General features: G+C 45.1%; 5 protein-coding genes and 1 long non-coding RNA gene across 9 annotated transcripts; 3 read left to right on the top strand and 3 right to left on the bottom strand.

The window, feature by feature from the left end:
• Window positions 1-23,415: 23,415 nt before the first annotated feature.
• Window positions 23,416-26,182, top strand: LOC114771943 (dnaJ homolog subfamily C member 9-like). The gene is made up of 6 exons (XM_028965148.1): window positions 23,416-23,531; window positions 23,870-24,051; window positions 24,131-24,271; window positions 24,366-24,620; window positions 24,704-24,787; window positions 25,858-26,182. Exons 2-6 carry the CDS (start codon window positions 23,878-23,880, stop codon window positions 25,966-25,968), a joined length of 765 nt encoding a protein of 254 aa, XP_028820981.1. The 5' UTR covers window positions 23,416-23,531; window positions 23,870-23,877; the 3' UTR covers window positions 25,969-26,182.
• On the bottom strand, window positions 26,140-28,569 carry LOC114771942 (nucleoside diphosphate-linked moiety X motif 13-like). Of its 2 annotated transcripts, XM_028965145.1 has the most exons (9): window positions 28,503-28,569; window positions 28,331-28,420; window positions 28,109-28,251; window positions 27,935-28,042; window positions 27,752-27,858; window positions 27,550-27,675; window positions 27,368-27,479; window positions 26,604-26,758; window positions 26,140-26,529 (listed from the first exon to the last, which is right to left on the bottom strand). In XM_028965145.1, the coding sequence occupies exons 2-9, from the start codon at window positions 28,408-28,410 to the stop codon at window positions 26,338-26,340; spliced, it is 1,023 nt and encodes a 340-aa protein (XP_028820978.1). In that variant the 5' UTR covers window positions 28,411-28,420; window positions 28,503-28,569; the 3' UTR covers window positions 26,140-26,337. The 2 variants fall into 2 exon arrangements, with proteins under 2 accessions (XP_028820978.1, XP_028820979.1); XM_028965146.1 differs by having other exon boundaries at window positions 27,935-28,059; window positions 28,109-28,420; window positions 28,503-28,561.
• A 39-nt stretch (window positions 28,570-28,608) lies between these two features.
• On the top strand, window positions 28,609-37,201 carry LOC114771939 (prolyl 4-hydroxylase subunit alpha-1-like). Of its 3 annotated transcripts, XM_028965143.1 has the most exons (16): window positions 28,609-29,038; window positions 30,056-30,143; window positions 30,267-30,363; window positions 30,543-30,694; window positions 30,979-31,116; window positions 31,189-31,440; window positions 31,505-31,716; window positions 31,885-32,061; window positions 33,018-33,088; window positions 33,572-33,637; window positions 34,214-34,313; window positions 35,003-35,056; window positions 35,144-35,209; window positions 36,525-36,593; window positions 36,670-36,766; window positions 36,849-37,201. In XM_028965143.1, exons 2-16 carry the CDS (start codon window positions 30,056-30,058, stop codon window positions 36,917-36,919), a joined length of 1,710 nt encoding a protein of 569 aa, XP_028820976.1. In that variant the 5' UTR covers window positions 28,609-29,038; the 3' UTR covers window positions 36,920-37,201. The 3 variants fall into 3 exon arrangements, with proteins under 3 accessions (XP_028820976.1, XP_028820975.1, XP_028820974.1); XM_028965142.1 differs by lacking the exon at window positions 33,018-33,088 and having other exon boundaries at window positions 28,610-29,038; window positions 33,567-33,637; XM_028965141.1 differs by lacking the exon at window positions 33,572-33,637 and having other exon boundaries at window positions 28,611-29,038.
• LOC114771941 (arginase-1-like) lies at window positions 37,155-40,080 on the bottom strand. The gene is made up of 8 exons (XM_028965144.1): window positions 39,920-40,080; window positions 39,775-39,847; window positions 38,622-38,796; window positions 38,269-38,428; window positions 37,938-38,032; window positions 37,763-37,867; window positions 37,540-37,676; window positions 37,155-37,390 (listed from the first exon to the last, which is right to left on the bottom strand). Exons 1-8 carry the CDS (start codon window positions 40,040-40,042, stop codon window positions 37,227-37,229), a joined length of 1,032 nt encoding a protein of 343 aa, XP_028820977.1. The 5' UTR covers window positions 40,043-40,080; the 3' UTR covers window positions 37,155-37,226.
• Window positions 40,081-41,132: 1,052 nt separating this feature from the next.
• LOC114771947 (laminin subunit alpha-3-like) lies at window positions 41,133-50,826 on the bottom strand. Its single transcript, XM_028965153.1, has 21 exons — window positions 50,517-50,826; window positions 50,218-50,388; window positions 49,990-50,141; window positions 49,366-49,572; window positions 49,132-49,280; window positions 48,895-49,057; window positions 48,672-48,805; window positions 48,416-48,566; window positions 48,213-48,317; window positions 47,919-48,064; window positions 47,712-47,829; window positions 47,198-47,335; window positions 46,951-47,081; window positions 46,740-46,874; window positions 44,220-44,355; window positions 43,805-43,929; window positions 43,471-43,634; window positions 41,961-42,097; window positions 41,762-41,852; window positions 41,565-41,684; window positions 41,133-41,475 (listed from the first exon to the last, which is right to left on the bottom strand). The coding sequence occupies exons 1-21, from the start codon at window positions 50,575-50,577 to the stop codon at window positions 41,330-41,332; spliced, it is 2,880 nt and encodes a 959-aa protein (XP_028820986.1). The 5' UTR covers window positions 50,578-50,826; the 3' UTR covers window positions 41,133-41,329.
• A 12,154-nt stretch (window positions 50,827-62,980) lies between these two features.
• LOC114771950 (uncharacterized) lies at window positions 62,981-66,196 on the top strand. The gene is made up of 3 exons (XR_003743875.1): window positions 62,981-63,136; window positions 65,366-65,525; window positions 65,636-66,196. It is a non-coding gene; the product is annotated as an uncharacterized LOC114771950 (long non-coding RNA).
• Window positions 66,197-69,683: the final 3,487 nt, after the last annotated feature.

Raw genomic sequence — 69,683 nt, 5'->3', positions numbered from 1 at the left:
GTGGTGTCCTAGCGGTTAAGGAAGCGTACCTGTAATCAGAAGGTTGCCGGTTCGAATCGCGAGCCGCCAAGGTACCACTGAGCAAAGTACCGTCCCCACACACTGCTCCCCGCGCGCCTGTCATGGCTGCCCACTGCTCACTCAGGGTGATGGGTTAAATGCAGAGGATAAATTTCACTGTGTGCATTGTGTGCTGTGCTGCTGCTGTGTATCACATGTGACAATCACTTCACTTTCACTTTCGACCTCTGGTGAGGTCCCCAAACCTATGAGAGTTGAGAGTATGAGTAGCAGTAGAAACCTATGAAGTAGAAGATTCTGCTTTCGCAGCTGATGCTCGCATTTTTTATTTTGTTTTGTATTTTTGTTTTGTTTTTTTACGCTTTTTTTTTTTATCTTGTTACTTCCGACCACATCTTCCTCATCTGCAGAATTGGGCAGCAGTGTTTCGAAGGGGCAGGAGTCAGACGCTCCACTCAGACGCACGAGGCGGAAATTATGAAGTTATTACTTCAAAAACACCTCAAAAACACTTATTTTTTTGTTTGTTTTTTTGTTTGTTTTTTGAAACACTTTTATTGAAGCTTTTGTATACTTTCTATCTAATCAATATAGTCAAAACCAACCTATGCTTGTTGTGATACTGAAACACAACACAAAACCAGGAACTATTTAACAATGCTCTTTAATTAAAAATAGAATTAATATATATGTAAGCAGGCTATTTGTTGGCTTGGAGATTTTACACCTGCTATCCACACAAAGATGGGACTGTTGTGCAGTAACCACATGTTGATTTTGATAATTCTGCTGCAGATTTTATGTTGTGGAGGAAACAACACACCACCAGCACTTAATATCAGTAAGATGTTTACAATGACACTGCCTCAACTGCTCATACTAAAAAAATCACTGTTTTTAGAAATAGTGGCGGATCCAGGAAATTTTGAGTGGGGTGGCCACAAAAAAAGAAATTATTTGATCCCTTAATGCTGTGCGTAAGAGTTTATAATCTTTGTATGAAGCCCTTTGAATACTATCTTTTCACCCAATAGCACCCCATTTTGGCAGAATGAGATGGTTCTACACCTTCATTTGAGTTTAATTATACTGATCGGACTTGATTAGGAAAGCCACACCCCTGTCTATATAAGACCTTACAGCTCACAATGCATGTCAGAGCAAAAGAACCTCCTGAAGAGCTCAGAGACAGAATTGTGGCAAGACACAGATCTGGCCAAGGTTAATAAAAATTCTGCTTCACTTAATTAACACACAACGGAAAACGTTTGGGACGACCAGAACCCTTCCTGGAGTTGGCCGACCGGCCAAACTGAGTTATATTGGGGGAGCCTTGGTGAGGGAGGTGAAGAAGAACCCAAATATCACTGTGGCTGAGCTCCAGAGATGCAGTCGGGAGATGGGATAAAGTTGTAGAAGATCAACCATCACTGCATCCCTCTGCTAATCGGGGCTTTATGGCAAAGTGGCCCAATGGAAGCCTCTCCTCAATGCAAGACAAGTGAAAGCCTGCATGGAGTTTGCTAAAAAAAACACCAGAAGGACTCCAAAAATAAGATTCTCTGGTCTATTGAGACCAAGATAGAACTTTCTGGTCTTAATTTTAAGCGGTATGTGTTTTTCTCATCTCGTATCCAGTACAGTCTCACAGTAAAGCATGGTGTTGGCAGCATTATGCTGTGGGTTTTTTTTACAGCATCAGTGATTAGGACGAATGGTTTCAATCAAAGGAAAGACGAATGCGCCCAAGTACAGGAGGAATATCCCCGACTTCTCGTTCTCCAGAGTGCTCAGGACCTCAGACTGGGCCGAAGGTTTACGTTCCATCTTTCAACTCATGGCTGTGTATTAGATCAAGAGGATCTACTAAAAACTGATCAAAGGGTCTGAATACTTAAAACCATGTTATGTTTTTCTTTGTTAATAAATTCCCTAAAATCTAAACAGCTCTGTGTTTTTCTGTCAATATGGGGTGCTGTGTGTACATTAATGAAGAAAAATGATCTTTCAGCATTTAAATGGCTGCAATATAACAAAAAATGTAAGCGGGTCTGAATACTTTCATACCCACTGTAGTCCACAATAGTGTTTTGATTAATCAGTTATACAATTTACAGACTCACATGTTATATTTACATAAAATATTCAACTCAGAATTCATATATATCTATGCAATGGTTATTTATATATGTTAAATTGAAGTTAACTTGCTTGGTCGCAATATGAGTGAAATAGTGAGACTGAGGACTAAGTAGGTGTGTAAAAAAAATTGTAATTTACATTTTACAGCATTTATCAGACGCCCTTATCCACGTCGCTGACGTAGAAACCGTAAATGACAATACCGAACAGTCTCACACGGCGCTCAGCATTCCCACTGCGTCCAAGAAATCTGTGAAATGGGATCCTGACCTTTGTATAAAAGAGGTGGCGACGGTGGTGGTTCAGGAGGACCTGCAGAAGTCCGCATTGGAGTCTAAAACCGCCAAGAGGGGAAGGAGTGCCAAAAAACCCAACCCTCCATTAACAATGGTTCCTGAAGCAGGAGACTGCCAGATGAAAGAGTCCAAAGCTGAACCTCTTAAAGAAACTGGCTCCTCCGTTCCACGAAGAGGAAGGAAAAGGAACGTCGTCATGGACGAGGACGTGATTTCCGATCCTAAAAATTCTCAAATTCCATCTCCACCAAAAAAGACCAGAGGCAGGGCATGTAGAACAACCTCAAGAGCAAAGGCTGAAGACCAGGCTGGAGGATCAACACTTGAGGTCCCCAAACCTATGAGGGGACGGAGAAAAGTTCAGGAAGAAGTAGAAGATTCTTCTTTCGCAGTTGATGCTCGCAAAACAGCTCCTGGTGAGTGAGGTTTTTTTGTTTTTGTTTGTTTTATTAATTTTTTTATTATTATCTCCTTTGACCGCATCTTCCTCATCTGCAGAATTGGTCAGCATTGAGTCAGTGTTTCGAAGGGGCAGGTGTCAGAAGAGTCCTGGAGATGCCCTGGTCCATTCTGAACCTGCAGCTCCACTCAGACGCACAAGGCGGAAATGAGCTGCCGCTGATTCAAGCGGCCAGTTGTACATAATCTGCCGTTTATGTGCCGTTCTTAATCATTGAATTATTTTTTTTTTTAATCATTCCAAATGTTTTTTTTTTTTTTTTTGTTATTTTATACCGCTAGCTTTTACTGCATGTTAGACTGTTGTGTGATATTTGTACTTGTTTGATGAAAAGAAATGGAATATATTTGGCAAAAATTGCAATTAAAGATTTTTTTGTGTGCATTTGATTTGTCATTAGTGTCTATAGTAACCAAATATTATGTCATTCTGTTCATTTTTGCGATTCTTGTGTAGCATCTTTCCATATCTTGTTTGGGGACACGATGAAGGGTGGGACACCAGTAAGTGGTGAGTGGATTGATTCAAATTATGGATAGTATCGATACCAAGTCTTGTGGTCTGATATGGTGCAGTTCCCAAAACAGACGGTGATGCAGCTGGTCAGAATAGATGGTGAGCTTCTGGGGGCTTCTTTTTTTTTGTGTCAATTCTGTCATCCAGCAGTTAGAAAATGAAATTCAATTAAACTTCTTTATAAATTCTTTAGAATATATGAATTATTTATAGAAAAATACACGTTCATATATTTACTACATAAACATGAAATTAAGAAGCGGTATAAAGATTTTATCTGTAAGGCCTAGGCGTGGCAGGAAGGATGGACAGAAGCAGTTATCGTGTGGGGTAAAAGTTATTGTGAAAGACAAGTCTTAAAAATCATTGGAATTCAGGTCTGGACGTGGCAGAAAAGCAAATGTAAGATGTGAAGCAAATCTGTACACCTCTACCAAACGGTCAAAGCTGTCCCATAACACAGACGTTCGTCCATCAGTGGAACCGGAGAAGAATCTGAACAGGAGAGGTACGAAGACCCTAGAGACGAAAGCTGTATCAACATGTGACTCCAGTAATGGTGTTGTAAAAAGAGGCCGGGGAAGACCTCCAAGAAAGGTGAGGGTATCGGTCAAAGAAACTGTAAATGACAATAAGAAACAGTCTCACACGGCGCTCAGCATTGCTACTGCGTCCAAGAAATCTGTGAGATGGCATCCTGACCTTTGTAAAATGGTGGTGGACCTGCAGAAGTCAGCATTGGTGACTGGCTCCTCCATTCCACGAAGAGGCAGGAAAAGGAACGTCGTCATGGAGAAGGACGTGATTTCTGATCCTAAAAATTCTCAAGTTCCATCTCCACCAAAAAAGACCAGAGGCATTGCATGTAGAACAACCAGGGACAGTGGTCGCCTAGCGGGAACAGTGGTGTCCTAGCGGTTAAGGAAGCGTCCCTGTAATCAGAAGGTTGCCGGTTCGAATCGCGAGCCGCCAAGGTACCACTGAGCAAAGCACCGTCCCCACACACTGTTCCCCGGGCGCCTGTCATGGCTGCCCACTGCTCACTCAGGGTGATTGGTTAAATGCAGAGGGTAAATTTCACTGTGTGCATTGTGTGCTGTGCTGTTGCTGTGTATCACATGTGACAATCACTTCACTTTCACTTTCGACCTCTGGTGAGGTCCCCAAACCTATGAGAGTTGAGAGTATGAGTAGCAGTAGAAACCTATGAAGTAGAAGATTCTGCTTTCGCAGCTGATGCTCGCATTTTTTATTTTGTTTTGTATTTTTGTTTTGTTTTGTTTTGTTTTTTTACGCTTTTTTTTTATCTTATTTCCTCCGACCACATCTTCCTCACTGCTGCCCAATAGTGGCGGATCCAGGAAATTTTGAGTGTGGTGGCCAGAAAAAAAGAAATTATTTGATCCTTTAATGCTGGGCGTAAGAGTTTATAATCTTTGTATGAAGCCCTTTGAATACTATCTTTTCACCCAATAGCACCCCATTTTGGCAGAATGAGATGGTTCTACACCTTCATTTGAGTTTAATTATACTGATCGGACTTGATTAGGAAAGCCACACCCCTGTCTATATAAGACCTTACAGCTCACAATGCATGTCAGAGCAAAAGAACCTCCTGAAGAGCTCAGAGACAGAATTGTGGCAAGACACAGATCTGGCCAAGGTTAATAAAAATTCTGCTTCACTTAATTAACACACAACGGAAAACGTTTGGGACGACCAGAACCCTTCCTGGAGTTGGCCGACCGGCCAAACTGAGATATATTGGGGGAGCCTTGGTGAGGGAGGTGAAGAAGAACCCAAATATCACTGTGGCTGAGCTCCAGAGATGCAGTCGGGAGATGGGATAAAGTTGTAGAAGATCAACCATCACTGCATCCCTCTGCTAATCGGGGCTTTATGGCAAAGTGGCCCAATGGAAGCCTCTCCTCAATGCAAGACAAGTGAAAGCCTGCATGGAGTTTGATAAAAAAAACACCTGAAGGACTCCAAAAATAAGATTCTCTGGTCTATTGAGACCAAGATAGAACTTTCTGGTCTTAATTTTAAGCGGTATGTGTTTTTCTCATCTCGTATCCAGTACAGTCTCACAGTAAAGCATGGTGTTGGCAGCATTATGCTGTGGGTTTTTTTACAGCATCAGTGATTAGGACGAATGGTTTCAATCAAAGGAAAGACGAATGCGCCCAAGTACAGGAGGAAAATCCCCGACTTCTCGTTCTCCAGAGTGCTCAGGACCTCAGATTGGGCCGAAGGTTTACGTTCCATCTTTCAACTTTCAACAAGTTGCATCTTTGCAACTCATGGCTGTGTATTAGATCAAGAGGATCTACTAAAAACTGATCAAAGGGTCTGAATACTTAAAACCATGTTATGTTTTTCTTTGTTAATAAATTTCCTAAAATCTAAACAGCTCTGTGTTTTTCTGTCAATATGGGGTGCTGTGTGTACATTAATGAAGAAAAATGATCTTTCAGCAAATGGCTGCAACATAACAAAAAATGTAAGCGGGTCTGAATACTTTCCATACCCACTGTAGTCCACAACAGTGTTTTGATTAATCAGTTATACAATTTACAGACTCACATGTTATGTTTACATAAAATATTCAACTCAGAATTCATATATATCTATGCAATGGTTATTTATATATGTTAAATTGAAGTTAACTTGCTTGGTCGCAATATGAGTGAAATAGTGAGACTGAGGACTAAGTAGGTGTGTAAAAAAAATTGTAATTTACATTTTACAGCATTTATCAGACGCCCTTATCCACGTTGCTGACGTAGAAACCGTAAATGACAATACCGAACAGTCTCACACGGCGCTCAGCATTCCCACTGCGTCCAAGAAATCTGTGAAATGGGATCCTGACCTTTGTATAAAAGAGGTGGCGACGGTGGTGGTTCAGGAGGACCTGCAGAAGTCCGCATTGGAGTCTAAAACCGCCAAGAGGGGAAGGAGTGCCAAAAAACCCAACCCTCCATTAACAATGGTTCCTGAAGCAGGAGACTGCCAGATGAAAGGGTCCAAAGCTGAACCTCTTAAAGAAACTGGCTCCTCCGTTCCACGAAGAGGAAGGAAAAGGAACGTCGTCATGGACGAGGACGTGATTTCCGATCCTAAAAATTCTCAAATTCCATCTCCACCAAAAAAGACCAGAGGCAGGGCATGTAGAACAACCTCAAGAGCAAAGGCTGAAGACCCGGCTGGAGGATCAACACTTGAAGTCCCCAAACCTATGAGGGGACGGAGAAAAGTTCAGGAAGAAGTAGAAGATTCTTCTTTCGCAGTTGATGCTCGCAAAACAGCTCCTGGTGAGTGAGGTTTTTTTGTTTGTTTTATTAATTTTTTTATTATTATCTCCTTTGACCGCATCTTCCTCATCTGTAGAATTGGTCAGCACTGAGTCAGTGTTTCGAAGGGGCAGGAGTCAGAAGAGTCCTGGAGATGCCCTGGTCCATTCTGAACCTGCAGCTCCACTCAGACGCACAAGGCGGAAATGAGCTGCCGCTGATTCAAGCGGCCAGTTGTACATAATCTGCCGTTTATGTGCCGTTCTTAATCATTGAATTATTATTTTTTTTAATCATTCCAAATGTTTTTTTTTTTTATCTGTTATTTTATACCGCTAGCTTTTACTGCATGTTAGACTGTTGTGTGATATTTGTACTTGTTTGATGAAAAGAAATGGAATATATTTGGCAAAAATTGCAATTAAAGATTTTTTAGTGTGCAGTTGATTTGTCATTAGTGTCTATAGTAACCAAATATTATGTCATTCTGTTCATTTTTGCGATTCCTGTGTAGCATCTTGCCATATCTTGTTTGGGGACACGATGAAGGGTGGGACACCAGTAAGTGGTGAGTGGATCGATCCAAATTATGGATAGTATCGATACCAAGTCTTGTGGTCTGATATGGTGCAGTTCACAAAACAGACGGTGATGCAGCTGGTCAGAATAGATGGTGAGCTTCTGGGGGCTTCTTTTTTTTTGTGTCAATTCTGTCATCCAGCAGTTAGAAAATGAAATTCAATTAAACTTCTTTATAAATTCTTTAGAATATATGAATTAATTTATAGAAAAATACACGTTCATATATTTACTACATAAACATGAAATTAAGAAGCGGTATAAAGATTTTATCTGTAAGGCCTAGGCGTGGCAGGAAGGATGGACAGAAGCAGTTACCGTGTGGGGTAAAAGTTATTGTGAAAGACAAGTCTTAAAAATCATTGGAATTCAGGTCTGGACGTGGCAGAAAAGCAAATGTAAGATGTGAAGCAAATCTGTACACCTCTACCAAACGGTCAAAGCTGTCCCATAACACAGACGTTCGTCCATCAGTGGAACCGGAGAAGAATCTGAACAGGAGAGGTACGAAGACCCTAGAGACGAAAGCTGTATCAACATGTGACTCCAGTAATGGTGTTGTAAAAAGAGGCCGGGGAAGACCTCCAAGAAAGGTGAGGGTATCGGTCAAAAAAACTGTAAATGACAATAAGAAACTGTCTCACACGGCGCTCAGCATTGCTACTGCGTCCAAGAAATCTGTGAGATGGCATCCTGACCTTTGTAAAATAGTGGTGGACCTGCAGAAGTCAGCATTGGTGACTGGCTCCTCCATTCCACGAAGAGGCAGGAAAAGGAACGTCGTCATGGTGAAGGACGTGATTTCTGATCCTAAAAATTCTCAAGTTCCATCTCCACCAAAAAAGACCAGAGGCATTGCATGTAGAACAACCAGGGACAGTGGTCGCCTAGCGGGGCCGTTGGTGTCCTAGCGGTTAAGGAAGCGTCCCTGTAATCAGAAGGTTGCCGGTTCGAATCCCGAGCCGCCAAGGTACCACTGAGCAAAGTACCGTCCCCACACACTGCTCCCCGGGCGCCTGTCATGGCTGCCCACTGCTCACTTAGGGTGATGGGTTAAATGCAGAGGGTAAATTTCACTGTGTGCATTGTGTGCTGTGCTGCTGCTGTGTATCACATGTGACAATCACTTCACTTTCACTTTCGACCTCTGGTGAGGTCCCCAAACCTATGAGAGTTGAGAGTATGAGTAGCAGTAGAAACCTATGAAGTAGAAGATTCTGCTTTCGCAGCTGATGCTCGCATTTTTTATTTTGTTTTGTATTTTTGTTTTGTTTTGTTTTTTTATGCTTTTTTTTTATCTTATTTCCTCCGACCACATCTTCCTCACTGCTGCCCAATAGTGGCGGATCCAGGAAATTTTGAGTGGGGTGGCCAGAAAAAAAAAATTATTTGATCCTTTAATGCTGGGCGTAAGAGTTTATAATCTTTGTATGAAGCCCTTTGAATACTATCTTTTCACCCAATAGCACCCCATTTTGGCAGAATGAGATGGTTCTACACCTTCATTTGAGTTTAATTATACTGATCGGACTTGATTAGGAAAGCCACACACACCCCTGTCTATATAAGACCTTACAGCTCACAATGCATGTCAGAGCAAAAGAACCTCCTGAAGAGCTCAGAGACAGAATTGTGGCAAGACACAGATCTGGCCAAGGTTAATAAAAATTCTGCTTCACTTAATTAACACACAACGGAAAACGTTTGGGACGACCAGAACCCTTCCTGGAGTTGGCCGACCGGCCAAACTGAGCTATATTGGGGGAGCCTTGGTGAGGGAGGTGAAGAAGAACCCAAATATCACTGTGGCTGAGCTCCAGAGATGCAGTCGGGAGATGGGATAAAGTTGTAGAAGATCAACCATCACTGCATCCCTCTGCTAATCGGGGCTTTATGGCAAAGTGGCCCAATGGAAGCCTCTCCTCAATGCAAGACAAGTGAAAGCCTGCATGGAGTTTGCTAAAAAAAACACCTGAAGGACTCCAAAAATAAGATTCTCTGGTCTATTGAGACCAAGATAGAACTTTCTGGTCTTAATTTTAAGCGGTATGTGTTTTCTCATCACGTATCCAGTACAGTCTCACAGTAAAGCATGGTGTTGGCAGCATTATGCTGTGGGGTTTTTTTACAGCATCAGTGATTAGGACGAATGGTTTCAATCAAAGGAAAGACGAATGCGCCCAAGTACAGGAGGAATATCCCCGACTTCTCGTTCTCCAGAGTGCTCAGGACCTCAGACTGGGCCGAAGGTTTACGTTCCATCTTTCAACTTTCAACAAGTTGCATCTTTGCAACTCATGGCTGTGTATTAGATCAAGAGGATCTACTAAAAACTGATCAAAGGGTCTGAATACTTAAAACCATGTTATGTTTTTCTTTGTTAATAAATTTCCTAAAATCTAAACAGCTCTGTGTTTTTCTGTCAATATGAGGTGCTGTGTGTACATTAATGAAGAAAAATGATCTTTCAGCAAATGGCTGCAACATAACAAAAAATGTAAGCGGGTCTGAATACTTTCCATACCCACTGTAGTCCACAACAGTGTTTTGATTAATCAGTTATACAATTTACAGACTCACATGTTATATTTACATAAAATATTCAACTCAGAATTCATATATATCTATGCAATGGTTATTTATATATGTTAAATTGAAGTTAACTTGCTTGGTCGCAATATGAGTGAAATAGTGAGACTGAGGACTAAGTAGGTGTGTAAAAAAAATTGTAATTTACATTTTACAGCATTTATCAGACGCCCTTATCCACGTCGCTGACGTAGAAACCGTAAATGACAATACCGAACAGTCTCACACGGCGCTCAGCATTCCCACTGCGTCCAAGAAATCTGTGAAATGGGATCCTGACCTTTGTATAAAAGAGGTGGCGACGGTGGTGGTTCAGGAGGACCTGCAGAAGTCCGCATTGGAGTCTAAAACCGCCAAGAGGGGAAGGAGTGCCAAAAAACCCAACCCTCCATTAACAATGGTTCCTGAAGCAGGAGACTGCCAGATGAAAGAGTCCAAAGCTGAACCTCTTAAAGAAACTGGCTCCTCCGTTCCACGAAGAGGAAGGAAAAGGAACGTCGTCATGGACGAGGACGTGATTTCCGATCCTAAAAATTCTCAAATTCCATCTCCACCAAAAAAGACCAGAGGCAGGGCATGTAGAACAACCTCAAGAGCAAAGGCTGAAGACCAGGCTGGAGGATCAACACTTGAGGTCCCCAAACCTATGAGGGGACGGAGAAAAGTTCAGGAAGAAGTAGAAGATTCTTCTTTCGCAGTTGATGCTCGCAAAACAGCTCCTGGTGAGTGAGGTTTTTTTGTTTTTGTTTGTTTTATTAATTGGGTCTGTCAGGAAGACAGACCATTTATTATTGTGCTATGAATGGCAAAAAAGAACATGTCTCACGTTAAAGACCGCCACGCGAAGACCGTCAAACGTAAAGAAACAACGGAGTGGTCAGGCCGAAGGCCTGACCACTCCGCACACGATGATATATTTTTTGTTTTGGTAGGTCGTACGGCCCGGCCACAAATCGTGTTAAAACGTGTAAAAAGTACCGTTTACCATCGTGCCGGGAACGCGTTTTTGGCTCCCCGAGGCAAACCGTTGAAGCTAGCGACCCGAAAATCGAGGCGAGGCCGAAGGCCTCGCCGAGTCTTACGATCCGACGTATGGGACGAGTCGGTGGCACCAACGGGGGTTTGGAAAACCCGGGAAAAGCCGGAAAACCGGGAAAAAGGCAATAAAAGGACACGTCTTACGTCCAAGGCCGCCACGATAAGACCGTGAAACGCACAGAAACAACGGAGTGGTCAGGCCGAAGGCCTGACCACTCCGCACACGATGATATATTTTTTGTTTTGGTAGGTCGCACGGCCCGCCCACAAATCGGGTTCAAAGCGTAAAAAGTGCGGTTTACTGTTGCGCAGAGGAAGAGGTTTTCAGCTCCCTGTGACCAGCCATAAAAGCTAGAGACACGGGAGTCGAGGCGAGGCCGAAGGCCTCGCCGAGACACACGATCTGACATATTGGATGTGTTGCTACCGCCAACAGTGGTCAGGAAAACATGAGAAATAGGGAAGAAGGCCAAAAAGGCCATGTCTCGCATTTGTGGCTGCCACGTTAAGGCCGTGAGACGCACAAAAAAAACGGAGAGGTCAGGCCGAAGGCCTGACCTCTCCACACACACTGACGTATTGGTTGCTTCTTTGGGGATTACAGGAGGGCCACAAATCGCGACCAAAACATTAAAAGTGTGAAAAAATCTGGTTTCCAAGAATTTGCGATGAAACGCTTCACAGCACACACACGACTCTCATATCAAATCGTGCGGCTTGTCGTTACGCACGGTTTGACGTATGGCTCGGCTCGGCCAGATTTACGGTCCGCGCGCAATTAGCCAAAAAGCGTTTTCGGAACGCGTTTATTATTCTAGCCCAAAATTGGACTTTTTTGGAGTTTGCGTCCAGACGGTTTGACATACAAAGAAGATATTGATGTCGTCTCGTAGATCTCGCCAAGGCCGACGATTTGACGTATGGTTTATCGCCGTCTGACTTACGGATCATGCACAAATTTGGGAAAACAAAAAAGTGTAAATGTGCGAAAAAAGTTTATTTATTTATTATTTATTATTTCAGCCTTTTTTCGGCAATTAATGCGGGTCGTACCGAAGCACGCACACCCGCGTGTTATATATCAAAAATTAGAGCTTTGTTGCGTGAGGTGTGCTATTACTTTTATAAGCGATCGGACTGGGCCTGGCCGAGCTATTAACGCTGAAACAGGGTCATTTCCCATTGGAATGTATTGATCGCTAGTTTTAGCATTGGTAGCATTTGTAAAAAAAAACTTCTTTGAAGTGATACTGCAGTACCACATTAAAGAATTCCCATTTTACAAATTACATGCCCGCGGCTGTGACCAATGCCCGGACAGACCCATCAAAATTTCCCCTGGAATTTTGGCTTCTAGTTTTTTTATTATTATCTCCTTTGACCGCATCTTCCTCATCTGTAGAATTGGTCAGCACTGAGTCAGTGTTTCGAAGGGGCAGGAGTCAGAAGAGTCCAGGAGATGCCCTGGTCCATTCTGAACCTGCAGCTCCACTCAGACGCACAAGGCGGAAATGAGCTGCCGCTGATTCAAGCGGCCAGTTGTACATAATCTGCCGTTTATGTGCCGTTCTTAATCATTGAATTATTATTTTTTTAATCATTCCAAATGTTTTTTTTTTTTTTATCTGTTATTTTATACCGCTAGCTTTTACTGCATGTTAGACTGTTGTGTGATATTTGTACTTGTTTAATGAAAAGAAATGGAATATATTTGGCAAAAATTGCAATTAAAGATTTTTTAGTGTGCAGTTGATTTGTCATTAGTGTCTATAGTAACCAAATATTATGTCATTCTGTTCATTTTTGCGATTCCTGTGTAGCATCTTGCCATATCTTGTTTGGGGACACGATGAAGGGTGGGACACCAGTAAGTGGTGAGTGGATTGATTCAAATTATGGATAGTATCGATACCAAGTCTTGTGGTCTGATATGGTGCAGTTCCCAAAACAGACGGTGATGCAGCTGGTCAGAATAGATGGTGAGCTTCTGGGGGCTTCTTTTTTTTTGTGTCAATTCTGTCATCCAGCAGTTAGAAAATGAAATTCAATTAAACTTCTTTATAAATTCTTTAGAATATATGAATTAATTTATAGAAAAATACACGTTCATATATTTACTACATAAACATGAAATTAAGAAGCGGTATAAAGATTTTATCTGTAAGGCCTAGGCGTGGCAGGAAGGATGGACAGAAGCAGTTACCGTGTGGGGTAAAAGTTATTGTGAAAGACAAGTCTTAAAAATCATTGGAATTCAGGTCTGGACGTGGCAGAAAAGCAAATGTAAGATGTGAAGCAAATCTGTACACCTCTACCAAACGGTCAAAACTGTCCCATAACACAGACGTTCGTCCATCAGTGGAACCGGAGAAGAATCTGAACAGGAGAGGTACGAAGACCCTAGAGACGAAAGCTGTATCAACATGTGACTCCAGTAATGGTGTTGTAAAAAGAGGCCGGGGAAGACCTCCAAGAAAGGTGAGGGTATCGGTCAAAAAAACTGTAAATGACAATAAGAAACTGTCTCACACGGCGCTCAGCATTGCTACTGCGTCCAAGAAATCTGTGAGATGGCATCCTGACCTTTGTAAAATGGTGGTGGTGGACCTGCAGAAGTCAGCATTGGTGACTGGCTCCTCCATTCCACGAAGAGGCAGGAAAAGGAACGTCGTCATGGTGAAGGACGTGATTTCTGATCCTAAAAATTCTCAAGTTCCATCTCCACCAAAAAAGACCAGAGGCATTGCATGTAGAACAACCAGGGGCAGTGGTCGCCTAGCGGGGCCGTTGGTGTCCTAGCGGTTAAGGAAGCGTCCCTGTAATCAGAAGGTTGCCGGTTCGAATCCCGAGCCGCCAAGGTACCACTGAGCAAAGTACCGTCCCCACACACTGCTCCCCGGGCGCCTGTCATGGCTGCCCACTGCTCACTCAGGGTGATGGGTTAAATGCAGAGGGTAAATTTCACTGTGTGCATTGTGTGCTGTGCTGCTGCTGTGTATCACATGTGACAATCACTTCACTTTCACTTTCGACCTCTGGTGAGGTCCCCAAACCTATGAGAGTTGAGAGTATGAGTAGCAGTAGAAACCTATGAAGTAGAAGATTCTGCTTTCGCAGCTGATGCTCGCATTTTTTATTTTGTTTTGTATTTTTGTTTTGTTTTGTTTTGTTTTTTTATGCTTTTTTTTTATCTTATTTCCTCCGACCACATCTTCCTCACTGCTGCCCAATAGTGGCGGATCCAGGAAATTTTGAGTGGGGTGGCCAGAAAAAAAAAATTATTTGATCCTTTAATGCTGGGCGTAAGAGTTTATAATCTTTGTATGAAGCCCTTTGAATACTATCTTTTCACCCAATAGCACCCCATTTTTGCAGAATGAGATGGTTCTACACCTTCATTTGAGTTTAATTATACTGATCGGACTTGATTAGGAAAGCCACACCCCTGTCTATATAAGACCTTACAGCTCACAATGCATGTCAGAGCAAAAGAACCTCCTGAAGAGCTCAGAGACAGAATTGTGGCAAGACACAGATCTGGCCAAGGTTAATAAAAATTCTGCTTCACTTAATTAACACACAACGGAAAACGTTTGGGACGACCAGAACCCTTCCTGGAGTTGGCCGACCGGCCAAACTGAGTTATATTGGGGGAGCCTTGGTGAGGGAGGTGAAGAAGAACCCAAATATCACTGTGGCTGAGCTCCAGAGATGCAGTCGGGAGATGGGATAAAGTTGTAGAAGATCAACCATCACTGCATCCCTCTGCTAATCGGGGCTTTATGGCAAAGTGGCCCAATGGAAGCCTCTCCTCAATGCAAGACAAGTGAAAGCCTGCATGGAGTTTGCTAAAAAAAACACCTGAAGGACTCCAAAAATAAGATTCTCTGGTCTATTGAGACCAAGATAGAACTTTCTGGTCTTAATTTTAAGCGGTATGTGTTTTTCTCATCACGTATCCAGTACAGTCTCACAGTAAAGCATGGTGTTGGCAGCATTATGCTGTGGGTTTTTTTACAGCATCAGTGATTAGGACGAATGGTTTCAATCAAAGGAAAGACGAATGCGCCCAAGTACAGGAGGAATATCCCCGACTTCTCGTTCTTCAGAGTGCTCAGGACCTCAGATTGGGCCGAAGGTTTACGTTCCATCTTTCAACTCATGGCTGTGTATTAGATCAAGAGGATCTACTAAAAACTGATCAAAGGGTCTGAATACTTAAAACCATGTTATGTTTTTCTTTGTTAATAAATTTCCTAAAATCTAAACAGCTCTGTGTTTTTCTGTGTACATTAATGAAGAAAAATGATCTTTCAGCAAAACACAATAGTGTTTTGATTAATCAGTTATACAATTTACAGACTCACATGTTATATTTACATAAAATATTCAACTCAGAATTCATATATATCTATGCAATGGTTATTTATATGAGTGAAATAGTGAGACTGAGGACTAAGTAGGTGTGTAAAAAAAATTGTAATTTACATTTTACGGCATTTATCAGACGCCTTTATCCAGAGTGACTTACAATTAATTACCCACCCACTAGGTTACTACCACCACTAATTTCCAAAGTATCAAATATGACACAAAAAACGTACTTGTATAATGTGTAATGCGAGGGGTAGTAGCCTAGTGGGTAACACACTCGTCTATGAAACGTCTATTTTTTTCATTTATTTTTATTAAAGACTATGGATTAAGCAGTGGCAGTGGTTGCCTAGCGATTAAGGAAGCGGCCCCGTAATCAGAACGTTTCCTGTTCGAGTCCCGATCCGCCAAGTTGCCACTGAGCAAAGCACCGCCCGAACACACTGCTCCCCGGGCGCCTGTCATGGCTGCCCACTGCTAACTAAGGTTAAAAGCTGAGGACACATTTCGTTGTGTGCTGCAGTGTATCACAATGACAATCATTTCACTTTCACTTAAGCACATAAACCAGACATTGCAGGTAGTGGTGGAACAGGTGAAATGTGTTGTAGAGTCCTTAACAATGCTGGTCCGGGTGCAGCGTGTTTGGTAAATCTCTGTTATGGAGAAAAGAGTCTTCTCCTTCTCTTTTCTTCCTCACTATTCACTGTAGGGTCTTGTGTTCCGAAGTGGTGCAGTTCACAAAACAGACAGTGATGCAGCTGGTCAGAATGCTCCCAATAGAAGGTGCGTGAGGATGTATGGTGAGCAGCTTCTGGTGGCTTCTTCTAAACGTCCTGATGGATTTCATGTCTTATTTGCTTATTCATGCCATGGTGTCACCATCACTATTGTGTGATGATGATGGTGATATGATGGTTATGTCTGTATTATTCCTGATGATTGACAAAGGTAGTTGTCTGTCTTCTCAAATGTCTGACATTGATGATTTACGCTCGTACTCCTTGATCAGCCGAGCCTTTTCTTCCTTCAGATGCTTGTGGTCCAATACTACCTTTTTATAACGGCTTAAGAAAGTCTCCAGGGGTGGTGGCAGGTCTGGTCTCTGCGACGAGGTGACCTCCAAGTCGCTTTCATAGAAAGGCTGCTCTTTCTCTTGCTCGTCCTCTAGCTTTTGGCATAGTTTGAGCATGTACAATGTCCTCTTGCCCTGTGCTATGGTGTCGTGCAGTTTGTTCGACGCATCTCTTGTCTGCGAGACAAGCTTGTTCAGTTTTTTCTTTTCTGCATTGCGTGCTTGCCTGGTTCGCTTCCTACACTGCTCTGCTTCTCTTGTCACCTGTTCATAAAGGGTATGTTCCATCTGCTCATTTTGCTCAGCCTCCTTCTTCTTCTAGTCGAGAAGTGACTGGTACTTACTGACATCATTCTCGAGCTTTAGCAGAAGGCTTTTGCATTGCTCCACCTCATCATTGTTCACTTTTTCTGTCAATTTGTTATACGTGTGGAGCTGCACCTTAACCTCATTGTTGTGTTTGACTTGAATGTCATTCATAAAGCATAGCAGGTCATCTGCCTTCTCCTCCATTTCATTTTGATTTATCATGTCATCTGTATTCCCCTGGGCCTGGATGCTTTCCTTTATCTCATCGTAACGCGTACTTAGTTCTATGTACATGCTGTCCATGTAGTCCTGCAGTTGTTGCAGACGTTTTTGGCACCAACTTTGAACCAGGCTCTTTGCATTTTTGAACTCATCCAGGCAAGAGTCCATGCTATCCATGAATTCCTGATGGGCAGCTGCATCACTCATGTAAATTACCTGCAGTTTGTTAGGCACAAAATCCTGGACTGCCATATCTTCTTCATTAAAGATGCTGCAGTCTTTATTCTCTTAATCTTCTTTTCCACTGTTTCTTAATTCCATACCTATGTTGTAAAACATGAATATGTATTTTTCTATAAATTTGCTATGATATTGTAAAGAACTTATAAAGAAATTGAATTCAAATTCTTTTTCTAACTTCTGATAGAACCGGGTGATGAAGGTCAACTTGACGAGAAGACACCAACTCTGCTGCAATACCTGATGCTGTCAGAGCTTGGATACAAATCCATAACCCTTCCACTGTGGCGATTGGCTCCATCTTGTTCAATACAGTAAATAACGGAGCCCCTAAAATGACATAAATAAACTAGAAGCCAAAATTCCAGGGGAAATTTTGATGGGTCTGTCCGGGCATTGGTCACAGCTGCGGGCATGTGATTTGTAAAATGGGAATTCTTTAATGTCGTACTGCAGTATCACTTCAAAGAAGTTTTATTTTACAAATGCTACCAATGCTAAAATTAGCGATCAATACATTCCAATGGGAAATGACCCTGTTTCAGCGTTAATAGCTCGGCCAGGCCCAGTCCGATCGCTTATAAAAGTAATAGCACACTAATTGCGCGCGAACCGTAAATCCGGCCGAGCCGAGCCATACGTCAAACCGTGCGTAACGACAAGCCGCACGATTTGATATGAGATTCGTGTGTGTGCTGTGAAGCGTTTCATCGCAAATTCTTGGAAACCAGATTTTTTCACACTTTTAATGTTTTGGACGTGATTTGTGGCCCTCCTGTAATCCCCAAAGAAGCAACCAATACGTCATTGTGTGCGGAGAGGTCAGGCCTTCGGCCTGACCTCTCCGTTTTTTTTGTGCGTCTCACGGCCTTAGCGTGGCAGCCACAAATGCGAGACATGGCCTTTTTGGCCTTCTTCCCTATTTCTCATGTTTTCCTGACCACTGTTGGCGGTAGCAACACATCCAATATGTCAGATCGTGTGTCGAGGCGAGGCCTTCGGCCTCGCCTCAACTCCCGTGTCTCTAGCTTTTACGGCTGGTCACAGGGAGCTGAAAACCTCTTCCTCTGCGCAACAGTAAACCGTACTTTTTACGCTTTGAACCCGATTTGTGGGCAGGCCGTGCGACCTACCAAAACAAAAAATATATCATCGTGTGCGGAGTGGTCAGGCCTTCGGCCTGACCACTCCGTTGTTTCTGTGCGTTTCACGGTCTTATCGTGGCGGCCTTGGACGTAAGACGTGTCCTTTTATTGCCTTTTTCCCGGTTTTCCGGCTTTTTCCGGGTTTTCCAAACCCCCGTTGGTGCCACCGACTCGTCCCATACGTCGGATCGTAAGACTCGGCGAGGCCTTCGGCCTCGCCTCGATTTTCGGGTCGCTAGCTTCAACGGTTAGCCTCAGGGAGCCAAAAACGCGTTCCCGGCACGATGGTAAACGGTACTTTTTACACGTTTTAACCCGATTTGTGGCCGGGCCGTACGTCCTACAAAAACAAAAAATATATCATCGTGTGCGGAGTGGTCAGGCCTTCGGCCTGACCACTCCTTTGTTTCTTTACGTTTGACGGTCTTCGCGTGGCGGTCTTTAACGTGAGACATGTTCTTTTTTGCCATTCATAGCACAATAATAAATGGTCTGTCTTCCTGACAGACCCAATAAACCACCTATAAAACTTTAAGTGCTCCGTAGTAAATGCTTTAAATTCTTAAAGCACTCCTCCAAAAATAATACATGGTTATGACAGAATTTTTTGTTCAACTGTTCTCGGGACAACATTGAAAATATGGCACATTGAAATGTAAATTTTGCATCCTTTAGTTACAGCATGACATTTTTTTATACACAACAGTAAAGTCATTGTCCAATGTCCAGCATTTATCAGACGCCCTTATCCAAAGCGACTTACAGTCAGTAGTTACAGGGAGAGTCACCCTGGAGCAATTTAGGTTAAGTGTCTTTCTCAGGGACACAATGGTAGTAGTAAGTGGAATTTGAACGCGTTTCTTGTTCATAGGCAAGTGTGTTGCCCACTAGGCTCCTACCACCCTGTGGGATCACTAGGTCCCATACCTGTCAACTAGTGATTTGTAAGTTTTTTTTACTCAACGTGAGACACTGGATCCTCTGTGGTAACTGTGTGTGGATCACGTCGGTGGTCCCGGGTGTAGTATTAGAATTCATATAAAAACATATAGGAGACTGTTTTTTCCATGTTCTTGAAGTGTTGATTGAGATCTTTGCTCATGACCATTTGTGTTTAATGTCTACAGACATATGAGTGCTGGCATTTGGCTCCCTTGCTCTGTCTTCTCGACTGTCATGGTCTTCATGTATGGTTTTCTAGAGTACCATTCAACAGTAGGTCTGATGGACTGTTTGTCGGTATTTCTTTGATATAATCAGGCCATTCATTTATTACAGGAATTTTGCTTCTGCCAACACAACGATTTATCGTATTTCCTTCTGATGTTCTATAATAATTATTATTAATTTCCTTAACCAATAAATTGTAAATATCATATGGCACAGAAATATAATTGTAATGTGTTGGCAGGTTTACATCACCAACATATATGTATGGGTATTTGCAATAAAAGTTATTGTTGTATGGCCATTCATACACAGCATAGATATCGTCCTCAAACGAGAAGTATTGTAAGAGTTTTCTTGCCCATTCTTTAATTTTTGTTAAAATCTTGTATGAGACAATCTTAATCTTTTCCACTATCTATCTGACCCATCTTATTAAAGGAATTCGACCTCTGTTAGTATCAAAAAGAGGAACCGCATCATCTTTAGTCTATTTAAAACAAAAAGAATGAACTTTTCTTGCCCATTCCTTACATTTTTGGCAAACCTTCATAAAGACAGTCTTAATCTTTGCGATAATGTTTCTGAAACATCTTTTTATTCGTGGCTTTCTGGTACTATTCATACAATGAACCACATCATCATCATCAATAAATATAGTTTCAAATGTCATTCTTTTAAAATTGTAAATGTTTTCATTTAAATAACTAAGCATTTTGTAAAGCATTTGAGTGACGGTAAAGAATTTAAATAAAAAATGTTTCTCACGCCATTGAAAGCATCTACACAATCACTTGGACAAGGAGATCACCGGACACCGCATATCCTGATTGTGCCTCATTTTGTGTGTGTGTGTGTTTACATATTGTTGCACAATTGTTGCACAATTGGTGGCTGACTAAATACTTTTTTTGTCCCATTGTGTATATACACAATGGGACAAAAAAAGTATTTAGTCAGCCACCAATTGTGCAAGTTCTACCACTTAAAAAGAGAGGCCTGTAATTTTCATCATAGGTATACATCAACAAAATGAGAAAAAAATCCAGAAAATCACATCCTCTGATTTTTAAAGAATTTATTTGCAAATTATGGTGGAAAATTAGTATTTGGTCACTAACAAACAAGCAAGATTTCTGACTCTCACAGACCTAAAACTTCTTCTGTATAAGGCTCCTCTGTCCTGCACTCATTCATTACCTGTATTAATGGCACCTGTTTGAACTCATTAACTTTTTGTAGAGTAGAGTAAAAACTCTACTTGTCGTGTTTGGAGAAGAAAGATTGCTGAGTTGCATCCAAAGAACACCATACCTACTGTGAAGCATGGGGGTGGAAACATCATGCTTTGGGGGTGGTTTTTCTGCAAAGGGACCTGGACGACTGATCCGTGTAAAGGAAAGAATGAATGGGGCCATGTATTGTGAGATTTTGAGTGAAAACCTCCTTCCATCAGCAAGGGCATTGAAGATGAAACGTGGCTGGGTCATTCAGCATGAATGATCCCAAACAAAAAATCGAAGGAGTGGCTTCGTAAAAAGCATTTCAAGGTTCTGGAGTGGCCTAGCCAGTCTCACGCTTTCAACAACATAGAAAATCTTTGGAGGGAGTTGAAAGTCTGTGTTACATCACTGCTCTAGAGGAGATCTGCATGAAAGAATGGGCCAAAATACCAGCAACAGTGCGTGAAAACCTTGTGAAGACTTACAGAAAACGTTTGACCTCCGTCATTGCCAACAAATGGTATATAACAAAGTATTTAGATGAACTTTTGTTAGTGACCAAATACTAATTTTCCACCATAATTTGCAAATAAATTCTTTGAAAATCAGAGGATGTGATTTTCTGGATTTTTTTCTCATTTTGTCTCACATAGTTGAGGTATACCTATGATGAAAATTACAGGCCTCTCTCATCTTTTTAAGTGGTAGAACTTGCACAATTGGTGGCTGACTAAATACTTTTTTGCACACGCACACGCACACACACACACACAAATATATACACTTATACACACACACACACACACATATGTAAATTATATATATATGTATATATACACATATATATGTATATATACACACATATATATGTATATATACATTATATATATATACATGTATTTTCAAATATATATGTAAATAAGCATAAATTTCTTGTGTATAATTGCAAACTCGATTCACGCATCTCTTACCTTAGTGTTATGACGACACACAACTGAGCCTGTAAGAATTATTGTAAAGATCTTGGAAAAGCTGATAAGGACTTCTTATCAGCTTTTCTTATCATCTTTTTAAGTGGTAGAACTTGCACAATTGGTGGCTGACTAAATACTTTTTTGCCCACTGTGTGTGTGTGCGCACGAGCACACACACACACTAGGTCTCATACCTACCTGTCACTAGTGATTCATACGTTTTTTTTACTCAACGTGAGACACTGGATCCTGTGATATATGTGTGTGGATCACGTCGGTAGCTTCAGAATGTAGTATTCGAATTTTGCATGTTCTTGCAATGTTGATTGAGATCTTTGCTCATGACCATTTGTGTTTAATGTCTCCAGACATATGAGTGCTGGCATTTGTCTCCCTTGCTCTGTCTTCTCGACTTTCATGGTCTTCATGTATGGTTTCTAGAGTACCATTCAATACTATGTCTGATGGACTGTTTCGGCTGAAGTCCTACTCGAATTTTTTAGGTATTTCTTCAATTAAATGAGGCCGTTGATTGTTTACTATTTTTCTTCCAGGAATTTTTCTTCTGTCAACGCAATGATTTGTCGTATTTCCTTCTGATGTGCTATTATTATTATTATTATGCTTAATCAAAACATCCCATTATACAGTAATAGTACAAATATATGTTACCTAGTTTTAATCACTATGCTATATGTCTGGGTATTTGCAATAAAAGACATGGTTCACTGGACATCGATACACGGCATTATCATCGTCATCACAAAAGAGGAAATCTATTAAGTTTTTTCCCCATTCCTTGATTTTTGCGAATATCTTGCATAAGACAATCTTAATCTTTTCCATCGTCTATCTGACCCATCTTATTAAAGGCGTTCGACCTCTGTTGGTATCCAAAAGAGGAACCGCATCATCTTGAGTCTCTTTAAAACAAAAAGAATGAACATGTCTTGCCCATTCCTTAAATTTTTGGCAAACCTTCCTGAAGGCAGTCTTAATCTTTGCAATAATGTTTCTGAAACATCTTTTTATCCGTGGCTCTCTGATACTATTCATACAATTAATCTCTATAGTTTCAAATTTTATTCAGGTGTGAAAATGTGTACCTTTTCATTTAAATAACTAAGCTTTTTGTAAAGCATATATATATATATGTATGTATGTATGTATATATATATATATGTATGTATGTATATATATATATATGTATGTATGTATGTATGTATATATATATATATATATGTATGTATGTATATATAAATATACATACGTGTGTCTTTGTGTGTGTAAGAATGATTATAAAGACGTAAATGTACTCTGGTTTGGGTGTGTGTACGAAACATCCTGATTTCACACTCTCACTATCGACATAAATTAAAAAGTTAAATCAACATTTATTTATGGAGCAGAATTTTAATGACAACTGCAGTTTCATACCAAAGAGGGTACAATTAATATACATTAAAACATGCAAGAATGTCTCAAGATTGAACCATCAGGTCGCCAGTTCCGGGATGCGAACGCACAACTTTGGGTTTCGGATACCCAGCTGGTAAACGTAAAAATGGATTAAATAAAAAATATGAATTTTTATATTGGCTTCATTGCTATGAAATTAGTAACACCCAATACATGTGTGCAGAACACAGGCAATTTTATTAATGTTATTTCTACTTTTTCCGTTTGTTAAATCAAAGTCCAAAGTCAAAGCTCAAGTGACGTATTGGCGAGTAGAAAAAAAAGACTCATCCTGGCGCGCTTTTGTGACGTCACTATTAAACGCGCCAAATTTTTACTAGTCTCCCGGCTGCGGGGCAGCGTTGAGTGAAACGAGCTATATTTACCAAGAACATATCAAACTCCGAGTGAGTGGTGTGGTTATCTGTTTTTATTCGATTTTAAACGAGACTTTGTACGAACTTGTTGTGATCAGTGGTATCACTGGACCATTTTGCACCGGTACCAGTATTAGCTCTGATGTGGGTTTAGTACCACGACCAGTATTAGCGCTGATGTGGGTTTAGTACCACGACCAGTATTAGCTCTGATGTGGGTTTTAGTAACAAGACCAGTATTAGCGCTGATGTGGGTTTAGTACCACGACAAGTATTAGCGCTGATGTGGGTTTAGTAACAGAACTAGTTGTTTTGATGTGGCATTAGTGACATGACCAGTAATTGCTTTGATGTGGGTTTTCTTACAGGACCAGTTATGGGTTTATTGGAAAGATGTATGCTGCTCTTCAACACCTCAAACCTGTATGAAGTTCTTGGCCTTTCTAAAGATGCCTCGGACTCTGATCTCCGCCGCGGTTACTACAAGATGTCCTTGTTGGTCCACCCAGACCGGGCCGCAGGGGACACCCAGGCCACTGAGAAGTTCCAGGTAGAATTGACCTTGCCATGTTAAAACATGTAATGACATCCTGCCTGTTTGTGTTTTATAAGGACCCTTGGGGTTGCAGGTTCTTGGTAAAGTGTATGAAGTTCTGAAGGACCAGGAGCAGAGATCCATCTATGATGAGCAGGGGGTCGTGGATGAGCAGTCTGACAACGTAAAACAGGAGCGTAACTGGGAGGATTACTGGAGATTGCTGTTCCCCAAGGTAAGAATCCACAGGATTGTGGGTTCTTTAAAGGTCCACAGTGATGGAACCATGACTTAAATGAACTGCTCTCCATTGCATGGTCACCTGACAGATCACACTCCAGGACATTGTGGACTTTGAGAAGAAGTATAAGGGGACTGAGGAGGAGAAACAGGACCTGACTCGCTTGTACCTGCAGCATGCGGGGGACATGGGCCGCATCGTGGAATCGGCACTCTTCTCTGAGGGGGACGATGAGGCGCGAATCAGGGGGGTCATCCAGGGCCTCATCGATGACAAGCAGTTGCCCGCATACAGAGCCTTCACCCACGAGAGCACCAAGAAGAGGAACCACCGCAAGCGCAAGGTACTGTTACCTTACTCCACTGATACTTAAACCCACTCCCGCTTTACTCTGTGTGGTAATGTCCGTCTGTGTTGTGTGATCAGGCCGAGAAAGAGAGGAAAGAGGCGGAGGAGATGCAGAAGGACCTGGGAGTAAGCAGCGAGGAGAGCCTAAGTGCTCTGATCAAGGTACAACTGGCCTAGAGGTCTCCAGTCAAGTAGCAGCAACAAAAGGTGACAGCGTAGAAATGGGCGGCTGCTTTTGTTCATGTAGCACCGCAAAGACCGAAGCCAGAAGACCGAAGATTTACTAGGAACCACCGCATTCCGAATCTACCGCTGTTTCTAACGGCAATTCTCATAACAAGAGCTGGGGGCAGTGGTGGCCTAGCGGCTAAGGAAGCGGTTCGAATCCCGCTGCAGATAAGTGAAAGTGAAGTGATTGTCATTGTGATACACAGCAGCAAGACAAATTTCACTGTGTGTATCACAGTGACAATCACTTCACTTTCACTTATCTGCATCTTTCCCCATCAAAAGTCTTTTATATATACATATATATATATTTATTTATTTATTTTTTGCCCGGATCCATATACAACACAACTTACTGCATAGTTCTCCTCCTGGTTTTAGCACATGGTCTCGAATGTGAAGTGGTCTTGTAAAATACTGTGGATGAAGTTGAAGGTCCCCTGACGTGGTTTGCTTTTATATCGGTCTTATTGGTCCCCTAATACTGTATCTGAAGTCTCTTTCCGAAAGTCAGCCATGGTGCAGAATTACAGCCAATTTCGATCCAGTCTCACAATGAGGTTTCCGCAGGACGCGCCGTTTCTGTGTCTACAGTTTTAAAAACTAGAGAGGGGCCTATAGAAGTAAGGGGGCATTCGCCGAAATTAACACCATTGTCATCAACACCGTTCACCAACCACAATGTTTGTCGCAGACAGGAAGTAGTTTTCCCGAAAAAAAAAATCCCCTCACAAAGACATAATGAGACAAATTCCAGAGCCCACCGTCTGAGCTGCCACTCTCTGAAAGGCGAAGCAGGATGGCCAAAGCTCTCTTTACGCCTACCGCCATTTCTGGCCACTGCAGGACCACAGACAGGCTCGTATTAATGTTAAATAATCTCGCAAAGTGGCGTTTTCATGTCAGGGACCTTCGAAGTTGAATCCTGTCCAACCCCCCCACAGCTTTACTCCACAAAGTGTACTTTTTAGCCTCTAAATATTTTTGCCTGTTTGTCTTTTCAGCAAAGGCAGAAGTGTCATGAGCAGGGATTCAACTCCCTCCTCGCCAACCTGGAGGCCAAGTACTGTAGTCCTGGCGGAAGGAGTTCGGCCAAAAAGAAAGGGAAGAAGTGAGTCTGTTGTGACGGAGGCACGTTGACTTCTGCAGGTCGCGTGAAGGCCACGTGGACTCCACTGGTGCTTTGTCCAGATTGGTTTTGGATTATATCACTTATTTTTTTTTTAGTATTTGTTTTACACGTTTCTTCACTTTTATCTGCTCTTAAATGCACTATAGACCTCTGGTTTTGTGAAATTGTGATCATGAGTTTATTGAAATTATGAATCCACTTGGATTTAATAAAGTTGAACATTTGTCAGGTTGCAGTTGTTTAATTTCGCTGAGGTAGTATGTGGTAGAAAGCACCCTGAGACACAAGCTGGTCCAAGGTCAGTCACTGCAGTCTGAACTGGGACCGGTTTTACCAGGTGTTGATCTGGAACTCAGACCCCTGCTGTCTGCTGTCGGACCCACTCCTGCACCAGCTGATGGGCGATAGTGAAGCTGGGTGGGAGCCAGAAGACTGGGGGACCTCCACCAGGAGCCTGGGGGGCACTCGCCCTGCGTAGAGCCTCCTGGATCTCCTCCAGCGTGAACCACCGGGCGTCCTCCAGCTCCACTTTATCCACACTGACCTGGGAGCAGACCACCGTTTATTACCGGAGCTCAGGTGCCTGAAACAGACGCAGTGAGGACCTCCTGCACCCACCTGGCATCGCTGTGGGTTTACAGTAGCGTGGCACGCCAGCATGAATGAACTCTGAGGATAAGGCCAGTGCTGGGTGGACGCGAACTGGAACGTCTCCACCTCCAGCCCCACCTCCTCAGCCACCTCCCTCCGCAGGGTCTCCTCCATCGTCTCACCTATAACACACCGGCAGCTGGATGAAGGTCCCCAATCATGAAAAATTCCCTTTATGAGCCTCTGAAGAACCAGTGGGTTCATTCGATTTTTTATTTTATTTATAAACGCGGAGACGACTTCCTGTCTGCGGCAAACATTGTGGTTTGTGAATAGTGTTGATGACTGAAACTGAAACGGCACGTCCTGGGGAACTCTCATTGTGTGACTGGCTGTAATTCTGCACCAAGTCTGAATTTCGTAAAACAGACTTCTAAAGTGAAAAGTGAAGTGATTGTCACTTGTGATGCACAGCACGGTGCACACAGTGAAATTTGTCCTCTGCATTTAACCCATCATCCTGAGTGAGCAGTGGGTGGCCATGACAGGCGCCCGGGGAGCAGTGTGTGGGGACGGTGCTTTGCTCAGTGGCACCTTGGCGGATTGGGACTCGAACTGGCAACCTTCTGATTACGGGGCCGCTTCCTTAACCGCTAGGCCACCAGCTGCCCCTACAGTAGGTATTAGGGGACCACTAAGGCCGATATGAAAGGAAAAGTCTATATTAATGTCAGGGGATCTTCAATTCATGTGACGCAGATCAAATGAAGCAGGTGTAAAGCGGGACGCACCCATGTCGCAGAATCCAGCCAGGGCACTGTACATATCCCGGGGGAAAGCCGCCTGTCTCCCCAACAAGCACCTGCTGCCGTCAGACACCAGCACGATCAGGACGGGAGCCATCTGCAGGAAACAAACGCACCGCATCGGCCTTTCTGCATTCGTCCGTGCGCCACCTTTTCAGTCCGCTAACCTGTGGGTAGTAGGTGTGGCCACTGCCCTGGCATACGCGCTGACTGCCCGCCTGGTTCTTGACCGTGGGTTCCCCCGAGGCGCTGCAGAAGCCGTGCGTCTGGTGCCAGTGGAGCAGCGCCCGACCCTGGGAGGAGCCACGCAGAAAGGTCACTCACTTAATCACACGGGATGCATCAGAGTGTAAGGAGAGCGTGATCTACCCGAGCCATGTGTGGAACGTCGTGGCCCCGGAGCAGAAAGAAAGCCTTCCTGAGGTCAACAAACTCCCCTCCGCACAGCCGCTCCACCGCACACTTCTCCAGAGTCCCTGCAGCAGGACGTGCAGACGCTGTTCACAATCGCACGTGAACCACACACACGCACGTTCCTGCTCGGTTCCTTACCCACGTCCAGACAGAACTGAGGCACCCACGTCTCTGTGCAGCCCACAAGAACCGATTCTCTTACACGTTCCTTCTGTTGCCCGAGCTTCTCCAGAAGTGCTTCCACATCTGCACACACACCTCGACTAATATTACTTTAACCCTGACTGATGATACTCATGTTCGTGTTCCCACCTGTGGTCTTCATGTCCAGAGGTCGGTGTCTCCCACCCTCCGCCCTCATCAGCAGGGGGCGCAGTTTGTGGTAGAGAAATAAACGCCCGGCACGCAGCGCCGCGCTGCACGCCTCATCGTCCCCTTTCAGCTTCACCAGGTACCTGGAAAGCACACGGATCCTCCTTCCTAAACCGCAAGCACCGGAGACGGGTACAAATGTCCTCCTGCCCCTGACCTGACCTCATCCGCGCCACGTAGCTGCTGCCGGACCTCCAGATCACCAGTCGGGGGCGGTGAAGGCATCGCAGCCACCGCAGCATTTTTTAAAATCTGAAACACACGTGCAAAGAACATAAAAACACTAAAAAAACATAAAATAAACATAAAAAAACACCAAATACAAAACACTGACGTTTAAATCCTGCGGGGAGCGGCTGGACGGTCCGAGTCGCGACGTCAACAATCGACGTCATCAACGCGCGCCGGCACAGCAGCGACACCTACCGGAGATCTTAATAAAACGCGGCAGCGTTGAATCCCAAGCGTGTTCAACAACAATACAAACTTTAGCCATCATACCCCACTATATACACATGACCTAAAAATAACAAATACCTATTCTCTGAAGAACACCGTATAAATGAAAAGATTTTATAATTTCGTGCCGTGTGTGTGGAAGGAGATGTGAACAGTGAAAACTCCTGCAGGCGGCGACACTCGGGCACAGGGCTCCGCGGCGGCCGCTGCGGCTCTCAGTCCGACTTTTTCCTGCGGCTTCCGAGCGCTGACACCGCGGCGGGAGACCCACCGACCAGCCGAGTTCGTCTCCGCGGGGAGTCCCGCTGTGGAGCGAGTGAAGACGCCGACAGTGTCGCATCTGCAGGAGGACATTCTGGAAAATTCTCTACGTCGTGGGCTGCTGTTTCCTCACGTATCACACTGGACACGGTACTTTATTTCAGGGTTAGCGGGGCGCTCCAGATCTTAGCTTTCTGGGTGGGGGGCAGCTCACCGTACAAGAGTATTTTGTGTGTAAAAGGTTTTCCTCTCCGATAGAAAAAAATGCAGGAAAATACATTCTGCTTCGATTCGCTGCGTCTGTATTCTCTCTCTGTCTCACTCTGTGTTGGTAAGTTTAATTTTCTTTCTCTGGCTGTGTCGATAAACCTTCTGTATCTCGTTGGTTCTCTGTGTCTAAGCTCTCTCGCTGTCTCTGTGTCGGTTCTCTGTGTCTGTAAACTCTTATCTGTCTCTCTCTGTGTCTGTAAACTCTTATCTGTCTCTCTCTGTGTCTGTAAACTCTTATCTGTCTCTCTCTGTGTCTGTAAACTCTTATCTGTCTCTCTCTGTGTCTGTAAACTCTTATCTGTCTCTCTCCGTGTCTGTAAACTCTTATCTGTCTGTCTCCGTGTGTCTGTAAACTCTTATCTGTCTCTCTCTGTGTCTGTAAACTCTTATCTGTCTCTCTCTGTGTCTGTAAACTCTTATCTGTCTCTCTCCGTGTCTGTAAACTCTTATCTGTCTCTCTCCGTGTCTGTAAACTCTTATCTGTCTGTCTCCGTGTGTCTGTAAACTCTTATCTGTCTGTCTCCGTGTGTCTGTAAACTCTTATCTGTCTGTCTCCGTGTGTCTGTAAACTCTTATCTGTCTCTCTCTGTGTCTGTAAACTCTTATCTGTCTCTCTCTGTGTCTGTAAACTCTTATCTGTCTGTCTCCGTGTGTCTGTAAACTCTTATCTGTCTGTCTCCGTGTGTCTGTAAACTCTTATCTGTCTGTCTCCGTGTGTCTGTAAACTCTTATCTGTCTCTCTGTGTGTCTGTAAACTCTTATCTGTCTCTCTCTGTGTCGGTTCTCTGCGTCTGTAAACTCTCTCTGTATTGTTAACCTCTCTCTCTCTCTCTCTCTCTCTCTCTCTCTCTCTCTCTCTCTCTCTCTCTCTCTGTCTCTCGCTCGCGGTCTCTGTAGATGAGGTCCTGGACTACCTGCCATGTTGTGCTGCTCAGCTGTCTTATTCACTCTGTTTCTGCCCACAACGACTTCTTCACGTCGATCGGTGAGCTTCACAGTTCATCTTATTGTCACCCCCTATTTGGAGGACGTGTATGTGTTGGAACCCCACAACGTTGATGTAGAAGGACGCTTTAATGGAACTGCAGGGTTTGACTGATGTTTGCAGGTCAGATGACAGACCTGCTTTTCACAGAGAAGGACCTGGTAACCTCGCTGAAGGACTATATACAAGCAGAAGAGCGCAAACTGGAGCAGGTCAAACAGTGAGTGTAGCATGGCTATCAGATACCTGGCATGATAAGAAGCAACCTGGAAGGCGTGGTGAGAAGTGCCATATCTTTGAAAGAACCAAGCGGAAATGTAATATTTCTCCTTTTGTGCAGCTCTTGGACCCTCAGAATTCTCTTCTCTTGTCTTCTGTTCTCTGCGTGTTTGTCTTTAGGTGGGCTGAGAAGCTGGATTCATTAACATCCATTGCCACCCAGGACCCCGAGGGCTTTCTCGGTCACCCTGTCAATGCCTTCAAGTTGATGAAGCGGCTGAACACGGAATGGGGTGATCTGGAGAACCTGGTGCTGAAAGACATGTCTGATGGTAAGCCTTCTGAATTATGCCTTCTGCATAATTCATCTAAACTCTGTAGGACATGACCATGGATAATTTAATGAAGGTGCAGCCTGTCTTTATTATTTGATTATTTTGATGCTATACATTTAGTGTTAAATATTCTAGTTTTATTTATATCTATTTTTTGGAAGAGACCATTGGCCATACATTAGTGATCCAATGCACAGCGGAAAAGTTGTGAGATTTTTGTACCTGCATCTGAGTGGACATCATGATCTGATCAGACTTTTTGTTTTTTGGAATGTGTTCAGGGTTTATCTCGAACCTCACTATCCAGCGACAGCACTTTCCCAGTGATGAGGACCAGACTGGGGCTGCCAAAGCCCTGCTGAGGCTGCAGGACACCTATCAGCTGGACACCCAGTCGATCTCCACTGGTGATCTGCCAGGTTGGTGATGTTCATTTTGTCCCTGGGGGAAAGCAGGAGTAGGAGTTTTTACGCTGGTGCTCTGTGTCCCAGGAACTTCCGTAAAGCTGCCTTACAGAAGCACGCTGACAGTGGAGGACTGCTTCGAGCTGGGCAGGATCGCCTACTCCGAGTCCGACTACCGCCACACGGAGGTGTGGATGGCCCAGGCGCTGAAGCAGCTGGACGAGGGTGAGGAGAGCAGCGTGGAACCCGTCATGGTCCTGGACTACCTCAGCTACTCCGTCTACCAGCAGGGGGAGCTGGAGCGAGCCCTGGACTTCACCAGAAGGCTGCTGGAACTTGGTGAGGCTACAGGCGGAGCACTTCATGAGTCCAGGGTCGTATCAAACATTTTTTTAATGCACAGACCCAGAGCACCAGAGAGCCAATGGTAATCTGAAGTACTTCGAGTACCAACTGGCCAAGCAGAGGAAGGCTGGTGAGGACCTGCGGTACAGACGGAGCGAAGGGGCGGAGCCCGAGAGGGAGGAGTCCGAGGGCAGGAAGGGTGTAAAGAAGGACAACCTTCCTGAGAAGAAGAAGTATGAGCAGCTGTGTCGCGGGGAAGGTATCAAGATGGTGAGGGAGATTTTTCACGAAATTTTAGAGCAGTAAAGATTTTTTATTTTTTTTTGCTCTTGATGTAATAAATGAGGCCTGGCGCCTGAGCTGGATTGGTACAGAATGTGTCCGATCTGGCATGCAGTGTCCTCTGGGGTTATTTCAGTTCTGTGTCCCCCGCCACAGACCCCTCGCAGACAGAGCCGCTTGTTTTGTCGTTACTATGACAACAACCAACACCCACGCTACCTACTGGGCCCAGTGAAGCAGGAAGATGAGTGGGACCGCCCCTACATCATCCGTTACCACGACATCATCTCAGAGTGGGAGATTGAGAAGGTCAAGGAGCTGGCCAAGCCCAGGGTGGGTTCACCAGGGTTTGTGTTCTGGGTGGCGCTCCATGTGCATGCATTGTTTTTCTGTACATGTAATGCTTGTGTTTGTGCATGTTAATACAAAGATCCTAATTTCATTATCTGTGTGTGTGTGTGTGTGTGTGTGTGTGTGGGATGGGGGAGTGGGCGGAGGATCAGTTTTCATGTCACCTGTCACGTCTCCGTTAAGGGTAGGGACATAGGTGAATGTTGTGGCACTACGGGTCAATAGACAAAAGGGGCAGAGGAAAAATGGAATCTGAAAACGTTGTATTTTAAGGAGTTAATTTTAACAAACAAGACAAGGACCAACACTTAGTACACCAACGAAACCACACGCTATCTCTCGTTCTCCAAACTGTGACACACCGACTCCCAGGAGCCTCCCCTTACGCCTGTTGCATGTGGAACCAGTAATTTGGTGGGCCCGCCCTTTCAGGAAAAATGATGAAACACACACAGAACTGTCTCTGAGGTTTTGTACTTTAGTACTAGTGCGTTATTTATGCAATATTAATGTGTTATTAATGCATTGTTGGATGTTATAATTGATCTATCGCGACACAAACGTGGACTATTCTGAATAGATTCAGTACAGAAATTCTGATGGTGGCATAGAAATGGAGAGTCGGCGATGTCAATGCGGTGCTGGAGAGAGTCGTTGTCGACGTTATTATCGACCGAGTGCTAGAGCAGAGCGTTGTCGTCGTTGTTGACTCGGTGGCAGTACGTTATTACTGCCGCCCATTGACCGTTCCGAATTGGGACGTTTTGGCCCATGAGCGTGAATATCAGGGGAATGTTGTATTTGCATGTAGCAGGATTATCTTTTTCTTGATTTTTTTAAAAATTGTGGGCGGGTCCAGGAGCTCAGGGTAGATTGTACACTATGAGGCGGTGCAGTTTCTCTGTAACTCGTCTCCTTCTGGCCGGTTGGCTCCACAGCTCCGGCGAGCCACCATCTCCAACCCAGTCACTGGTGTGCTGGAGACGGCCCAGTACCGTATCAGCAAGAGGTAAGATCCGAGGGCGCAGAGCCCCGCCCCACCACTCACGCCGACCCCGTATGCATGCGAGCCAAGCTCACTCTTTTCATTTCGAGTGGGGTTTTCCTGTAATGTATAATGCATATTGAAGAGATGTCTGTTCTTGCTGCAGCTGCCATCGCCGTTTACGTTTCTGTTTTCTTAATTTTGGTTTTTGTGGAAGAGCGGGAGACGTCTCTGATTGGACTGCCATGAGAACAAAAGGAAATAATTGAAATTATATTAATGTGTTTTCTTCTTATTAATAATAATATTAATAAGAGTTGATGTCTATTTTAACACGTGAAAATTAAACTGGCAGTGCCACTTGGCGGCGCTCATGTTGTCCTCATCATGTGGGTATTGCCCTGACATCTGATACTGTGCTCTTCTTCTTTTTCTTTTCACCCTCATTCATTTCCTCATTCCTCCTCATCTCCTCCTGCTCCTGCTTTGTCGTGGACTTTAGCTCAGACGTGCCACTGTGCATGACCCCCAGACAGGCCAGCTAACCACAGCCCAGTACAGAGTCTCTAAAAGGTAAGAGGTTCATGGCTCAGCAGTTCAGCTTCAGTAAATGCTGAATCTGTAATCGTGATGAAGTGCGGAAGCGCAGAGCCACGCTGTAGCTCCCCCATGTGGACGTGTTCACGACCAACCTGCAGTTGATGGTGCTGATCTGTGGGGTCAGTAAACAGGATGTGTCTCCTCTCTCTCTTCTCCTCCTCCTCACCTCCCTGTGTCTTCCTCACCTCCCTGTTCTCAGAGCAGATCTGTTCCCATCAGGGGCTCTGATTTATGAGAGGAGGAGCTGGACCATGAGCAGCAGCATGTGATGATCCCAAGTTTAAATTTAGTTCATTTATCATTCAGCGTTTGGTGTTAAGTTACTAAGCAACACAATCATCAGCAACAGAAGAATCATCTTATAGCATCATGACCCTACTTTACAAAATGCGAGTGATCACATGAGATCTGCTCACTCCTCTCATCCAATCAAAATGACAAATTAGTAACTCACAGCCTCACCATTGGATGGGTGTATTCCGAGCTGGATTTAGGCTGGTGGTGAGGATCGTGGTGGTGATGATGATGTGTGTTTGTGTGTGTTGTCAGCGCTTGGTTGACTGCGAATGAACATTCGGTGGTGGATCACATCAACCAGCGCATAGAAGACTTGACCGGGCTGGATGTTCAGACAGCAGAGGAGCTGCAGGTAACTACTATTAAAAAGCAGAGTGAGCATTAATTTTAGATCCTTTATATCGGATTGGTGCATTAGTACGCTGCCTGGTAGCACTAGTTGGCTATTTTGCTGCACTAGTACAAAACTCTGACTAGTCAGTTTTTTTCTAGGAACTTGTGGCACTTTTGTGCAACTAGTTCAAACAAGGGTTGCACTTGTGAGACTTGTGTATCCCAAAATGGGCTTTACAGCCCATACAGATGACACCCCTCAAACTGAACTACTAATTCGGCATAAAATATGAACTTGAACTTCCTAAAAAGGAAGCTTTTTATCTTGCTTTTGAAGATCTTTAGTGACCTTTTAGTGATCTTTAGCTGTTGGAACATCTAGTGGAAGTTCATTCCACCACCTAGGAGCCAAGACTGAGAAGAGTCTAGATTAATGCTTTCCCAATACCTTGGTGGTATCTGCGTAGCAGTGATAGGAGAACACACCCTTAGTTCTTTTGGTGTAAAGGGAGAATAGGAGAGGGCCAAGTACTGAGCCCTAAGGGACACCTGTAGAGAGCTTGTGAGGAGCAGATGTGGTCTCCTTCCACATATCCTGATAACCTCCTATTTGGATGATAGAACTTATCTACTGCCATGCCGTGCCTTTAATTACCAGACAGTGTGTGTGTAGAAAGAGTTTTTCTTTTTTTCCCCACTCTTTCCCAGGTGGCAAACTACGGTGTTGGAGGCCAGTATGAGCCCCACTTTGACTTTGGGCGGGTAAATATTGAACTGCTCTTTGCTCTTCATGCATCTGCTGCTGCTGACGGGAGTCCTCAACACCTCTGTATCTCTGCTGCTGTTTAGAAAGATGAGCCTGATGCCTTTAAAGAGCTGGGAACAGGGAACCGCATCGCCACCTGGCTCTTCTATGTAAGGTTCCCACTTCTTTTCTGTCTGACTCCCATATTCCCACAATGCACTGTTAAAGGTCCCCATGACATGAATTTTTCAGTCTTAGTGGTCCCCTAATACTGTAAGTTGCTTTCCGGAATTCAGCCGTGGTGCAGAATTCCAGCCACTTTGATCCAGTCACACAATGAGATTTCCCCAGGATGTGCCGTTTTGGTGTCTGTAGCTTTAAATGATAATGAGGAGGGGAGTAGCCAATAGAAGTGAGCGGGCATTTGCGGAAATTAATCAACACCATTCACAAACCACAATGTTTGACGCAGACAGGAAGTCGTGTCTGCATATTTCCAAAAATAATAAAATGAACACACTGGTTCTTAAGAATCTTGTGTGCTCATTTTTACATCTTTTCCCCTTATGACGACATAAGATGACAAATTCCAGATCCGACCGTCTGAGCTGCAGCTCTCTGAACGCTGAAGCAGAATGGTCCAATGGACTAGTCAGCGGGGACATCGTCACATGTCACGTTCCCATAGTCCTTCACTGCACAGCCTGTGGGACACACACACATTCACGGTACAGACACTCATGCTGACCTGCAGAGGTCCAATGCATGATGGGTAAATAATCACCTGCTGCTCTAGCCAGCCGAATAAATCACTCATCTTTAAACAGCAATCCCAACACACATACACATTCTCTCTCTTCTCATCTCTCTCTCTCTCTCTCTCTCTCTCTCTATCTCTCTCTCATCTCTCTCTCTCTCTATCTCTCTCTTCTCTCTCTCTCTCTCTCTCTCCTCTCTCTTCTCTCTCTCCTCTCTCCTCTCTCTCTCTCTCTCTCTCTCTCTCCTGGCTCGTCTAGCTCTCTCCACAAGCTTCTCACACTCCTCACCTCTCTCTCTCTCTCTCAAGGGGCGCTTGGCTCTCACTCCTCCTATCAGATTCAGTCTCTGTGCTGCTATGAATAAACAAAGTATGTCACACACTCTCACACACACTATTCAACAACCAGCACCGCAACCAAGGAACAGCAGAACGACACAAACACTAAACATTGTAAATACAATCTACACGTTTTATTACACTAACACACCTCTAAAATGTACACACAGACACCCGACCGTCTGAGCGCGGCTCTGAACAGCGGAGCAAATGACCAACCCCCTCTTACACCTATCGCCATTTCTAGCCACTGCAGGACCATTGACAGGCTCGGGGAACTCGCATTAATGTTATATCATCTCACAAAGTCACATTTTCATGAGAGGGGACCTTTAACCAAGCCCTCCCACAGGACGTCCCTTATATAAACAGACTTTCCTTAACTGTAGATGAGTGACGTGGCAGCAGGTGGTGCCACCGTCTTTCCTGAAGTAGGCGCAGTAGTGAGACCCATAAAGGTACGTGTCTTCATTTCACTTGAATCTGTATGTACAGTGTGTGTGTGTGAGAGTGACTTGGGATCTTCTCTCTCAGGGCACGGCTGTGTTCTGGTACAACCTGCTGCCCAGTGGAGAAGGAGACTACAGCACGCGTCATGCCGCATGTCCTGTTTTGGTGGGCAACAAGTGGGGTGAGGCTAAAAGCCATTTCCACTTCCTACTTCATTTCCTACTTTCATCAGGTGAGCTTCATTCCTTCTCCTCCTCCCTCAGTCTCCAACAAGTGGATCCATGAACATGGCCAGGAGTTCAGGAGACGCTGTGGCCTTCATGAGATGGACTGACGAAGTCTTCGCAGTCTCTCGTACACACCCTGCCTCCTGCTCCTCTTTGGTCTGCTGCTGCTCCTCCCCTCATATGACCTCCTGCTGTCAGGATCTGTGATCTGTGCCTTGTTTTTTATGAGCAGAAAGCTCCTGTGTGATTGGCTGGCTCATGCCATGATTGGCGCGTGCTGTGGTCTCATTTCAACAAACGTGTTAATATTTCATGACAAAATAAAATGAAAACACTGGTAGATGCGGTGATTGTGTAAGATTTAATAAAACAAGGCCTTCTTATGACCATTAACATTTTTTGTGGTTAAAGCGGTCAAGGTTGGGATATGCAGTAGTCAGAAGGGTGTGACCCCTCTCTGACCCTCCCAAAGCACCCCAGAATCAGATCCACCGCCGCGTTCACCGTGGACTTGACCTCATGGTCCGTCCGGCCACATTTGGGATTCACCTCCACCATGTCCACCGCTGACAGAAGGCCTAGGACACCAGCGGGAGGTCAGAGGTCAGACAATCAGATACTCAAAGACGAGGGGGGAAAAAATGGATTCTTTTGGCACTCTTGGCCACGCCCACATCCCGGGTGGACCTGAAGAGGGTGAAGATGATTTTCTGCTTCAGGACCTCACCTGTCTGGCAGATGTGCTCTGTGATGTAGACCCCTTCCCTGTAGGTCAGACCCCCAACCACTGGAGTTCCTGTGGCAGGACAAACAGTGGGGTCCAGGGCATCAATGTCATAACTCAGGTGAACTGGCTTCTGTACCCTGTTCAAAGAAGCACTGTTAATAACCATCATCATCACCAATAATACAGCATGAACAGCTGCTGCAGTCAGAGCATCGACACTTACTGAGAGAAGATGTGGTCACATGTCTCCTCCATAACTTTGGCTATTCCGAGTCGGTCCACTTCAGTGATGGAGAACATCTTGATCCCGAGATGCTTCAGGATGTAGCTGTGGAATGGAGGAAATCTGAGCTGAAAGCTGCATGATGCACGACTGAGACGTGATGGTGAACACCTACTGTTCCCCCAGGTCCACGTCTCGCAGCCCAATGTAGACGATGTCCCTGGCTGATACGCAGGGCTTGATCCAGGAGAAGTTTGGCACGACAGGAACCTGAAGGAACACGGAATGCAAAACCATATGAGATCATTTTTAAGTATCATGTGCTTTAGAGAGGTGGTTCTGATCTGGTGCCTCTTCACATTTACATTTCTCTTGAGTTTCCTGTCAGGCTGGTCACAGTAAGCATGTCATGAGGTGCAATGATGAGCCAATCAGAGTGCAGGTCAGCATGACCAGTTTAATATGTTACATTTGCAGACGTGGTCTGAGTAGTTGATCAGCCAAACCTTTGAGTGAAGCTCGTGGATCAGGTAGGACATGGGCTGTCCGTGGATGTTGCCCGTGGGTGTGGTCAAAGGAGTGTTGATGTCGGCATGGGCGTCGACCCACACCACACCCAGCTGGCCCTGCACCGACGCGTGTCCATGGATGGACCCGATCGCCAAGCTGCGGGTCACAACAACAAAACAGACGGGGGGCCTGATGCCAGACCTGGAACCTGTGGGACGACGTTTGACTGGAAAATCTTTATTTCAATAACATTTGAATGTCATTCTGCAAATCGTTAAATGTTGTTCCGTTCCACATGACCAGGAGGTCGTGTGACCGGGATTCGGGGGAAGCCTGCGGGTCTTGTCACCTGTGGTCTCCTCCGAGGACGACGCACGTCTTCCCCTCCCTCTTCACCGTGGCAACAGTGTGTGAGAGCTGCTCATTGGCCCGTCCGACTGTCCGTGGATTCTTCACACACCCAAAGGGCTCGTCAGCGGGGACATCGTCACATGTCACGTTCCCATAGTCCTTCACTGCACAGCCTGGGACACACACACACATTCACGGTACAGACACTCATGCTGACCTGCAGAGGTCCAATGCATGATGGGTAAATAATCACCTGCTGCTCTAGCCAGCCAAATAAATCACTCATCTCTAAACAGCAATCCCAACGCACACACACACTCACACACTCACACACACACACACACACACACACACACACACACACACACACACACTCTCTCCAGGGGCGTTGGCTCACTCATCCTATCGGATTCAGTCTCTGAGCTGCTATGAATAAAACAAAGTATTTCACACACAGACACACACTCTCACACACACTATTCAACACCAGCACCGCAACCAAGGAACAGCAGACCGAGACACACACTGCAAAAACACTCTACACATGTTACACACATGCTATATACATGATACACATACTCTACACATGCAACACACGCTCTAAAAACGTTACACACCGGCTACACATACTCTACACACGCTCTATACACATTACACATACTCTACACATGCAACACACGCTCTATACACATTACACATACTCTACACATGCCACACACACTCTAAACACGTTACACACCAGCTACACATAGTCTACACACACTCTAAACACATTACATACTCTTACACATGCCACACACGCTCTAAACACGTTACATACTCTTACACATGCCACACACGCTCTAAACACGTTACACACCGGCTACACATACTCTACACACATTACACATACTCTACACATGCAACACACACTCTAAACATGTTACATACCGGCTACACATGCTCTACACACACTCTATACACATTACACATACTCTACACATGCAACACACGCAGTCTACACACATTCTAAACACACTTTACACACACGCTACACATCGTCTTCACACACTACACACACTCTACAGATTAAGTTGCCATGTAAGGACATTCAGACTAAAATCTTTTCAGTTGATTCACTTCAACACACAGTTGACACACACAGAAACGACCTTGTTGGGTGAGTTTTTGCAGCAGCCCTGCAGCTCGGATCAGGTCCGGTCCGCTCTCCACTCCGTCCCGGGGCTGCAGCAGGATATGATGATGATGATGATAATGATGATGATGATAATAATGATGATGATGACCGGCGCTCACCTGTCCTCTGTTGAAGGGCGCGCCCACGATTCCCACCGAGTGACGCTGGGGAGCGCCCACGATGCCCGCTGGGTGACGTCGGGGTGCGCCGAGCGCCGCGCGGAGCCGCAGTCCGCCCCTCATGGTGAAGCGCCGCGCGCCGCGGACCCCACGGGTTTTTGTACCGAGAGTGACGTCACGACACCGCACCTCCGCGCTTCATGTTCCGTGCAAAATCATCTGTTTCACACCTAAATGTCAACCAAACACCTTCCAACCTCACAATTCTTCTTCCTTTATTTTATTAATACATTTGACTCCGTTTCATGATGAGGTTGAGGTGCTAAATGGATCATGGGTGGTAGTAGCCTAGTGGGTAACACACTCGCCTATGAACCAGAAGACCCAGGTTCGAATCCCACTTACGACCATTGTGTCCCTGAGCAAGACACTTAACCCTAAATTGCTCCAGGGGGGGACTGTCCCCTGTAACTACTGATTGTAAGTCGCTCTGGATAAGAGCGTCTGATAAATAATGTAAATGTAATCATTTATCTTCAAGCGTTCTCGCAATTCTTCTTCCTTTATTTTATTAATGTAAGGACATGTAAGGACATTCAGGACATTCTCGTCAACACACAGCCCGGTGTGTCGATGTTAGTATGTTACATTCAGCTCCTGGTTCTGGAGAAACGCCATTTCGTTTCACTAACTTGTCTTAACTTGACTTACATTTACATTTACAGCATTTATCAGACGCCCTTATCCAGAGCGACTTACAATCAGTAGTTACAGGGACAGTCCCCCCCTGGAGCAATTTAGGGTTAAGTGTCTTGCTCAGGGACACAATGGTAGTAAGTGGGATTTGAACCTGGGTCTTCTGGTTCATAGGCGAGTGTGTTACCCACTAGGCGAGGGCCACTGGGCGAGGCGCCGTCCCCACACACCAGTCCCCACTGCTCACCAAGGGTGACGGTTAAATGTGACACCCTGCAGACCCTCACAATGACAGTCACGTCACTTTCATGGGGGCAGTGGTGGCCTAGCGGTTAAGGAAGCGGCCCCGTAATCAGAAGGTCGCCAGTTCGAATCCCGATCCGCCAAGGTGCCACTGAGCAAAATCCTCGTCCCCGCACACTGCTCACCAAGGGTGATGGTTAAAAGCAGAGGACACATCTCACTGTGACACCGTGTGCTGTGCTGCACACCCACACAATCTAGAGAAATGCCGGCTTATCATTCACATTCGGTTATTATTATAATCATTATTATTTATTGTTGCATTTTAGACTGAATGTTATACAATGTTATCACAAAATATTCATTTAAAGATTAGGAAAATGAAAGCAGAAAATGTTGAATTCTTGCTCTGACTTCATCTGTGGAGTAGAGCAGATTTCAGAAGAAAAGTTCGGGCTAAAGATGAGCTCCTCAGTTGGCTGGACAGCCGTGGACGCTGACGGGTCCGTGCAGTACGTGGGCCGACGCCAGAAGAACCTCCTTCCCACCAATCAGGACGTCCCTCACGCAGCCCGTGAAGGACGAGGAGACGCAACCCAGCGTAGGCTTCAGTGCATCTGCAGGGGAAATGCAGGCCGAGGAGTATTTTACATCTGCAGCAAACACACCGTCAACATGGAGCAAAACGAAAAGATGTTGGAGTTACCAGGAACTCCGCCCATGTAGAAGGGGCCTGTGTTCTTTCCGTAGGAAGTGCGTGAGGGTCCAGCGACTTTCTGGGACCTGGAACCCACTTCAAGGAGAATCTCGTTCCTCAGTTTCTGAACTGAAATGTAGAAGATGTGAAGACGTGAGCCTCGTCTCTGTATGGGGGCAAGTTGCATTGGATGGAGGATGGAGGACCTTTTACTTGGTGAAAGGAGTGACAGAGGTGTCGGGGGGCTACGACAGACACGTTGTAGTCCCCGCCCCCATCGTTCGCCCGGACCGTGACCTAAGAGCCGGGGTGGACAAGAACAGATCTCAGGGCTCCAAAGTGAGTTGCTCTGCATGGATCGTCATTTTCTGAGAACTGGTTGGTGTTTGATGGTGTAAAACTCACCAGGCCGTCCTTCAGATAAACGGTGATGCTGCGTCTGCGGACGCTGATGTAGAGCAACACGGCCCCTGCAACCGGACCTTGATGGGCACGGATTTTAAAATCCAGGTCAAAACTGGCACCCAGCTGGAAGGAGTTCTCTAGAAGCCAAACAAACACACACACACACTGCTGAGATGATAAGCATGAAGATGTGTTTTTATCAGTTTCTCTTTAATAGACTCCAGATAGCTCCAGTTTAATATCATATTGATCATAACATGATAATTTCTACACCTGATTTGGCTCCACCCAGCCATAAACGTACCACAATGACTTCATGGTCCAAAGAACTAGATCAGAAAGCCAAAGAACACACAGCAACACAACCTACACACATGGGACTGATGTGCAGCTCACTTTGAAGGTGCTCCTACTCAGACATGGCGCTTCTGTAGTTCTTCTCACTCACTCTGAACCCAGAAGCATCTTCTCCAGAGCAAAATTGCCATCATACTCACCTAACAAAAGATAAGCTCCATCACCACCAAAATGGACTCCTTCCTCCATTCGCCCTTCAAAACAGGGCGTCACTCCAATGTTGACATCTGGCTTTCCCATCAAAACATTGTAGAACTTGAAGTCCCGGATGCATCCAACTATGCTGTGAGCAGGTATGGATCTCTTCCATCAGAAAAAGTACACAGTCAGCTTCCAGTATTACAACTATACTACTACATCTACATTTTACTTTATCATTTACTCTAACATCTGCACACACTGTATCATTTACGGTAAAATCCACACTTAATGTAACATTTTCACTTACTGAATCATTTACTATAACGTCTACATTTACTGTAACATCCACATTTACTGTATCATTTACTGTAACTTTCACATTTACTGTATTATTTTGTGTATCATCCACATTTACTGAATTTATTGCATAATTTACTGTAAAATTTACATTTACTGTATTATTTATTGTATAGTTTACTGTAACATGTACATTTACTGTAACATCCACATTTACTGTATCATTTACTGTAATGTCTACATTTACTTTACTATTTACTTTTAACATCCACATTTACTGTATTATTTACTGTAACATCCACATTTACTGTATCATTTACTGTAATGTCTACATTTACTTTACTATTTACTTTTAACATCCACATTTAATGTATTATTTACTGTAATATATACATTTACTCTACTATCTACTTTAACATTTAAAATCTTTACTGCCAACTCTAATTAAGTAATCAGTTGTGAGTTACCTGGTTAGAAGTGGAGATTCGTGTAAGATCTGCTCCCAAAAACGCTGGAGAGTCCAGCTGAATGGAGACTTCTGACATCTGACCATCAGTCACACGAACCTGATCTATAACAAGGTGGAACGAGTGTCTTTCCACACTGAACGCCACCTAGCCAATCAAAGAGCAGCATTTCATGTAGTGAGTTGTAGCTGTAAGGGTCATGTGATCACCAAAATGAAAAGAGGTGGTACTCACATCGTGCCATCTACCATCATTTATCCTTCTGCTGTAGAAGATGCTGCTGTTCCCCACCGACAGATGGAACTTTCCGCTGGTCAAGTACAAAGCCAAATAGGAGCCTTTTTGCTTACTGGAGACGTGAAGCAGGAGACCCTCAGATGAAGTGGTCTTCACTCTCATGAAGAAGTGGGGTCTGTGATGAACAAATACATGGGTCAGCAGCGAGTCACTCCAGCCAATCAGACCAGTTAACAGCAGTACTTTGAGCCATAACCGGACAGCACAGTTTTTGTGGGAAAACATCAGAATACATCAGATGAATGTGAAAAGTTAAACACTGCTGTATGGGTGCAGATGTCTCACCGGAAGTTGAGCTCCTCTGGGAGGATGGAGAAGCTCATCTGACTCCTGTTGCTGCCGAGGTTGTAGGCGTGAGGCACAACAGCTGATGACGGACAGCTCTTCCTTTGATGATGAGGAACGCCTTCCTGTAACAGGAAGTCAATTGTTTCCAAAAACAGTTAAACTTTCCCAATAAAGAGAGAAAGTGAAGTGTCGCGGTGTGAAGGAGCGGTGTGTGGGGACGATACTTTTCTCCGTGGCATCTCAGTGACACCGGTTCGAGATTTCAACCTGCAGCCTTTTCGATTACGGCCTTACCGGCTAGGCCACCACGTGTCCACCACGTCTCCAAACAGGAGACACGATAACAAGAACTGATACCTTCAGATTGTGTTTGGATTTAATCATGTGGATTAGAATTTAATATTCTCCTTACCACAGCTTGTCTGTTCCGTTTGTGTTTGCGGTTATTCACCCTAAAGGCCTGAGGGGGACGCTCTGCACCACAAAATCCCACATTCACCTGCCCTACTCGACTGAAGTCACTCAGGTCAGTGATTTTGCAGAGGTCACTGAAATGAAACACACCAAATTGACATCAACAAGAAACATCCAAAAGAAGATTATTACACTTCTGTAGTGAACCACAGTGTGATTCGTTTTATCAAGTGAATAAAAATATTATAGACTTTATATAGAAGCATGTAGAGTTTCATATGAACAATATAGAGAAAGAAAATGATATAGTTTTAGATAATTATACAGAGTTGTATAAAGTTGTAACCGAGTGATTTGTAGCCGTGTAGAGTTTCAACTGCACGCTATAGAGTTGTATAAAGTTGTTACCACGTGATTTGTAGCTGTGTAGAGTTTTAACTGCACGGTATAGAGTTGTATAAAGTTGTAACCGAGTGATTTGTAGCTGTGTAGAGTTTTAACTGCACGGTATAGAGTTGTATAAAGTTGTTACCACGTGATTTGTAGCTGTGTACAGTTTTAACTGCAGGGTATAGAGTTGTATAAAGTTGTAACCGAGTGATTCGTAGCTGTGTACAGTTTTAACTGCACGGTATAGAGTTGTATAAAGTTGTGATCGAGTGATTAGTAGCGGTGTAGAGTTTTAACTGCACGGAATAGAGTTGTATAAAGTTGTTACCACGTGATTTGTAGCTGTGTAGAGTTTTAACTGCACGGTATAGAGTTGTATAAAGTTGTTACCACGTGATTTGTAGCTGTGTACAGTTTTAACTGCAGGGTATAGAGTTGTATAAAGTTGTAACCGAGTGATTCGTAGCTGTGTACAGTTTTAACTGCACGGTATAGAGTTGTATAAAGTTGTGATCGAGTGATTTGTAGCGGTGTAGAGTTTTAACTGCACGGAATAGAGTTGTATAAAGTTGTTACCACGTGATTTGTAGCTGTGTAGAGTTTTAACTGCACGGTATAGAGTTGTATAAAGTTGTAACCGAGTGATTCGTAGCTGTGTAGAGTTTTAACTGCACGGTATAGAGTTGTATAAAGTTGTTACCACGTGATTTGTAGCTGTGTAGAGTTTTAACTACACGGTATAGAGTTGTATAAAGTTGTAACCGAGTGATTCGTAGCTGTGTAGAGTTTTAACTGCACGGAATAGAGTTGTATAAAGTTGTAACCGAGTGATTTGTAGCTGTGTAGAATTTTAACTGCACGGTATAGAGTTGTATAAAGTTGTTACCACGTGATTTGTAGCGGTGTAGAGTTTTAACTGCAGGGTATAGAGTTGCATAAAGTTGTTACCACATGATTTGTAGCTGTGTAGAGTTTTAACTGCACAGTATAGAGTTGTATAAAGTTGTAACCGAGTGATTTGTAGCGGTGTAGAGTTTTAACTGCGGGGTATAGAGTTGTATAAAGATGTAACCGTGTGGTTTGTAGTCATGTAGAGTTTTAACTGCATGGTATAGAGTTGTATAAAGTTGTTACCACGTGATTTGTAGCGGTGTAGAGTTTTAACTGCACGGTATAGAGTTGTATAAAGATGTTACCACGTGATTTGTAGCGGTGTAGAGTTTTAACTGCAGGGTATAGAGTTGCATAAAGTTGTTACCACATGATTTGTAGCTGTGTAGAGTTTTAACTGCACAGTATAGAGTTGTATAAAGTTGTAACCGAGTGATTTGTAGCGGTGTAGAGTTTTAACTGCGGGGTATAGAGTTGTATAAAGATGTAACCGTGTGGTTTGTAGCCATGTAGAGTTTTAACTGCATGGTATAGAGTTGTATAAAGTTGTAACCGAGTGATTTGTAGCTGTGTAGAGTTTTAACTGCACGGTATAGTTGTATAAAGTTGTTACCACGTGATTTGTAGCTGTGTAGAGTTTTAACTGCACGGTATAGAGTTGTATAAAGTTGTAACCGAGTGATTTGTAGCCGTGTAGAGTTTTCACTGCACGGTATAGAGTTGTATAGAGTTGTAACAGAGTGATTCGTAGCTGTGTAGAGTTTTCACTGCACGGTATAGAGTTGTATAAAGTTGAAACCGAGTGATTTGTAGCTGTGTAGAGTTTTAACGGCAGGGTATAGAGTTGTATAAAGTTGTAACCGAGTGATTTGTAGCTGTGTAGAGTTTTAACTGCACGGTATAGTTGTATAAAGTTGTTACCACGTGATTTGTAGCTGTGTAGATTTTTAACTGCACGGTATAGAGTTGTATAAAGTTGTAACCGAGTGATTTGTAGCCGTGTAGAGTTTTCACTGCACGGTATAGAGTTGTATAGAGTTGTAACAGAGTGATTCGTAGCTGTGTAGAGTTTTCACTGCACGGTATAGAGTTGTATAAAGTTGAAACTGAGTGATTTGTAGCTGTGTAGAGTTTTAACGGCAGGGTATAGAGTTGTATAAAGTTGTAACCGAGTGATTCGTAGCTGTGTAGAGTTTTAACTGCACTGATTCCCAGTGGAAGGGAGGAGGATGAAGACCTTCTTGTATAAAGGAGCCCCAGGCAGCCCCTAAGACTCGTCTTCCCCAGAATAAGGCGATTTCCTGCAGTGTTGGCAGTGGGACGATCCGGTGCCTCACTTCCCTCGTCCACATTATCCACCCTGAGACCCAGCCTAAGAGGAGTCACATGCTGTCACTTTAGCTCTGGCTTTAGGAATTTATTTCTAATTCTTCTTTTTATTGTCTTACGTTACACCATCTCTGATGGCTGTCAGGTAGTGCCACTCTCCATTATTGTACGTCCTACTGGACCTCACAGCTCTATTGCCATTCCTGAACTCCACAAACCCGTCCATTAGGGACAGTTCAAACACCTGAGCCTGATGGTAAAAAGAGGAAATGGAAAATTCACATTATTCTACACGCATGCCATACTCAACATAACGATCTTAATCCCGCAGACTCTGATTGTTAAATATGAGTTAAATTTCTACACCTCTTGACTTGTCTGTAGAAGAATCCCCTCAGCCTTGGTGCTTCTGAAGCCTAGTGACACCATGGAACCGAAAGGTACGGTTGGTGCTGGGTCCAACACGAGGGAGGCGTCCTGATCAAATGCGGCGTCAAAAACCTCCTGCAGAACAAAATAAAACTCACCTCACCCGTTGTAATGTCCATGTGGATACATCACAGAGGATAGAATTAAAACGCGGTTAGTCATGAGGTCAGACATGACTGGACAGGAGCTCACTGTCGCCTCTTTAGGAACACGGCAGTATTACAGTATGTCAAAATAAATTATCTTATTTTTAACATTTTAAAAGTAACCTTACGTTTTCACCTACAATGATAATAACAACATGCTTGACTAAAACTCTGTTACTGTATTTGTGTTGTGACTGAGTGTGTATGAACTATTAGGACCCATGATGTTTTTTACAAATTCACGAATACACACACACTTGCACAAGTATATATTTTATTGTATTGGATTGATTAAAACTGTTTACCAGTGAGCGCTCCTGGCATCCATACGTCACACCAACTCTCTCATAGAAGCGACACGCCCCGTCCATCTTGGGTGAGCTCTGCAGACAGCCTTTCAGTGGCGGTGAGGTTATATTATCTCTGATGGGAAACAGGAGGAGACATTTTTTTTACACCAGTTACAGGTGCTGTAGGAAAAGCAGGCACAGGTTCTATCCTCTGGATCTTACCTGTGTCTCAGTATCGCTGGAACACCCCCAATGTAGAACTCCTGATAGATGTCTCTGGTGAAGGCCACTGAGAGACTCACTACATCAGTGTAGACGTCGAAACTTCTGTCAAGACGGATGGTGATGTCCAGGTATGAACCTTTCATCTGAAACAAGCAAAGAAAAAAAAAACAGAAGCAAAAGAGAATATGAATGGAAGTAGAAGTTAAATTGGAGAACGCATCTATAGTGGAGAAAGTATGAAAGAATGTGTCCACACTTCATGTACTGGGATTTGAAGTCTCCAGCTCTTACTGTTGGAAACTGCTGAGTGCTGCTTCTGTTCACATGGACCTGTTCACCACGTCTTCCTTGCAGAACCAGAAATCCCTTCTCCACAGTCAGGAGATAGAATGAGTTCTAAAACACAGAACATTCGCTTTCAAACAAGGGCGCTCTTTAGTGCAGCATCAGATCAGAGGAGTTGTGCTGAGTGTGGTCATCTGCAGGTTCCACACCTCGTTCTCGATGTAGAAGAGCACAGAATCCATCAGTCGGCTCTGCACGCTGAAGCTGATGATCCTCCTCTTCATCGTGTCAGGCTGCTTCATTTGAATCATTCCGTACCCTGATCCATCAAAATATTCGGATGGAACTCGCTTCAACAGTCTGAAGACAAACCACATGATTAACCTTCTACAGCATCAGCACTCATCCAAGGACTTGAAATGAAACTTGCACCGGTGTAGAAGTACTGAAAGGAAGCCTCTTCACCTGGAGCACGGACGCTCCTGGTTGATGTGGGTGGCCTGCTGGAAGTTGTACAGGCTGATGGGTTTGTTGTTGTGTGAGAAGAACTTGATGCAACCCTGGTATGGAGATAAACTTCTACCAAATTCTACCGGTGGCTGTGATGAATAAAAGAAAAAGAGGCAACAAACTGTCAGGCCGTGATGTTGCTATATTGTTCATTTTCGAGAAGTGCTGAATGCTTTACGGTGAAGTTGTGGGGAAATCCTCCCACGTAAAACACCACGCTGTCACGCTGCACGTCCAGAAGACCCAGGCTGGACGTGGATCGATAGGGAAATGCTGGCAGCGTCTCTTCAAGCTTGGCTGCAAATTTCCTGGTGTAGATGACCTGGGCATCTTGGTAAACTCTGAACAGGCAGCAGGAGGTCAGGGGTCATTAATGCAGCCGATGTGCCCAATGATGAGAAGATTTGATCTGTACCTGCGGAAGTCCACTTTGTCAAAGTGAGCAGCATCTCGTGAAGACCTGGAGACGTCTGTGGTCATGACCTCGTGATAAACTCCTCCCAGGCGGTAGACGCAGTAGAGCACATTGTTCCTCAGCACCATCCCCACAAAGTCCTTGGAGGACTGAACGAGACGAACACCAAACATGTAATCCACACCCCAGGATGCAGGGGTGAATTTAATAGGTGGATGGACGGAGTTTACTTACATCCTTGTTACCCAGGTACAAGACGAAGGTGTTTCTGTTGTCATCTTCGACTTGGCGGCGCCTGCGCCCGCCGTCCCCTCTGGAGGAGTCCAGTTTGGGGCGGTGCAGTAGAAGGTCGAAATCTGTGTAGGCCCTCAGGTCTGTGAGGTCAGTCGGGGGTCTCAACTCAACATGACCCTGTCCATTGAACATCATGGGCACTCCGATCTGCCGCATGAAGAAAGAATTATTCTTCACAATGATAAAGAAGATGCTGTATGACTGAATAATTGATATGCATTTTGTTTGATGTTTTTAAATCACTGATGTATTAAAATTCCAAGGACCACCAGGGGGCGACATACCAGCTCTCTCTCTCTCTCTCTCTCTCTCTCTCTCTCTCTCTATATATATATATATATATACACACACACACTCACACACACTCTATCTGAAATATCCAGACATTTATTGATGAGGTTCTACAATTTCAATTAAAGAAAAATTGATCCCAAGCCTACATGACTTCCAAAGTGACACATTATGCAGGTGTCAAAAGATCAGATTATGCCCTGCATTAATTTGACATGTTATCAACGTGTTTTTGATCAGCCCTTCTGTGCAGTTAGTGAAAGAAGCCCTGACCGAGTTGGCCACCAGTCTGGTTGTCTCGATCAGCTTCCTGATTCTCCATATGCTGTGTGACACATTGCTGGTGGGAAGCTCCACAGAACTCAGGTTCTCCAGCTCCTCAGTTTTATTGATCAGTTGAGGAAACGTCTGATTCAGACCTGTCACTGTGAACAGGAGCATTTCACTTTTATCCACTGGCAACACACGTTCATGGAAACACCAAGAATGCAAGACACTTACGCGCCTCACTCGCATTATTTAGAATCTCATCCAGATTCAATTCCACAGATGGAACAGTTAGGTTCTTCAGACCTTCATCGATGCTTTCCAGTCTGGATCTTACACTGGTGACTGTGGCATTAGCAGAAGACACGCCTTCTTTGGCTGAATCTATGAGAAGTCCAATGTCAACTGGGTAAAAATATGAAAAATTGGGTCAGAGAGGTTTTATTTGATAGATGTAGATGTTCAGAACTAAAATCGAGATGCTTTATTCTGTAATCCAAATTGGTGCAGTAGTGTAAATAAAGTAGAACAACCTTGATTGATGTTATTTAGGTCATTCAGAGTCGTCTTTAAATCTCTCTTCAGGGTCTCCATCTTGTTCTGTGCCAATTCTGAACGGTTCTTCTGAGAGTCCACTCTGTCCACCGCATCTGTGGAAACCCAACCAGAACCAGGAGAAAACAACTGAAGATGAAAAGCACGGTGGTGGTGACTGGTGAGAAGACATTGATGATCGTCACGATTTAATGACCTGTGTAGAAATATACTGCTTTGACATATGTTACTTTGCTAAAGACTGGTAAAACATCTGTTATCAGATGTCGTGCAAACAAAGGAACAAAAGACTCACTCAAAGAGGAAGTGAAACAAGACAACCGTACCCGACAGTGTTAAAACTGTCAACTTTGCACCTTGTGGTTTGACCCTGCTGAAGGGGTTATCTGCCCCTGCCAGAAGACAGTACAAACAACCAGAAGACCCCAAAAGAAGACCCCACCCCAAAAGACTTTGGTTGTCAGTACCTATAAAAGAGCTGAGCACGCACTGAAACATCGGAATCTGTACACAGAGTGCTAGTGGTTGTCTTCTGTGAACATTAAAGATTCCCCCTTCTGCGCAGACTGAGTCTTGAGTCTTCATTCTTTCTCAGCCTTGAGCAATGCATCCTCCAACAAAGAACCTGGGTTGAAGGACCCGCGGAGAAGACCAATAATCTCACAAATTTATTCCTTCAAATTGGCGTCACGAACAGGATCTTCTTCTGGATCAACAGAGGAGATTGGAGAGGGCCAGGTGAAAGGAGTTTGGACAGAAAGCGACCGGTCGAATCACAAAAGGTAAGCAGACCTTTCATTCTGCTTCAATTGACTACTCTAAATAAACTTTGTGTCCAGACTCCGAGTATCCTGTATTAGAATATTGTTCTAAAAGGCTGAAAAAGACTGAATTGAATACGAGTTAAAAGACGATAGAAAATTTGGAATTACAATAAAAGAACGGTGACAAAAGAATACTGAGGTCGGACCACTATTGGCACTGACGAGTCCAATTTGGGGTCCGGCGTGAAATCTCAGTAGTGGGTTGGAGGCCCTGGAGTAATTTTAGATTACTTCTAAATTCCTTAATAAATTTAAATACAAGTGTGTTTGTTATGGGTTGGAGTCCTTAGAAATAACACAAGTTGTTTCTTAAATTACCAGAGGTTATGGGTTGGAGTCCCTAGAAATACCAGAAGTTATTTCTTAAAGTACCAGAGGAATAATTAAAGAGAATTATCGTACGGGTTGGAGTCCCTAGTAATCACCCAGGTTGTTACTTAAATTTCCAGAATATTAGTTAAAAGGTATGAAGAGGTTTTTATACATGTGATATATGAATATATTGTGTTAACATGGCCAAATAAATACACAACGGTGTGAATGCTGTGAGACACTGGGAAAGACGCTCTGTTCTTCCGTGTCTACAGATTACATAATAAGGGGAATTAGATTCCTTTTTGTCCCTCAAATTCTCAATAAGGGGTGAATACCAGGTATTCCCTCGATAAGGATAAAAGTACAAAAACACATACGTACATTCAACACAATACACCACATGGGAATGAATGATTGTGAATAATAACAGTGAGAACAACTAGCACCCCCACTTCGGAAGCAGAGGCAAGGCGTATCCGCCTGGGAATTCGCACTCCCAGGTAGAAGCTTGATACCACCAAAGGGGGATATTCAGGTGCTGACTCACTGATTTAAAACGGTGCTCCCCAGCTGTTAGAGCCACCTATTGGCTAATCCCCAGCTGGACTAAATTTTCAAACAAATAAAAAGTAAGCCCTTCATTGGAAATAACATGGAAGGAGAGCCGGACAAAGAGGTAGGAGATGGTTGGGCTCCTGGAAGCGTTCTTAGTACTCTCGGCGAACAACTGATCGAGATGCATTTTGTAATAGACATCACTTATCCTTCCAAAGAGGCAGCAGAACAAAAGAAATTACTCGACATTACCACCACAAAAATACTGATAGAAAAAGGCCAGACCAAAGAGAGTAGTGGGAATTGGGGCATAATATTTCGCTCCATAGCGCGAGAAGCTAAGAAAAAAGAGGGAGAAGCGGGAAGAATGTTGGAAAGTGCTGGGCTGTTTAGTCGACAAAAACATAAGAAGGAACAAGAAACACAAAAGAACAAAAGGATAAAATACAATAAATTCGCGGGATGGTGGGAACTCGCCAAAGTTCGCATGAAAAAGGAAAAAGAGGCACCACCTCCATATACCCCTGACCCAACAGCGCCTCCACCTCCCAGGGTGCCTGCATCAATATATCCTGTCCTGGAAGTCACGGGGGGCATCTTAACCTGTCCCGCTGAAGGTGTATCGTCTACCACACCTTCATTAGGAACTGACACCGTAAAAGCAGATCCACTGGTACTGCAACCCGGTGCACCATTCCAACATGCAAGGGCCCGGTACCAGGCCAAACATAGCAAGCCCCAACAGGTTCCTTCGACAGAGGAAAGATCAGAAGCTACCTACAGGGAACAATCCACAACACAACCTGAACAAGGTCAAAAACCTGAAACAGTTACAATATGCCTCAAAGTACAGCAGGCACCAAAATCACTCGAAAGCCTAAACACCACGGGAGAAGAAATTGCAGATTTAATGATCCAGGCAGTTGAGGAAGCTAAGGCAGGACAAGGACATGAGAACAGGGAACCAATAGCTCATAGAACTAGAAGGAGGATTGGAACTGAAGGGTCTGGCTGGGAACTACCTAAGGGGGAAGGGCATGACATAGACAGGAACGAAGGTGAAGAAGAGGAAGATGAGGAAAATAATGGACTTGAGTTGATAAGGGTAGCAGGGGTTTATCCACTGATTCAGAGAAACCAGGGGAAAGGCCTGTGTATCAGCCATACACTTTAGGGGACATCACAGGGCTAGTTCACAAATTACCAAACATACACGACGGAGCACATCCATGGTTAGTGGCCTTGGAAAAACACACTGCCGGCGTCGACCCTAGCCTTGGTGACATTAGAGCAATATTGACCATGTTTCCTCCAAATCTCAACTGTTAGGCGGTAGAACGAGACGCCGGGACCCTCGAGACCCCCAATGAAGTTCCTATATACAATGTCCTCAACAACCTCAATCGCGCCCTAAGACAGTCCTTTCCACTAAAAGACGCGGCAGGTGGAATGACTAGAATTAAATGGGACCGCAAACAGAACCCACCCGCTTACCTCGACCAAGCAATAGATGATTGGACGGGTAGGACAGGGCAACACCCAGGGACACCGGGTCCAATGTCAATTCTGTTCAGGAAGGCAGTGTTAAAGGGGGTCCCAGAGGCTACATCGGACAAAATGGAAGACAACCCTGATTTGCAGGATAGCGATTTCTCCACATGGAAAAACACCTGCTATTTAATCTCAACAAATGTCAGGATAAGGATTCCAGTAAGGGAGAAACTGTGGAAGACCTGCAACAACAGTTACTCCGAATGCAAATACAACAAGCAAAAAAAGAATTAGGTGGTAAACCAGAAAAAACCAAAAAAGCAGTTAGTGGCCGCAGTTGCACCGCACCCCCCTCTAGCCAATGCCGTCCTTCCCTTCTGGTGGATGGCAGCCTCCACCACAGTACCCCCAACATTCAGCTTACCCTCCGCCGGTTCCTTATGGACAGGCTGGTCCCCCTAGGGGGGAAAGAAGGGGTGGTTTCAGAGGAGGGAGAAGAGGTCAACGGAGGGGTGGAAACGGGGGACAAACCACAGGCTGTTTCACTTGCGGAGATCCCAGTCACTGGGCCCGAGCCTGCCCTCACAAGTCCACTGGCCCGCCAGCCTGGGGAACTCCATATCAGCACCGTCCTGCACAGCGAGGGAGATTCCAACAGCCGCGTGGAGGTCCGGGAGGCTTTCCGGCCCCACAAATTGCCCATGACAAGTTGGGACCACTTTGAGGGTGGTACCCAATAGGACACCCCACAGACTGCCCTAGACAGTGTGGTGCCTACGGCGGATCCCATGCTGTCTATAACTGTAGACGGACTGCAAAAAGACTTCCTGGTGGACACAGGGGCTACACACTCCACAGTCCGGTCCGTATCGCGAGGTAAACTTTCCAACCTCACTACTACAGTCGTGGGCATCTCTGGGGATCCAAGGGTTTCTGCCGTTCACCACACCACTTCCTACAGTCGTTGGCAACCAGACACTGTTACACAGTTACATTTGTTCCAAGGACGTACCGGTCAACCTCCTCGGCCGAGACCTATTGATACGACTGGGGGCCAGTATCACTTGCTCCCCACAGGGCCTAACTGTGTCCTTGCCAGCAGGAACGATCCTTCCGTGTCGCGAAATGGTTGAAGGCAATGGACAGTTTCTTCTACATCCCGCTCAGGATGTGTCTCCCACAGCGGACATCTATTGGGCTATGCTGAAACTCTGAACCAAGTGCGTCCCCAGGTGTACTGACGATGTTCCAACAGTGGCAACCGTGGCTCTCCCAACTCCATCCTTATGTGCCTCCTCCTGACCCACCCCATCTCACTCTTTTTTATGACAGACATGACACCACCTGGTATCAGCACCAGTTCCAGGATAATGTGAGGGTCATCAGTGGTCTGTCACTAGTACATGCCTTTTTGCGGCTCCGGAGGGTGTTGCGGCGGCTGTTACTCTCACACCGGAACAGGAACAGTGGTATATGATGTCCGCTGAGGCAAGTCCCACACATTTCGTTAGCCCTAAACCCTGGACATCAGGCCAAGGAATTAGGTGGAATAGTAAAACGAGCAATTGCAGCAACCGATTGGGTCAATACTAGATTACCATATGTTTTATTCTCGGAATCCACTTCAACTTACCAAATTTTGCCCACTTCGTCCTTGATCAACTCCGCTGTGTTGCATCATGACACCTTGTCTCGTCTCATGGTAGAGAAATGACGGACCATTGCGATTCACAGTCAATTCTTGATTCCATTCCACGTTCCCTGTGGTCTCAAGGACCCTACCGACGTTGGTTGTGTCGGCATCCCCTCCAGTCACTTTTACGTTGCATACTTCCGCTCCCGTGTGGCAGTCTTCAATATCCACACAAACCCCAGGCGGAAGCCGGCATTGCCGAGACCATTGAGGGTCTAATCGATGCTGGGGTCCTGAACCGTCTGGATCCCCCTGGAACACTCCTATTCTCCCAGTCGAAAAAGAAGGGTACGGATAAATATCGTATGGTCCATGACCTCAGGAGAATCAATTCTCTCCTGGGAACTACATCTCTCCCGGTGCCCAATCCTTATGTTGCCCTGGCCAACCTGCCTTCCGTCACACGCCTGGTTCTCATGTATAGATTTAGCCAACGCTTTCTTCTGCCTTCCATGGCGAGAAGTCCTTGAGAGATGTCTTTTCATTCACTTTCAGGGGCCACCAATGGCGCTACACTCGCTTACCCCAAGGGTTGCTCTCTCGCCCGGTCTTTTCAATCAACATCTGAAGGCTATCCTAGCTAAATGCCCACTCCCATCTGACTGTTTCCTGGTCCAAATATGTTGATGACTTACTACTTTCTGCCCCCACGGCAGACGTTTGCCTACAAGCAACTCGCTCACTATTGACCTTTCTAGCAGAAGTCGGCTTCAAAGTTAGTAGGTTCCAAGCTACAATGTTGCCGCAAACAAGTTTCCTTCTTAGGGCGCATGGTTGCTCAGACAGGGGTCTCTCTATCTAAAGACCATCGAAATTCTATTCTACACCATCCACGTCCACATTCTGTCAAGGACATGCTCTCCTTCTTAGGTCTGAATGGCTTAGTAGAAATTATATCCCTGATTACGTGGGTCTCACTACCCCTCTCAGGGCTCTTGTGAACGCAAAAAGGCATGAAAAACCTCCACGCACCATTAGATGGACCTATGAAACTGAACAATGTTTTATCACTCTCAAACAACGACTTTCCGTGGCCGCCTGACCTAGCAATCCCGGACTATGCGTTGACTTTTCATTTGGATGTTTCTGGAACAGATACTCACGTCAATGGTTGTAACTGTTCCAGAAAAAAGGGGGAGAGAGACGTGTACTCACATATGTCAGTGTCATGCTAGACAATATTGAACAACGACATCCATCATGCACCCAACATGCGGCAGGACTAGCTAAAATCATCACTAAAACAGCTCACATAGTCATGAACCATCCTTTGAAAATACTGACGGCACACAGCGTCGTAGCCTATGTAACCTCACAGGCCTTCACACTCACACCACTACGACAAAGGCGATTAATGGACATTCTCACTGCTCCACACATTAGCTACTCACATGCAGGTATAAACATGGCTGATCACATGGCATCAGATACCCCACACGAATGTGAGAAGAATGTACAGAAAGAGGAGAACATTAGACCATATTTACAAGCTGAACCACTTGTAGATGCTACAACTGAGTGGTTTACCGACGGATGTTGTTTTAGAACAGACCAAGGAACGTTGCAGGCAGCATGGGCAATAGTAGAACAGAAGGAAATGAAATGGGAAGTGGTCAAGGCAGAAAAACTGGAAGGACCGCAATCAGCACAAAGAGCAGAATTAAGAGCAGTCATTGAAGCATTGAAATTGGCACAAGGCCGAAAGGTTAACATCTACAGTGATTCGGCCTATGTAGTAGGGGCAGTCCATGTAGAGCTAAGGCAGTGGATGAGAGCAGGATTCCTCACAGCTGGTGGAAAACCGATAAAACATGAGGAAGAAATGAAAGAATTAGCCGAAGCCCTGTTACAGCCAGAAAAGGTGGCAGTCATAAAATGTAAAGGTCACAGCACTGGAACGGACCTGATTGCCCAAGGTAACAGACAAGCTGACTTCATAGCGAAACAAACTGCAGGTTACATACCCTCATCCATCATGGTAATGGACTCCCAACCACAACCTCCTGTGGATGACACACCACTCGATTTGACCAAAGCCACCCTAAAAGAATTACAGGAGAAAGCAAGTCCGGAAGAAAAAACTCTTTGGTTGGCCCGAGGAGCCACCAACACCGATTTATGGAGAGGCCCGGATGGGAGACCCATTTTACCTCCGGGCGTAAGACAAACGGCCATGGAAGAAGCTCACGGGGTGGGACACGTGGGGGCAACCCAAATGATGAGGAATCTGTCCACCTGGTGGCATCCGCAATTACATGATATGGCCCAGTACCTAGTGAGAACCTGCACGGAATGCAACCTGTACGGAATAAAACCCACATTGAAACCCATGTTGGGCATCTTCCCAATTCCACTGTGCCCAGGAAAAGAAATTGTGATTGACTACACGGATATGGTTGAACGGGTAGGACGACATAGGTACCTTCTGGTCATGGTAGATGCATTCTCGGGCTGGCCAGAAGCCTGGCCCGTGACTAGAGAAGATAGCAAAACGGTGGTCAAGTGCCTGATTAACCATTACATCCCGCAACACGGGTTTCCTGAAACCATTAGGTCAGACAATGGAACTCATTTCAAAAATAAGGATCTGCAAACAGTTGAATCTGCCTTAGGGTTAAAACACAAGTTTGGCACGGTTTACCATCCTCAATCACAAGGTAAAGTGGAAAGAATGAACCTATCACTCAAAACTAAATTGGCAAAAATCTGTGCACCGACCAAAATGTCCTGGGTTGACGCGTTACCATTGGCTTTAATGTCTATTCGTAGCTCGGTGAATAAAACCTCGGGGTACACGCCTTTTGAGTTAGAACATGGACGTCCCTTTCCTGGTCCTTCGTCACGACTGTTTATGACTACTGAAGCATCTGAAAAACTGTCTCCAAAGCATATTTTAACATTTTACAAAGTGTTCTCTCCCAGCATTCTACGCAGGTCACAGGCCGAGGGTCCCAGCCGCCTGCAGGCAACCCCCCGAGTCCAGGGATAGAATACGTACTCCTGAAGGTGACCAAACGGAAATGGAGTGAACCCCGTTGGACAGGGCCCTACCAGATCACCGAGAGGACGTCACATGCAGTTCGGCTCAAAGGAAAAGGAGACACCTGGTTTCACCTCTCCCAGTGTGCGGCTGCACCTGAACCAGGCCGGACTGTCCCGGAGATCCAGGATGCCCTAAGAGCAGATGCTGGACACAACTGACCCCAAGATACAACCGGCTGGTTGTACATTTCCAAAGGGGGATTACCTTACTTCGCGTCCTATTATACTAGTTCCTACATTTTACTACTCTTAATTTGCATTTACTCAGTGTTCATATTGTTTTATATATTTTCTCTATAACCATGTCTTGGCCATTTCCAGACATTATGACCTGGAGAGAGAGAGCTGTCGTCTTTCTGGTCTTTTGTGCACTGGCCAGTGTTCCTATCGCTATTTTGCTGGGGTTCGAAGGCCTCCCCCAGCCCTTCCGCGCCGTCAACGCTACGGCTTCACCCGTGGCAAATTCGACCGCTTCAACACCGCTCCCCGTTGCTAACCTGACCACCCCATCTGCCCTCATGCTGCGACCTTCCCGAACCCGGACCAAAAGGTCTTCTTCTTCCTGTGGGCAGTTGGCCCCGAGGGTAAAATCAGCAGACTTGATCCTTTGCTTACCAGTCCTTCCACCCCACCGCCGGATGCCAGTGATGACGAAGAAGGTGTAATGTGGTCTTATGTCTAAATACTCTTTTGATTGTTTCTTCCTTCTTTTGTATCATTACGGTCATTTCTTATCATGTATTCCTGTTAGGTTACGGACGATTCAGGCCGACCCAGGGCAGGGTGGCTGTCATGTCTGTTTACTCCTCACTATAACCTTAAAAGACCCAGAGGAGATGTTCCAGCTTGACTATATGTCCGTTCTGTTTTATTGAACTATTAAATATAGTTCAAAAGGGGGAATTGTAGAAATATACTGCTTTGACATATGTTACTTTGCTAAAGACTGGTAAAACATCTGTTATCAGATGTCGTGCAAACAAAGGAACAAAAGACTCACTCAAAGAGGAAGTGAAACATATCACTCAAAGAGGAAGTGAAACAAGACAACCGTACCCGACAGTGTTAAAACTGTCAACTTTGCACCTTGTGGTTTGACCCTGCTGAAGGGGTTATCTGCCCCTGCCAGAAGACAGTACAAACAACCAGAAGACCCCAAAAGAAGACCCCACCCCAAAAGACTTTGGTTGTCAGTACCTATAAAAGAGCTGAGCACGCACTGAAACATCGGAATCTGTACACAGAGTGCTAGTGGTTGTCTTCTGTGAACATTAAAGATTCCCCCTTCTGCGCAGACTGAGTCTTGAGTCTTCATTCTTTCTCAGCCTTGAGCAATGCATCCTCCAACAAAGAACCTGGGTTGAAGGACCCGCGGAGAAGACCAATAATCTCACAAATTTATTCCTTCAACATGATGGGGGCTGGTGCTCTTGCTCTTCTAAGTTTGCGGAGGAAGTAGTAAGACGCTGCTGTGCTTTCTGGCCAGTGCAGTGGTGTTATTTGTCCAGGAGAGATCCTCAGTGATGTGCACACCCAGGAACTTGGTGCTGCTCACTCTCTCCACGGATGCACCGTTGATGGTCAGAGGAGCATGCTGAGTGTTTCCTCTCCTGAAGTCAACAACAATCTCTTTCGTCTTCTCCACATTCAGGGAGAGATTGTTGTCTCCGCACCACGTGGCCAGGCGGCTCACCTCGCTTCTGTAGTTAGACTCATCCCTGTTATTAATGAGTCCCACCACAGTCGTGTCATCCGCAAACTTGATGAAGAGGTTGGAGCAGTGTGACGGAGTGCAGTCGTGGGTTAGCAGAGTGAAGAGAAGGGGGCTCAGCACACATCCCTGAGGAGCCCCCGTGTTAAGGACGATGGTGCTGGATGTGCTACTGCCAACCCGTACTGCTCGTGGTCTTCCTGTGAGGAAGTCCAACAGCCAGTTACACAGTGAGGTGTTGAGCCCCAGCTGGATCAGTTTTTGTGTGAGCTGTTGTGGGATTATTGTGTTAAATGCTGAACTGAAGTCTATGAACAGCATTCGAACATATGAGTCTTTTTTGTCCAGATGTGTGAGTGCTGAGTGGAGTGCAGTGGAGATGGCATCATCGGTCGAGCGGTTGGGCCGATATGCAAACTGGAAGGGGTCCAGTGAGGGGGAAGGGCAGACTTAATGTGCTTCATGACTAGCCGTTCAAAGCACTTCATGAGGATGGGGGTAAGTGCAATTGGACGGTAGTCATTAAAGCAGGAAGGAGATGACTTTTTTGGCACCGGAATAATTGTTGTATCTTTGAAGCAGGTGGGGACGACAGCCTGGGAGAGTGAGATGTTAAAGATGTCTGTGAAGACACCAGTGAGTTCCACTGCACAGTCCCTCAGTACACGACCAGGAATGTTGTCAGGACCCGGAGCTTTGCGAGCGTTGATCCTGCTGAGGGATCTCCTCACACTGTCCGGGGACAGAGTCAACACCTGGTCACCAGGAGGGGGTGTGGTCTTCTGTGCTGTGGTGCTGTTTTTCCCTTCAAAGCGAGCGAAAAAGGTGTTCAGCTCGTTCAGCAGGGAGATGGTGCTATCACAGGTCTGTGGAGGGGGCTTGTAATCCGTGATGGTTTGTATGCCCCGCCACAGGCTCCGTGTGTCTCTGCTGTCTTTGAAGCGACTAGATATTCCTCTGGAGTACTGTCTCTTTGCCTCTCTGATGCCACGGGAAAGGTTGGTCCTGGCTGTCTTCAGGCTCGCCTCGTCTCCAACTCTGAAACAAATCAAATCACTTTTACAAGTGTGAAAGTGCATGATATACATGAATTTATATACATGTATTTTGACCCCAGCTGAAATGCACTATATTGATGCATATTAAATCACTCCGTCTTTCAATTTGGAACTTTAATTTTGAAACGTTGAATATAGTGAAAAGTGCAGCAAGTGCCTTAAATTGGATGAGCAACTGTATTATTTAGCATTTTCGGCTGCAGCAATTGAAAAACCAATGTGTTTGTTTTGTGTGCAAAGAGGAAGGAAGTGCAGGGATCAAAAAAGATATATTGAACATAAAGAAACTGGCACGAGGGCCAGAAAAAAACATAATCACAAACTGGAACGTAAGGTAAATCTCCTCACCGGCTGCCTGAGGATCCAGCCCTGTTGCTTCCCTGGGTTAAACAGTGCCAAAGGACACAAGGCCAATCATGCTTGCTGTAGATTGATTGAAGGTCAGAGAGCTTGGTACAAATGATGCGTTCAGCTGATGGAACCACCCTCTGTAGGGCTCGCCTGTCCTGCATGGTGCTGTTCCTGAACCAGGTTGAGATGTTTCCCATTAGGATGCTCTCTATGGTGCAGGAGTAGAAGTTCCTGAGCACCTTGGAGGGCAGTCTGAAGTCTCTCAGGCGTCTGAGGTGGTAGAGACGCTGACGGGCCTTTTTCACCATGGTGTGAGTGTAACAGGACCATGACAGGTCCTGCGTTATGTTAACACCGAGGTATCGGAAGCTGTCCACTATGTCCACTGGGCTCCGGTTTATGACAGGGGTCTGGTAGTTCCTCTCCATCTTGGTACTAAAGTCCACTATTAACTCCTTTGTCTTGGGGCAGTGGTGGCCTAGTGGTTAAGGAAGCGGCCCCGTAATCAGAAGGTTGCCGGTTCGAATCCCGATCTGCCAAGGTACCACTGAGGTGCCACTGAGCAAAGCGCCGTCCCCACACACTGCTCCCTCTTGTACCAGTTCACTAGATTTCCAATATCTCGTCATCTCGAGATCAGGCCCACCATGATATGTCATCAGCAAACTTGATGATGGTGGTGGAGTTAGTAGTGGCTGTACAGTCGTGGATGTACAGAGAGTACAGCAGGGGCCTCAAAACACAGCCCTGGGGGGCTCCAGTGCTGAGAGTGATGGAGGCTGAGAGATGTCTGCCCATCCTTACTGTCTGTGGTCTCCCAGTTAAGAAGTTGGAGATGCACTGACAGAAAGATGAGCTGAGTCCCAGATGCTCCAGCTTGGGGGTGCGTGTGTAATGTGCACGGGCCCTCGGCCTGTTCCTGACATCGGCTCGTTTTCCCCAGGGCCGCCGATTCGCGTTGTATCCTCCTTTGTCCTTCCTCAGGATCTCACTCGTCCAGCTGGGATCCGGAGCTGTTAAAATCTTCTAAATGTAAGTGCATTGTATTCTAATAGAATCAAGAGTGTCTCTACTGTATTAAATGCGCTCAATAGTGGTCGATTTGCTGATGAAGGTCTAAAAGACAAAAACAAAATAAACGGGGTTGGAGCAGTCGCGACAGCAGCTTACCTCACCAGCACCATCTTGGAACTCTTCCAAGATGGCATGGAAAGCATACCAGTTTCTCTCCCCGAAGAAAGTGACCATGCAGAGGTACAGTTTTCAATCGAGTTGTTTGGCTTTCCATCAACTTTAAAATATCCAGTATTTCAGCCTAAGCCAGATGCCACAGTGTTTGCTGCATTCTTTCTGTACTGTTGTCATGATTGGGTTTACTAGGCTTCCGTAGTCACATGTTAAGTTGTTCTAGGAACACATGCTTGGCAATAAAGATGGCTGTTTTGACAACCGGACTTCGACTACGACACGGTGATTGCTAAATTCAGCAAACATTTTGTGCCAAAAAGAAATGTCATGCATGATCAAGCCTGCCTCCACAAGCGTGTACAAAATACAGGTGAGTCTGTCGAAGCTTTTGTCCGAAGCCTGTATGAGCTGGCACATAGCTGGAACTAAAGAGGAACAAATTAAGAGACAGAATTGTGATCGGCATATTAGATACGGAGACCTCCCAAAAGTTGCAGATGGAGCTGGATCTCACGCTAGAAAATGCATTTCAAATAGCGCACCAGTGTGAACAGATCAAAACAGAATGCAAGCCTGCCTGCCGATTTTACAGTGAATGTGGTTCAGTGAGGGAGACGCTATCTCCACACGGGCAAGAGCAGGGACGAGCGACATCTTCCGAAATATGGAGAACCAAGAGTCTGATCCAGATGTAATGGCCTACATGGGAAAACGTGTGAATGTCCAGTCAAAAATAAAAGGTGCAGAAAATGCAGGAAATTAGGATATTTCAAGCAGCGTGTCAAACAAAAATGCTGTTACATCAAGCAACATGACTGATGGTGAGGACCTGTTCTTCCTGTTTCCTGGGATCAGTGAATAAAAAAATGTGAAATTACAGCCTGAGTGGATTGTGGGGATACCTGCAAACGGCAGTACAGTAGTATTCAAAATAGATACAGGAGCAGACGTCACAGTTATGTCACAAGCTGCATTTCTGAAATTGACACAACAGCCATGTTTGCTTAAGGTCAGGCCTGAGTCGGGCCTCACCAGTCCAGGAGGTCAAGTGCAGTGTCTGGGCAAATTTCTAGCCACAAGTACAAAGGACAGCAGTACAAGTACTGGGTCACTATCATAAAACTTATGCTCACAGCTTGAGCCACTGCTAAAAAGATGGGCCTCATGAAAGAGTTAACGCTGTCATTGCTAATATGCTCCATATACTGTGCATAATTATTAGGCAACTTAACAAAAAAAAATATATACCCATTTCTATTATTTATTTTACCAGTGAAACCAATATAACATCTTCACATTCACAAATATACATTTCTGACATTAAAAAACAAAACAAAAACAAATCAGCGACCAATATAGCCACCTTTCTTTGCAAGGACACTCAAAAGCCTGCCATCCATGGATTCTGTCAGTGCTTTGATCTGTTCACCATCAACATTGCGTGCAGCAGCAACCACAGCCTCCCAGACACTGTTCAGAGAGGTGTACTGTTTTCCCTCCTTGTAAATCTCACATTTGATGATGGACCACAGGTTCTCAATGGGGTTCAGATCAGGTGAACAAGGAGGCCATGTCATTAGTTTTTCTTCTTTTATACCCTTTCTTGCCAGTCACGCTGTGGAGTACTTGGACGCGTGTGATGGAGCATTGTCCTGTATGAAAATCATGTTTTTCTTGAAGGATGCAGACTTCTTCCTGTACCACTGATGTAGGTGTCTTCCAGAAACTGGCAGTAGGACTGGGAGTTGAGCTTGACTCCATCCTCAACCCGAAAAGGCCCCACAAGCTCATCTTTGATGATACCAGCCCAAACCAGTACTCCACCTCCACCTTGCTGGCGTCTGAGTCGGACTGGAGCTCTCTGCCCTTTACCAATCCAGCCACGGGCCCATCCATCTGGCCCATCAAGACTCACTCTCATTTCATCGGTCCATAAAATCTTAGAAAAATCAGTCTTGATGTTTCAGCTTGTGTGTCTTGTTCAGTGGTGGTCGTCTTTCAGCCTTTCTTACCTTGGCCATGTCTCTGAGTATTGCACACCTTGTTCTTTTGGGCACTCCAGTGATGTTGCAGCTCTGAAATATGGCCAAACTGGTGGCAAGTGGCATCTTGGCACCTGCACGCTTGACTTTCTCAGTTCATGGGCAGTTATTTTGCGCCTTGGTTTTTTTCCACACGCTTCTTGCGACCTGTTGACTATTTTGAATGAAACGCTTGATTGTTCGATGATCACGCTTCAGAAGCTTTGCAATTTTAAGAGTGCTGCATCCCTCTGCAAGATATCTCACTATTTTTACTTTTCTGAGCCTGTCAAGTCCTTTTTGACCCATTTTGCCAAAGGAAAGGAAGTTGCCTAATAATTATGCACACCTGATATAGGGTGTTGATGTCATTAGACCACACCCCTTCTCATTACAGAGATGCACATCACCTAATATGCTTAATTGGTAGTAGGCTTTCGAGCCTATACAGCTTGGAGTAAGACAACATGCATGAAAAGGATGATGTGGACAAAATACTAATTTGCCTAATAATTCTGCACGCCCTGTATGTGGTAACACCACCATGTCGTATTCCATTTCTCTTTTGCCAAAAGTAGAGGCGGAGTTGAAACACATGCTGAACTTGGGCATAATAGAAGAGGTCACTGGGCCTACAGATTGGTGTGCTCCAATGGTTCCTGTGGAGAAGAAAAACAGAGAACAAGTAAGAGTATGTGTTGACCTGAAACGTCTCAACAAGTCAGTGAAGTGAGAGAGGTACATACTGCCCACAGTAGAAGACATTGCTCCAAAACTAGTTGGAGCAAAAGTGTTCTCTACCCTTTAAGCTTGTGCGGGTTCTGGAAGATTACTTTCTGCTTTCACAGACTTCCTATCGGAATCACCTCAGTCCCAGATATTTTCCAGAGGCTGATGTCCACACTGCTCAAGGACCAGGAAGGAGTCGTTGTAGTGATGGAGCAACGACAGAAGAGCACAACAGAGCTACAATACTTTGGTCATGTAATTAGCTCAGAAGGTCGGAAACCTGACCCAAACAAAGTGAAGGCTCTCACTTAGATACAAAGTCCATCTAACAAAGTCCACTGTAGGGGCAGTGGTGGCCTAGCGGTTAAGGAAGCGGCCCCGTAAGAATCCGGTTCGAATCACGATCCGCCAAGGTGCCACTGAGGTGCCACTGAGCAAAGCACTGTCCCCACACACTGCTCCCCGGGCGCCATGACATGTCATGACATGTGTGCACCGTGTGCTGTGCTGCTGTGTATCACATGTGACAATCACTTAGCTATCACTTTGACTAGAGCCGGTGTGTTGTAGGACCCAGCAGATGCCTCGCTGAAGGGGGGGGGAGTGGGAGAGGCCGGCCTTAACTAACAACGTCACTTCCACTGCATTGATCAGCACATTGATCAGGTTAAATGTTTTTTAATGAGTCTTGATCAATGAAGCAGAAGTGACATTGTTAGTGAAGGTTAGTGATTGAAAAATGCATTGTCAACTGGCAATTGAATTTCTATTCGAATAATTGTGCTTAAAATCCTCGATACTTAGAAGAATTACATAAAGATGTAACCTTTAACCCTACTTTATTAATGTCCTGATTTATAAGCGAAGAAGTCAATTTAGCTGTGACCAGATCAGTTTCAAAGTTCAGGTTCTAATGTCATTTGTCACACAAACCGGGATCAGAACAAGAGAGACGAGTAGGAGGAGACGAGAAACCTCGGTGCGGCAGGACGCAAAGAGGCAGGTAAGTTCCTTCCGCTTTTAACTGCGAACGCGGCCGGCGTGAGCCGCAACACCACACTGATGTTGTCGTTTGCGTTTAAGGCACAATACAGGACGAGACTTTACTTTACTTACTTTACTTTATTTTGCAGACACTTTTATCCAAAGCGACTTACATGAGGAAAACACCAGCAATTCTCGTTCGATTTCTATAGAATTAGAGTTTACAAACTAAGATCCCTGATAAGGGTTAGGGTTAGGCCATATACAAGTAACCAACAAGACATTCACCACAAATAAACACACTCAATACAGAGGACTAACAAAGGCAGGGAGGAGTTATCCCAAACATACAGCAGCAGGTGGAGGTACGAACTCCTCCCACTACAGCAACGTAAAGGACAGGGAGAGGCCCGGCAGGTACAGCAGCCTAAAGGTTCTATGGTGTTTTAGGACAGATGTGTGTGAGGAAGAGGGAGGGACATTTATGGGACCTGTTCAGGCTAGACAGGTTGCATCTGAACTGGAGAGATTGGGGAGAAGTTCAGGAAGGTAGCGCCCCCACACACTGCTCCTCACTGCTCACCAAGGGTGATGGTTCAATACAGAAGACACCTAAACCAGTGGTTTCATGGCGGGTGTCTGTTATAAGTAATGTTGCTTTAATTTGACTTTTAGTCTAGTCTTGACAGTCCAGCTTTATTAGTCTGAGTCACATCCAGACCCACGTCAGGCCACGCAGGCGCATCTTCGAATCGGCAAAGCTGCGGCGAGAAAAATCCCGTTGTAGAATTTCGCATTTTCACAATCTACCCACTGCAGTATTTAACAAAAGCAATGCGCGCATGTGTGTACGACATATGTGACTTTGTGAAAGTTGGAGATTTCCAGGTTTTTATTTAATGATGTCTGTCGAATACGTAGTCGTCACATGACCAGAATTTACATCGCGTCTCGGTTTCGTCATGTCGTAATGTTGGAAAGATGAGGAACGTGATTTAAGGGGAAAAGGTCTCTGTACAAAAACTAAGTACAAGTAATTAAAAGGCCAATATAAATATTATGTGCTCATTATGGGGGTTTTGTTCATATCAACTGTTAATACTAACATTTTCTCAGAGAGAGAGATCTTTATAACACACTTTATAGAACTTTATAACACAACTCTATAAATCTCTGTAGTCACCCAAACACAGAGGTTCTGTAGACGCGAGAACGGTTCCACCGTCAGGATCCTGCCCCCTTTGAGAACCCAGAAGAGCCCATCCAGTGAGCAGCAGGCCGATTTCCTGGTGCTGCCAAACTTCACCGCCAAGGTAAACCCTGCAACCGCACATCCATCATCACTTCTAATGAATCCATGTAAACATCTGGTCCCTTCTGGCAGGAGACTGATGAGCTGTCCGTCACCAAAGGAAGACGTGGACCCGGGGGACGATGGTTGGTGGGCGGGGAGAAGGGGGCGGAGTTTGGCCTGGTGCCTGGGTCAAAACCCCTGTCCCATATAGAACAGAGACTGGACACACCCTTTGGTTTGACCTTCTCACAGGAACCAACTGTTCTTTGTCAACAGCAATACAGTCTCTCTCTCTCTCTCTCACACACACATTCACCATTGTCTCTGGATGTAAAATCACCTGGTTTCACTGTGAAGTTCTCTGGAGGTTCTCTTAGTTCCTTATTTAATTTGGGTGTTAATGTGTGTGTGTGTGGCTCTGTGCTCTGACCTGCTGTGCCTGAGAGTAATGTGTCAGAAACGTTCTGAGAACGTCTGAGTAACGTCAGTGATCTGCTCTGTACCAGGGGATGAACAGTGAAAACTTCATCCCTCCCGATCTCTACTGTTTAGAATAAATGAATCAATACTTAGATATTTGACCGGATCCAACAAATGTGCATCATTTATTAAGTATAAAGCATTTCATACCAACAGTGTCATAGAGCAAATAAATGCATGATAAAAAACACACAATTAAAATCATAAATACATCACATTTCCTATATATAACAAATACATCAAATATCTGATATATAAGAAATACATGACAGTCACTGGGCACCTGATCTGCTTCTGTGGAGGAACGTTCTCCTCCACAATTCACCTCCTGTTGCTACCACATGGACTTTTCCACAATCTTCATCAACAGGTCAGAGTCCTGGAGTCCAGAAGACAACAGAGCAGTCAGTAACCTGCAGAAGAACTCCACCCCATTCTCCAACTACACCAGCTCTACCCTATTCTCCAACTACACCAGCTCCACCCTATTCTCCAACTACACCACCTTCAGCCTATTCTCCAACTACACCAGCTCAACCATCCCAAACACCACCGCCACCCGAGGCGCCAACGACCACCACCGGCAACCGAGCGCCAACGACACCACCGCCACCGCAGGCGCCAACGACACGAGCGGCACCGCAGGCGCCAACGACACGAGCGGCACCGCAGGCGCCAACGACACCACCGGCAGCCGAGGCTCCAACGACACCACCGCCACCGCAGCGCCAACGACACGAGCTCACCGCGCGCCAACGACACCACAGCCACACGAGGGGACAACGACACCACCCCCACCGCAGGCGCCAACGACACGAGCGGCACCGCAGCCAACGACACCACCGCCACACGATTTTGACAACACACACCCCACCTCATTCCAACGACACCAGCGCTACCCGATTCTCCAACGACACCACCTCCACCCGAGGCTCCAACGACACCACCGGCAGCCGAGGCGCCAACGACACCACCGCCACCGCAGGCGCCAACGACACGAGCGGCACCGCAGGCGCAACGACACGAGCGGCACCGCAGGCGCCAACGACACCACCGCCACAGAGGGACAACGACACCACCCCACCGCAGGCCAACGACACGATCGGCACCGCAGGCGCCAACGACACCACCGCCACACTATTACAACGACACCACCCCCACAGACCATCGACCCAGCTACCTATTCTCCAACTACACCACCTTCAGCCTATTCTCCAACTACACCAGCTCAACCTCATTCTCCAACTACACCAGCTCCACCTATCGCCAACTACACCCCTCCACCCCAGGAGCCAACGACACCAGCAGGCGCACAACGACACCACCGGCACCCAGGCGCCAAGACAAAACCGCCACCCAGGCGCGAACGACACCACCGCACCCAGGCGCCAGACACGACCGGCACCCCA

Source organism: Denticeps clupeoides, unplaced genomic scaffold, assembly GCF_900700375.1.
Source record: "Denticeps clupeoides unplaced genomic scaffold, fDenClu1.1, whole genome shotgun sequence".
Lineage (NCBI taxonomy): Eukaryota > Metazoa > Chordata > Actinopteri > Clupeiformes > Denticipitidae > Denticeps > Denticeps clupeoides.
The sequence above is the reverse complement of the archived record's forward strand: the minus strand, read 5'-3'. Positions and strand labels throughout refer to the sequence as shown.

Coding starts and splice junctions, on each gene's coding strand:
- LOC114771941 (XM_028965144.1), bottom strand. CDS start 40,042: ATGAGGGGCGGACTGCGGCTCCGCGCGGCGCTCGGCGCACCCCGACGT. Junction 38,033..38,268: donor TCCACGAGCTTCACTCAAAG/GTTTGGCTGATC, acceptor GTGTTCCTTCAG/GTTCCTGTCGTGCCAAACTT. Junction 37,391..37,539: donor AGAGCACATCTGCCAGACAG/GTGAGGTCCTGA, acceptor CTGGTGTCCTAG/GCCTTCTGTCAGCGGTGGAC.
- LOC114771947 (XM_028965153.1), bottom strand. CDS start 50,577: ATGGAGACCCTGAAGAGAGATTTAAAGACGACTCTGAATGACCTAAAT. Junction 50,142..50,217: donor AAATAATGCGAGTGAGGCGC/GTAAGTGTCTTG, acceptor TCCTGTTCACAG/TGACAGGTCTGAATCAGACG. Junction 49,058..49,131: donor GACAAAGTGGACTTCCGCAG/GTACAGATCAAA, acceptor CTGCCTGTTCAG/AGTTTACCAAGATGCCCAGG.
- LOC114771939 (XM_028965143.1), top strand. CDS start 30,056: ATGAGGTCCTGGACTACCTGCCATGTTGTGCTGCTCAGCTGTCTTATT. Junction 31,441..31,504: donor CAGAAGGCTGCTGGAACTTG/GTGAGGCTACAG, acceptor TTTAATGCACAG/ACCCAGAGCACCAGAGAGCC. Junction 32,062..33,017: donor AGGAGCTGGCCAAGCCCAGG/GTGGGTTCACCA, acceptor TTGGCTCCACAG/CTCCGGCGAGCCACCATCTC.
- LOC114771942 (XM_028965145.1), bottom strand. CDS start 28,410: ATGCTGCGGTGGCTGCGATGCCTTCACCGCCCCCGACTGGTGATCTGG. Junction 28,043..28,108: donor TCTGGACATGAAGACCACAG/GTGGGAACACGA, acceptor GTGTGTGTGCAG/ATGTGGAAGCACTTCTGGAG. Junction 27,480..27,549: donor GCCACACCTACTACCCACAG/GTTAGCGGACTG, acceptor TGTTTCCTGCAG/ATGGCTCCCGTCCTGATCGT.
- LOC114771943 (XM_028965148.1), top strand. CDS start 23,878: ATGGGTTTATTGGAAAGATGTATGCTGCTCTTCAACACCTCAAACCTG. Junction 24,272..24,365: donor GGAGATTGCTGTTCCCCAAG/GTAAGAATCCAC, acceptor GTCACCTGACAG/ATCACACTCCAGGACATTGT. Junction 24,788..25,857: donor GCCTAAGTGCTCTGATCAAG/GTACAACTGGCC, acceptor TTGTCTTTTCAG/CAAAGGCAGAAGTGTCATGA.